General features: G+C 43.9%; 4 protein-coding genes and 1 non-coding gene across 5 annotated transcripts; 2 read left to right on the top strand and 3 right to left on the bottom strand.

Moving 5' to 3' along the window:
• Nucleotides 1-2394: 2394 nt before the first annotated feature.
• On the bottom strand, nucleotides 2395-3590 carry RNF113A (ring finger protein 113A). The gene has a single exon (XM_007537221.3). It carries the CDS (start codon nucleotides 3541-3543, stop codon nucleotides 2449-2451), a length of 1095 nt encoding a protein of 364 aa, XP_007537283.1. The 5' UTR covers nucleotides 3544-3590; the 3' UTR covers nucleotides 2395-2448.
• Nucleotides 3591-3656: 66 nt separating this feature from the next.
• On the top strand, nucleotides 3657-9268 carry NDUFA1 (NADH:ubiquinone oxidoreductase subunit A1). Its single transcript, XM_016194350.2, has 3 exons — nucleotides 3657-3940; nucleotides 5119-5208; nucleotides 9131-9268. Exons 1-3 carry the CDS (start codon nucleotides 3839-3841, stop codon nucleotides 9149-9151), a joined length of 213 nt encoding a protein of 70 aa, XP_016049836.1. The 5' UTR covers nucleotides 3657-3838; the 3' UTR covers nucleotides 9152-9268.
• A 20357-nt stretch (nucleotides 9269-29625) lies between these two features.
• Nucleotides 29626-46116, top strand: AKAP14 (A-kinase anchoring protein 14). Its single transcript, XM_016194348.2, has 6 exons — nucleotides 29626-29691; nucleotides 35068-35252; nucleotides 36185-36273; nucleotides 37607-37786; nucleotides 45296-45348; nucleotides 45910-46116. The coding sequence occupies exons 2-6, from the start codon at nucleotides 35078-35080 to the stop codon at nucleotides 46061-46063; spliced, it is 651 nt and encodes a 216-aa protein (XP_016049834.2). The 5' UTR covers nucleotides 29626-29691; nucleotides 35068-35077; the 3' UTR covers nucleotides 46064-46116.
• LOC132535991 (U6 spliceosomal RNA) lies at nucleotides 33583-33689 on the bottom strand. Its single transcript, XR_009547692.1, has one exon. It is a non-coding gene; the product is annotated as a U6 spliceosomal RNA (small nuclear RNA).
• On the bottom strand, nucleotides 46072-63699 carry NKAP (NFKB activating protein). Its single transcript, XM_007537217.3, has 9 exons — nucleotides 63191-63699; nucleotides 60150-60230; nucleotides 56984-57054; nucleotides 55592-55729; nucleotides 55000-55063; nucleotides 51681-51790; nucleotides 51517-51592; nucleotides 49888-50037; nucleotides 46072-48837 (listed from the first exon to the last, which is right to left on the bottom strand). The coding sequence occupies exons 1-9, from the start codon at nucleotides 63574-63576 to the stop codon at nucleotides 48663-48665; spliced, it is 1251 nt and encodes a 416-aa protein (XP_007537279.1). The 5' UTR covers nucleotides 63577-63699; the 3' UTR covers nucleotides 46072-48662.
• Between the last annotated feature and the right edge of the window lie 6636 nt (nucleotides 63700-70335).

Genomic DNA, 70335 nt, shown 5'->3' with positions numbered 1-70335 from the left:
CCTCAGTGGGACAATGTGTTTATTGAAAAAGAAAGCAGGTAAATATAGGCTATAACTAGGGCGGGGAAGGTTTGAGGTATCCATTAGCCCAAACACAGAGCAACGAAATGCACAGTTACATTTTGACCAACAGACAGTTTCATCATAAGCTTTACAATGTACATTTTCCCGGAGGTCAATTGCAGGCACTTTAGAGCAGCAGGAGAGAGGAAAAAGGAGACAGCTTGAGCAATCAAGTTGTTTGCTGGGGTTTTTAAGTTAACACAGTAATCCATGGCTTTTAATTAAAGAAGAAAGGGGGGAGGTGGCTTGTGTAGAAAGGCACCCATGTCCGGGGGTCCAGCGGTCATAAGTTCCAGAGACCGGAGGAATCAGCCCTTGTCTCGACCTGAAGGGAGAGTTGGGGGCCCACCTGCTCAGATCTCATGTAGACAATGTCCTGCACTTTCCGGGACAGTGGGCCCATTTTCTAACATTAATTTTCATATATTCTATACTATCAATTTATTTTTTATTTTTTAAATATTTATTTATCCTTTTATTGCCCTTTTTAGTGTTGCTGTAGTTATTACTGTTGTTGTTATTGATGTCATTGTTGTTAGATAGGATAGAGAGAAATGGAGAGAGGCGGGGAAGACAGAGAGGGGGAGAGAAAGATAGACACCTGCAGACCTGCTTCACTACCCGTGAAGTGACTCCCCTGCAGGTGGGGAGCCGCGGACCAGGATCCTCAATTTCATTTATTTATTTTTTGCCTCCAGGGTTATTGCTGGGGATTGGTGCCTGCACCATGAATGGCTCCTGGAGGCCATTTTTTCCCCTTTTGTTGCCCATGTTGTGGTTATTACTGTTGATGTTATTTGCTGTTGGATAGGACAGAGAGAAATGGAGAGAGGAGGGGAGGACAGAGAGGGGGAAGGAAAAAAGACACCTGCAGACCTGCTTCACTGCTTGTGAGGCCACCACCCTGCAGGTGGGGAGCCAGGATCAGGAGCCCATACAGGGATCCTTAAGCTGGTCCTTGTGCTTAACCCACTGTGCTACCACCCGACCCCCTACTGTTATCTTTCTTAATGCTCAATAGCCCAGGATGCTAGTGGTTGTCAGGCTGGATAGCACGGCCAAGACCTTTTATTTATTTTTAAATGTTATTTATTATTGGGTAGAGACAGAGATGAATTGAGAGGGGGAGAGGGAGACGGAGAGGGAGAGAAATAAACACCTGTAGCCCTGCTCCACCGCTTGTGAAACTTTCCCTCTGCAGGTGGGTGGGGACCAGGGGCTTGAACCTGCAAGGTTGCACACCGCAATATGTGTGCTTAACCAGATGCACCACCGCCTGGCCCCCATGAAGACCTTTTATTTACTTATTTTACCAGAGCACTGCTCAGCTTTGGTTTATGGTGGTCCTAGGATTAAATCTGGGGCCTCGGAGCCTCAGGCATGAAAGTCTTTTGCAGAGCCATTATGCTGCAACCAGGGTAGGCCTTTTCAACTACGGGTGATTGTGGTGTTCCCAAGACAGCAAATCACACACTGTGCTTCTCAGCCCTTAAAGTGAATCCTCCCACTTGCTCCATCCCACACACTCTGGCTTGGCTGTATTTCCAATTAGTACAGTCTCCCAGAAGAGACAACACAGGTGCGTTTTCAAGTGCAAAGGAATTGTGACTTAATAGGTACACTTAGGTCTTGCTTTCAGCACAGCTTTAGAGCCTTCACATAAATTCTGCATTTAAAAATTTTTTCTAGACTACCCCTCCCTGGTATATACGGTAAAAGGCTTTGAGAAATACATGTTGGCTACAAGCAATGTGCTTTGTTTGTATGTACCAGAAGCACTGCTCAGCTCTGGTTGATGGTGGTGCTGGTGATTGAATCTGAGATCTAAGTTTCAGTCATGAAAGTCTGTTTTGTAACCGCTGTGTTTTCTCCGTGGCCCTACTACCAGTATTTTTTTTTTCTTTTTAAATATTTTATTTATTTATTTATTTATGAGAAACATAGGAGGAGAGAGAAAGAACCAGGCATCATTCTGGTACATGTGCTGCCGGGGATTGAACTCAGGACCTCATGCTTGAGAGTCCAATGCTTTATCCACTGCGCCACTACTACTACCAGTATTTTTTTTACCAGGCCAAAAATACAGATTAGGGTGGGAGAGATAGCGTAACGGTTATGCAAATAGGCACATGGCTCATCCGATTGAACCGTCCCAGGTTCACTCCCCTGCACCAAAATGTGATAGAGCTGAGCAGTGCTCTATTTAAAGAAAAAATAAAACCCAGATTATACTTACCTCAATGCTTTTGCAAGTCACCCATCCAGGACCCTACGTCACGACCCATCTTTTTTTCTATCAATGTCTCTAGAAAGGAAGGACGCAAGTCAAGATTTCCAAAACACATACACATTTATTTGAGTACAGAGGAAGTGGGGTGGGGCATGCTAGGGGAGGGGTTGGGGCCCCTGCTGGGGGTCTTGGGGGAGCTCGTCATCCTCGTCGTTGGCCCCGCACTGGGCGGCTTCTGCCCGCGGTCCAGCGCGGGCCTTGAGCAGCTTGGCCATGAGCTCCTTGGCGGGGTTGAAGACGCCGTGGGTCTGCTGGTCGCAGACGTAGCAGCGCGGACTGGTGCGGAAGTGGTGCAGCGCACAGGCTTCGCAAAAGTAGTGACGGCACTTGGTGACCACCGGGTCCCGGAAGGGCTGGCGGCAGATGAAGCAGCGGAAAGGCAGGTCGTCTTCATCGCTGCCGGCCACCCGGTAATCGTCTTCGGGGTCGGCGCCGTAGCGCCCCTCGTCCAGCTCGCGCTCGATCTGCCAGCCGTGCTTGTAGTCGGAGCGGTCGTGCAGGAATTTGCAGCTGTCGCCGAAGCCACAGAAGCCGGTCTCCTTGTAGTCCTTGCAGATGTCGGGCTGGTAGTCCCAGCGCACGGTGGCACGCAGGTGCTCGGGCGCGCGGATCGGGCCCTTGCGCACCAGCCCCGACGCCGCGTTGCCCAGGGACGTGTCCTTGGGCTTGAGGAACTGCGGGTAGTTGTGGAGGCCGCGGTAGATCTTGTCGTCTTCGCGGCCGCGCAGCTGCTCCTGGATCTTCTGGCTGCGCTCGAAGATGGCCTGCGCGTCGCGCTCTTTGTCGGTGTCCAGCGCGTACACGGCCGTGGCGCCCATGTCTTCGGGACCCACGGGCTTGGCCGAGCGGGTGGACTTGTACACAACGCCCAGCCCCTCGGGCTCCTCCTCGTCCTGCTCGTCGCCGCTGCTCGGCTCCCCCCCGCCGCCGCCGCCGCCGTTCCGGGGCTTGGCGCTGCCGCGCGTCTTCTGGATCATGGGGTTGTGCGCCGCGCGCTTCCTCTCCGGCCGCACCACCGTGCTGCCCTCGTCGCCGCTGCTGCTGCTGCTGCCGCCGCCGCCGCCCTCCCGACCCTCGGCATCGCTCCGCGGACGCTTCCTGCGGCCCGCAGCCCCCCGGCGCCCCGGCTTCCTAAACAGGAAGGTGCACACCTGCTGCTCGGCCTTGCCGGGCGACCGCTGCTCTGCCATGGCGCCGCCTCCACCTGCAGCGGCTTGCGGGGCGGCCTGCTCGCGACGCGGCCTTGAAAGGCGGCTGCAGGGACACGGATACAGGAGCAAGAAGATGCAGGCAGAGCTGCGAGAGCGCGCGAGCGCGGGAACGCGACCAAGCGCCTTTTCTCTTGAGCCTCGCGGGTCTCCGTAGTTTCCTCTGAAAGCTCACGTGATTCTTTCTGGTTCTTAGGCTGCCGCGGAGCTTACCGGGACGGAAGCCCGGTCACCTTTAGGAAGTCTGCTAGGGGCTGTTCCTGATCACTGCGTCGCGATGTGGTTCGAGATTCTTCCCGGAGTTGCCGTTATGGGGGTGTGCTTGCTCATCCCCGGGTTGGCCACGGCCTACATCCAAAAGTTCACTAACGGGGGCAAGGTAAGGCGGCTTCGCCAGCCCGGTGCCCCGAACAGGGTGATGGGATTGGGAGACCCTGCGATCTTGAGCCTTCCTGGGAAGTGGGGTACACCGGCACCCATGTTTCATATGATCTGATAGCGGAGGCTTGCGGAATGAAACCCAGCGGAAAACATTCCACTCCCCCAAGAAACAGCTGGTGGCCGGGTGGAGAAGAGTGGACTTGGGAGTTGGGAAGATGGGTGTTTCTAGAAGAAGTGGTGCAAACTACTAAGCAGAAGAGAAGCGCCGATTCCTCTTGCTCTCGTTTCGTCCCACCAACACATTTCTTTCTTGCTGCGTTTTAATTTATCGCATCCATATTTCTAAATATTCCCTGCCCTTAGGGGTTTCCCTCACACTCCCTTAGGATTTATCGCAGCATCCTGTTTTTCACCTTTCAGGCTTAGTGTACGAGAGTATACATCGATTTGCTTTCTGGTTTTGTGTTTGCCTCTAATACATTGTTTCTTCTTATTCAGGATCCTAAAGGGAAACAATAGATACGTTTAAAAATATTTTTTAAAAAGGCAAGAAGGAAAAGGGAAGATGATGCTGGTTTAATTTAGGAAGTTTAAGAAGGCATGGTTGGCATGCCAGAATGTAGTGTAGCTTGGCATGAAAGTCTTTTTTGCAGAACCATTATGCTGTTTCCTCAGCCCCAATTTCGTTTTTTATGCCAGTGATGATGATAATTAAAAAAATTTTTTTTAATTATCTTTATTGGATAGAGACCGCCAGAAACGGAGAAGGAAGGGAGTGATAGAGTTAGAAAACAGAGAGACTGTTGCAACACTGCTTCACCACTTGCAAAGCTTTCCCTTTGCACGTGGGGGCGGGGGCTCGAACCTGGGTCCTTGCACGTTTTAACTTGTGCGCTCAACCCGGCCCTTATGATGCCCTATGATGATACTTTATTCTGGAGTGTCACTTAGGACAGTTTTATTGTCCCCATTCATCTTTTAAATTTTTATTTTTTATTTGCTTGTTTTTACCAGAACACTGCTTAGCTCTGGCTTATGGTGGTGCAGGGGAGTGAATCAGGGACTTCGGAGACTCAGGCATGAGAGTCTGTTTGCATAACCATTATGCTGTTTAACCGCTGCCCGTCCCCACTCATCTTTGTAAGCTGCAGTGATAATTATTTCTTTGAATTTCAGGAAAAAAGGCTTGCTTGTTATAAATATCAGTGGAATCTGATGGAACGAGATAGGCGCATCTCTGGAGTGAATTGCCACTATGTGCAGAAGGTAAGATGGCTCTCTGTCAGGGTTGAGCTGGGTCCTGTGATTTTGACTTGATTCTTGTTTTCTTGTCTCTAGTGAAGTTGAGCATCCTTTTACATATATAATGACCACTTGTGTGTATTCTGTGTATTATTTGCCTGTGCTTGTTCTTTTGTTTGCCTTTTCCTCTTAGATGTGTGTGTGTATATATATATATATATATTCTATTATTATATGTGCTAAGTATTTTTCCTAGTCTCTCTTTTTACTTTATTATTTCTTCCACCAGATGGTAGATAGGGTTTTTTTTTTTTTCCCTTGGAGAACACTGCTCGACTCTGGCATATGGTGGTGTTGGGATTGAACTTGGGACCTTGTGGCCTCAAATATGAGTCTTTTTGAAGAACCATTATGCTATCTCTCCCTTAATCTCTTTTAATATTTAGGTTATCATTAATCTGGATCTTGGGTTTTATTGTCTTGCTTACAGAGGACTTTCCTAACAAAGGCTTTAAAGATAGTTGATTCTCCAATACTGTCACAGGCTGTTTTTCTTGTTATTTTAATTTTATTTTTTTATTTGATACTTTGGTCCATGTATAGATTATTTGAAGGGGGTAGATAGCATAATGGTCACGCAGAGAGACTCACATGCCTGAGGCTCTCAAGTCTCAGGTTCAATCCCTCACACCAGCATAAGTGAGCGCCGAGCAATGCTCTGGTAAAAGAAAAAAAAATTATTTGGAGGTATAATGTGAGCTAAGGATTTATTCTTCTCAACAGGTAGACAGTTGTTCTAATTATCCCTTTATAAAACAATGAATATTTTTAAACATGTCAGCCACTTATTTATTTATATAACTACAACAATAAAACAACAAGGACAGCAAAAGGGAATAAATAAATTAATAAATATTAAAAAAAATAAAGCTCTTTAAAATTACTATAATTCTGGGCCAGCAAAATAGGTCACTTAGTGCATACAGTGCTTTGCCATGCATACGACCCAGGTTCAAGCCTGGCCCCCACTCCATTGGAGGATGCTTTGGTGCTGTGCTGTCTTTCATTTTCTTTTCCTTCTTTCTTCTTCTTTTTTTTTTTTTATAAATATATATATTTTTCCTCCAGGGTTATTGCTGGGCTCGGTGCCTGCATCATGAGTCCACCACTCCTGGAGGCCATTTTTCCCCCTTTTGTTGTCCTTGTTGTAGCCTTGTTGTGGTTATTATTATTGCCATTGTTGATGTTGTTCGTTGTTGGATAGGACAGAGAGAAATGGAGAGAGGAGGGGAAGACAGAGGGGGAGAGAAAGACAGACACCTGCAGACCTGCTTCACCACCTGTGAAGCGACTCCCTTGCAGGTGGGGAGCTGGGGGCTCAAACTGGAATCCTTACGCCGGTCCTTGGGCTTTGCGCCACATGCGCTTAACCCACTGCGCCACCGCCCGACCCCCTATAAATATTTTTTAACTTTTACTTATTTACCCTTTTGTTGTCCTTGTTTTTTCTTTTTATTGTTTTTATAGTTATTGATGTCGTCGTTGTTGGATAGGACAGTGAGAAATGGAGAGATGAGGGGAAGACAGAGGGGGATAGAAAGACAGACACCTGCAGACCTGCTTCACCACCTGTGAAGTGACTCCCCTGCAGGTGGGGAGCTGGGGGCTGGAACCGGTCCTTGCGCTTTGTGCCACATGTGCTTAACCTGCTGCGCTACCGCCAACTCCCTCTCTCTTTCTTCCTTCCTTCCTTCCTCCCTCCCTCCCTCCCTTCTTTCCTTTTCTCTTCTCTCTTCTTTTCTTTTCTTTTTCTGCCTCTATATATTAAAAAGCTAGCCCAGAGCTATGAAACCCTGGTGTAGAAGGAAGGGAGAACCACTATAATTTTATCTCTGATTTATCATATGAAACTACTCTGTAGGTTAAAATGGTTTGCTAGTAGTATTTGCATATCGTTCAACCTAAAGGTTTTTCCATCATTTTTTTAAAAAAACATTTTATTTATTTGATAGAGAATTCAAGAGGGAAATGGGAGATAACTATATAGAGACAGGGAAACCTGCAGTACCGCTTCACTGCTCATGAAGTTTCCCCTGCAGGTGGCTTGAACCCTGGCCCTTGCACATGGTAACGTACGTGCTCAACCAGGTGCACCACTGCCTGGCCCTATAATTTTTTAATTTACAGCTTCTGAAGTTGTTTGCGAACAGAGTAAGAAACGGGCTCTTTATGATTTTATTTCTTTGTTTAAGATAGAGCTAGAAACAGTGTGGGAGTTGGGCTGTAGCGCAGCAGGTTAAGCGCACTTGAAGGATCCCAGTTCGAGCCCCCGGCTCCCCACCTGCAGGGGAGTCGCTTCACAGGTAGTGAAGTAGGTCTGCAGGTGTCTTATCATTCTCTCCTCCTCTCTGCCTTCCCCTCCTCTCGATTTCTCTCTGTCCTATGCAACAACGACGACATCAATAACAACAACAATAAAACTACAAGGGCAACAAAAGGGAATAAATAAATAAATAAAAAATTCCTGAGAAACAGAGTGTAAGAGACCATAGCACCAAAGCTTCTTTCAGTGTGAGGGGAGCTGGGCTCAAACCTGAGTTGTATACTTGGTAAAGCAGTACACCATCCAAGCGAGCTATTTCACCAGTCCTTGTTTCATTAAAGGATAAACAAGTGTATTAGACTTTTGCCAAACGAAGCATGGGATTCCCCAGAGATTCAACTGTCTGTATGTTATTAGAGTTGGGGAGATGTTTAGAAATAGTCGCCAAGGGAGATGAAGCAACTCATAGGTTATATATTTACTTTTTCTTTTCTTTTTTCTTTCTTTTCTTTTCTTCACTTTTCTTTTTTCTTTTCTTTCAAGAGTGAGAGATACAAAGTGATCACAGGGCCGGGGTTAGACAGCATAATGGTTATGCAAAGAGACTCTTGTGCCTGAGACTCCAAAGTCCCAGGTTCAATCCCCTGCACCACAATGAGCCAGAGCTGTGCAGTCCTCTGGTGTTTCTCTCTGTTTCTCTGTGTCTTTCTCTCTCTGCATCTCTCTCAAAAATAAAATAAATAAAATACTTAAAAAAAAAAAGTGGTCACAGCACAGAAGCTTCCTTGCATGTGATGGGAATTGGGCCTGAACCTGGGTTATTCACATGGCAAGGCAATAGTTTACACACCCCTTCCTTCTTTCCTCTTTTTTTTATCCTCCCCCCCCCCCCAGAGCACTGCTCAGCTCTGACTTTTGATGGTGCTGAGAATTGAACCTGGGATTTTAGGAACCTCAAACAGGCCTTTTGCAGAACCATTATGCTATCTCCTCCATGCCAGCTTACATATGCTCAGTGAGGTGTTTTGAATAGCCACAATGACTTTAAAGGGAGGGGGAGAAAAATGCCTTACTACCATGTGTCCCCATGACTATTCATCAGGAACAAGGCAAGAGTGGCTCTTTTAAATAGTGTCCTGTTCACAGAGTAAGAGTCCTGGAGTTGCGAGTCCCTGAGCATGAATTCTGACTTTTTGCTATTTCTTTACTGACTTAAGCTAGGGACTTTGAGTCTCTATGCCTCCATTTCTTCATTTGTAGAAAAGTAGAATGCTATCTTCCTCATGTTACCTTTTCAAAGGGCGTTACGTAGAAGGATCCAGATGGTAGGCCCTTGACTTTGGTTTCAACAAGGAGGGGTGGGTCCTTTTTATTGTTAACAATCCACCGTGACTTAAAAAATTAAAACTAGACATCACTGCAGCATTTTTTTTATTTGTTTTTACTTCAGTGACTGCTAAAATCAGCCCAGCTTACTGTTGCAGTTAGAGAAATATGGGATGAGTGTACATCCTTTACTAACAGTGCCATTCAGTGTCACTGGGAATAAAAACAATTCATTATCTTTGACAGGAACAGAATTCTCACATTCCCCCCCCCCTTTTTTTTTGTACTGTTTTTCAGGGTCTGGAGAATATCGACTAAGGAAGTATTTTCCTGACAAAGTAACTGTCCCTTTGTTCATCTGTCTCTGCAAAGAAGTGTATGCTGTATATCATGCAGCTTGCAGTGCTTAATAAAAATAAATGGACAAGTAAAAAAACAATCAAAGGTCTCCTTTACTTCTGTTTCATTTGTTTCTATTTTATTTGATAGGACAGAGATAAATTGAGAGGGGAGGAGGGAGAGAAAAGGAAAGGGGAAAGAAAGGGGCCTGTAGTTTTCTTTCACTGCTCCTATCATGAAGTGTCCCCCTGTAGCTGGGGGGTGAGGGCTGGAACCTGGGTCCTTGTGCATGGTAATGTGTGTGCTCAACTGGGAGAGCCACCACTGTGTGTGTATTTTTTAACCAGAGCACTGCTCAGCTCTGGTTTATGGTGGTACTTGGGATTGAACCTAGGAATCTCAGGCATGAAAGTCTTTGTGCATGACCATTATGCTATCATTTATTTATTTATTTATAAAAAGGAAACATTGACAAAACCATAGGGTAAGAGGGGTATACCTTCACACAATTCCCACCACCAGAACTCCGTATCCAATCCCCTCCCCTGATAGCTTTCCTATTCTTTTAAAGTACTTTTTTTTTCCGTATAATGAGATCTTTTTGAATAATCTTTAATTAGATTTTTTTAGTACTTTTTTTTTTATTGGGGAATTAATGTTTTACATTCAACAGTAATACAATAGTTTGTACATGCATAACATTCCCCAGATTCCCATATAACAATCCAACCCCAACTAGGTCCTCTGAATCTTTGGACCTGTATTCTCCCCACCCACCCACACCCACCCCAGAGTCTTTTACTTTTGTGAGATATGCCAATTCCATTTCAGGTTCTACTTGTGTTTTCTTTTCTGATCTTGTTTTTCAACTTCTGCCTGAGAGTGAGATCATCCCATATTCATCCTTCTGTTTCTGACTTATTTCACTCAACATGGTTTTTTCAAGGTCCATCCAAGATCGGCTTCTTCTTCTAGCGTTTGCCCCAAGATCGGCTGAAAACAGTGAAGTCACCATTTTTTACAGCTGAGTAGTATTCCATTGTGTATATATACCACAACTTACACCTTCACACAATTCCCACTACCAGATATCCGTATCCAATCCCCTCCCCTGATAGCTTTCCTATTCTTCTTTTTTTTTTTTTTTTGCAATTCTAGGTCTTTTCTGGTTCCAGATAAACATTTGTAGCATTTGTTCTATTCTCCTAAAAAATGTGCTTGGGATCTTGATGGGGATAGCATTAAATTTGTAGATGACTCTGGGTAATATATTCATTTTGATGATGTTAATTCTTCCAACCTATGAACATGGAATATCTTTCCACTTCTTTGTGTCTTTTTCAATTTCTTTGAGTAGTGACTCATAATTTTCAGTATACAAGTCTTTCACTTCTTTGGTTAGGTTTATTCCTAGATATTTTATTGTTTTTGTTGCTATAGAAAAAGGAACTGATGTGGTCCAGGAGGTAGCGTGGTGGATAAAACATCAGACTCTGAAGCATGAGGTCCTGAGTTCAATCCCTGGCAGCACATGTACCAGAGTAATGTCTGGTTCTTTCTCTCTCTCTCTCTCTCCTTCTCTCTTCATGAATAAATAAATAAAATCTTTAAAAAAAAAAAAGAAAAAGGAACTGATTTCTGGATTTCAATTTCTTCTAACTTAGTGTTTGCATAGAGGAATGCCACTGACTTTTGAATGTTAATTTTATAGCCTGACACATTACTGTATTGCTTGATGATTTCCAAAAGCTTCTTGCTGGATTCCTTAGGTTTTTCCATGTATACTATCATGTCATCTGCAAATAAGGAGAGTTTGACTTCTTCTCTTCCAATCTGTATTCCTTTAATTCCTTGCTCCTGCCTGATTGCTATGGCAAGAACTTCCAACACTATGTTGAATAGTAATGGTGATAGTGGGCAGCCCTGTCTAGTACCTGATCTGAGGGGAAATGCTTCCAGTTTTTCACCATTGAGTATGATGTTGGCTGTAGGTTCGCTATATATAGACTCCACTATCTTCAGGAATTTTCCATCTATTCCTATGTTTTGTAGTGTTTTGATCATAAAGGGATGTTGTATTTTGTCAAAGGCTTTCTCTGCATCTATTGATATGACCATGTGGTTTTTGGTCTTGCTTTTGTTGATGTGGTGGATCACATTGATTGATTTACGTATATTAAACCAACCTTGCATGCCTGGGATAAACCCCACTTGGTCATGATGAACAATCTTTTTGATATACTGCTGTATCCGGTTGGCTAGAATTTTGTTCAATATTTTCGCATCTATGTTCATCAGAGATATTGGTCTGTAGTTTTCTTTTTTGGTTGCGTCCCTGTCTGCTTTTGGTATCAGGGTGATGTTGGCTTCATAGAAGCTGGCAGGGAGTATTCCAGTGTCTTCAATCTTCTGGAAGACTTTTAAAAGTAGAGGTATTAGTTCTTCTTTGAAAGTTTTGTAGAATTCATTTGTAAAACCATCTGGTCCAGGACTTTTATTTTTGGGGAGATTTTTGATAACTGTTTCAATTTCATTAGCTGTGATGGGCCTGTTCATATTATCCACTTCCTCTTTACTTAGTTTTGGAAGTTGGTAGGTATCTAGGAAATCATTCATTTCTTCCAGGTTCTCTAACTTGGTGGCATATAGTTGTTCATAGAAGCCTCGCATGATATGTTGAATTTCTGCAGTGTCTGTTGTGATATCTCCTCTTTCATTTACTATCCGATTTATTTGGGTCTTCTCCCTTTTTTGTTTTGTGAGTCTGGCTAAAGGTTTGTCGATTTTGTTTACTCTTTCGAAGAACCAACATTTACTTTCATTGATCTTTTGTATGGTTTTCCTATTCTCAATGTTATTTATTTCTGCCCTAACTTTAGTAATTTCTGTCCTTCTGGTTGCTTTAGGGTTCCTTTGTTGTTCTTCTTCTAGGTCTTTAAGATGTGCAATCAGGCTGTTTATTTGTGCCTTTTCTTGTTTCCTAATGTGTGCTTGTATAGCTATGAACTTCCCTCTTAGGACTGCTTTAGCTGTGTCCCAAATATTTTGATAGCTTGTGTCTTCATTTTCATTGAACTCTCGAAACATTTTGATTTCTTCTTTGATTTCCTCTTTAACCCAGAAGTTGTTAAGAAGTGTACTGTTGAGCTTCCACATTTTGGCACTGTTACTAATCTTTTGTTGATTGTTAAGTGTTAGTTTAATTCCACTGTGGTCTGAGAAGATGCTTGGGATGATTTCAGTGCTCTTGAATAGGCTGATGCTGTCTTTGTGGCCTAACATATGGTCTATCCTTGAGAATGATCCATGTGGATTTGAGTAAAATGTGTATTCCAGTTTCTTGGGATGAATGACTCTGAAAATGTCCAATAGTTCTAGTTTATCTATCTCTTCATTTAGCTCCCTTATGTCTTTACTGATTTTCTTCCTGGATGATCTGTCAAGTTGAGATAGTGTGGTGTTTAAGTCCCCTACTATGATTGTGTTATTGTTAATATATTGCTGTAGCTCTTTCAGTAGAAGTTTGATGTATTTAGATGGCTTCTCATTGGGTGCATAGATATTAATAATTGTTAAGTCCTCTTGATTGACTGATCCTCTGAGCATTAAGTAGTGTCCATCCCTACCTTTTTTAATCTTATCTATTTTAAAGTCTATCATGTCAGATATGAGAATAGCTGTTCCTGCCCTTTTTTGTGGGCCATTGGCTTATATGATAGTTTTCCATCCTTTCACTTTAAGTCTGTGTTTGTCTTGTTGAGTTAGGTGAGTTTCCTGTAGACAACATATTGTTGGGTTGTGTTTTCTGATCCATCTTCCTACTCTGTGTCTTTTAATAGGTGAATTCAGGCCATTGACATTTATTGGTATCAAATATTGAAGATATTTTAACGCCATTCTTGTAGAGTTTTAGAGTGTTTTGATATATGTCCTATTTGTGGTGGTCTGGTTGTTTATAGGAGACCTTTCAGAACTTCTTTCAGGGAAGGTTTGGTGATGGTTGCTTCCTTCAACTGTTGCTTGTCTGAGAAGGTTTTGATGCTTCCATCTAGTCTGAATGACAGTCTAGCAGGATATAGTATTCTTGGCTGAAAGCCTTTCTCATTGAGCACTTGATAGATATCTTGCCATTCTCTTCTGGCCTGTAGTGTTTGTATGGAGAAGTCTGCTGCTAATCTTATGGGTTTTCCTTTGTAGGTGACTCTTTGTTTTTCTCTTGCAGCCTTGAGGATCCTTTCTTTATCCTTATTCCTTTCCAATCTAAGTATGACATGTCTTGGTGTCTTTAGGTCTGGGTTAATTCTGTTTGGGACCCTCTGGGCTTCTTGAATCTTTATGTCTTTGGTGTTGTCTAGACTACAGAAATTTTCAGCTATTATGGCCTGGAGAACGCTTTCTTCCTCCCCTTCTCTTTCTTCCTCTGGTAAGCCAATAATGCGTATATTGTTTCTTTTGAAGTCATCCCATAGGACTCTGTTGTTGTTTTCAGCATCTCTTAATCTCTTTTTGAGATCTCTTACTTCTTCTTTAGTTGTCTCTAATTCATCCTCAATCTTGCTAATTCTGTCTTCAGCCTCATTGATTCTATTCTCTCTGCCCTCTACTGCTTTCTGGAGTTCATCTATTTTGTTGCCCTGCTCTGATACTGTTTTAGCTTGTTCAGCTAGTTGCCTTCTTAGCTCAGCAATTTCAGCTTTCAGCTCTCTAATAACCATGAGATTATTAGAATTTTCTTCCATATTCTCATTTGTTGTTCCTGCAGTTCTGATTACAATTTTTTCAAATTCTTTACTCACTCCTGTTATTATTTCCTTAGCTAATGGTTGGATGTTGAACTCGTTGTTTTGTGCTTCACCCTCTGGAGGACTTTTAGCTGGACTCTTGTCCTGGTTCGAGTCTCCATTATTTTTTCTTGTTGTTTTAACCATTTTATATAAGTTAACAGTCTTTTCAATCCCTGAGTTGGAGTTCAGTGGTATAAAAGCCTTTTTTTTCTTCCCTGTAGGCTATGGTAGCCTGAGGGCTTTTAAACTATCAATAGGCTTCTTGGCTTAATCACTGACTCCTGACCAAGAGATAAAGCAGGGTGTGGCAGAGATAATCCAGTGGTTATGCAAAGAGACTTTCACAGCCCTTCAGCTATGCCACCGAGGTATAGGTCTTCTCCTGAGTTTCCCGGTTAGATCTCTGTGCCCTGGTGTCCCTCCCTGTTGCTGCTCCAGATTCTGAGGGTAGTAGCAATGGAGACTCAGAGTTGCACTTGGTGAGTCTCTGGGGAGTCCTTTCCTCCCTTCAACTGTCCCCTTGTTGGTGGAGCAGACTGGAGGTGGTGTCTCCACTAACAAACTTTCGAACTGTTAGCAGTCACTTAATCTCTCCTTAGGCCCCTCTCTCCTCTCTATCACCAGCCACGCGTGTTTGCACTCACGGGTGATTTACTGGGTTCCTGTGGTCATTATAGTCCTGTCTTGTTTTCGGTCCGGGTGGTCTCCTTTGGTATTCCTAGTTGATCCGGGAGAGGAGAGAAAGCGATCTGCTGCTCGTAGCTCCCAGCTTTCCTATTCTTCTAAAGTACTTTTTTAAAAAAAGTATTTATTTATTCCTTTTTGTTGCCTTTGTCGTTTTATTGTTGTAGTTATTGTTGTCATCGTTGTTGGATAGGACAGAGAGAAATGGAGAGAGGAGGGGAAGACAGAGAGGGGGAGAGAAAGACAGACACCTGCAGACCTGCTTCACCACCTGTGAAGGGACTTCCCTGTAGGAGGGGAGCCGGGGCTTGAACCGAGATTCTTGGGCCAGTCCTAGCACTGTGCACCATCTGCACTTAACCCGCTGCACTACCACCGCCCGACTCCCAACTTTCTTATTCTTTAACACTCTGGAAGTATGGACCCAAGGTCATTGTGGGGTGCAGAAGGTGGAAGGTCTGGCTTCTGTAATTGCTTCTCCACTGAACATGGGTGTTGACAGGTCGATCCATACTCCCAGTCTGCCTCTCTTTCCCTAGTGGGGCAGGGCTCTGGGGAAGCGGCACTCCAGGGCACATTGGTGGGGTTGTCTGTCCAGGGAAGTCTGGTCAGCATCCTGCTAGCATCTGGAATCTAGTGGCTGAAAAGAGAGTTAACATACAAGGCCAAACAAATTGTTGATCACCATTATGCTATCTTCTCTGCCTTCCTTTACTTTTAAAATATTTATTCGTTAGAGACAGAAATTGAGAGGGAAGGGGGTTATAGATAGATAGTAGATGAATCGGTAGAGAAACACTTGCAGCACTGCTTCACCACTCATGAAGCTTTCCTCCTATAAGTGGGGGCCAAGGGCTTTAACCCGGGTTCTTATGCATTGCAATATGTCTGCTCAACTGGGTGTGCCATTGCCTCCCCCTACCCCCCACCCCACTACTTTTAGAAATAGTATCACACAGCAGATGGAGTGCCAGACTCAAAGCATGAGATCCCGAGTTTGATCGTAGGTACTATGTGCCAGAATGATGCTCTTTCTCTCACATAAGTAGATAAATCAGTCTTAGGGGGGTGGATGGTGGCACACTTGGTCGAGCACACATATTACAGTGTGCAAGGACTAGGGTTCGAGCCGTGGTTCCTACCTGCAGGGGGAAAGCTTCATAAATGCAGTAGTACTGCAGGTGTCCTGTCTCCCTATTTCCACCTTCCCTCTCAACTTCTCTGTACCCAAGATAAATAAACATCATTCTTGATATTGTATATATAGTACTATACAACATCAAGAAATCGACCTAATATATCTTTATCTCATTAAAAAAAAAAAAACCTTGAAGGCAGCCAAGGCTTATAAAACTACTGACACTGTTCCAAGTAGCTATCACTGTCCTATTTCTAGGGCGATGCAAATAGGAATTGGTACTATTACAACTAGTATTGATGAATTGAGAACATAGTTCCTGGGGGCTAGGCGGTGGTGCACCCGGTTAAACGCACATAGTATGAAGTACAGGGATCCTGGTTCAAGCCCCTGGCTCCCCACTTGCAGTGTGTGGGTGGGTCATTTCACAAGTGGTGAAGCAGGTCTGCAAGTGTTTAACTTTCTCTGTGTCCCCCCTCCTTCCCAGTTTCTAATAACAATAATTCCTAGGCCAGTGCGTGGAGCCTTTAGCTCTTGCTCCTCTTCCTTGTGGCTCTGAGAGCAACCGTCTGCGGATCTTTTTTCCCCTAGCTGTCCCAGATGCAGGAAGAAGCAAAGGGAGATCTTGGGACCTTCTGGTTGCTCTCCCCAGATCCCGGAACTGTACTTACCGGGACTTCCCTTATGCAAATGAGGCTTCAATGGGGGTGGAGACCCTTTAGAGCCCAGGAAGCCAAGGGTACGTGCTTTCCTGCCAGGCCCTGTGCCCAGGCTCTACGTTCTGGGAGGTGATTGCTAGCACGCAACCACCGTCAGAATGGAGGTTTGGGAAGGCAGGGCGCCGCGATCTGGAAACTCCTTGCTGTAGGAGCAAGAGGCGGGACTTGGGACGTCCCCGCCCACTCGCCCGCCTCAGGTCAGCCGTTCCTCCGGGGGCTGGGCTGGCAGAACTCATCTGGCAGCTTCCTCCTGCCCTGCCTGCTCAGCTCGTCCTTCCTTCCATTTCCGGCTTCCTGAGCCTTTTTGCTGCTGCTCTTTGCACTGCCTGGCAGAAACTGTGCGCAGGCTCTCAACCTGGAGTGCCCCCTCCTCCAGGACTCTGCTTATTTACGAGAAAGAGAAGAGGGAACCCGAGGATCACTCTCGCACTTGCAGTACTGGGGATAGAATTTGAGACCTCATGCTTGAGAGTCCAACACTTCATCCACTGGGACACCTCCTTGATCATTAGAGTTTATTAACGTGAGACAGGGAGAGCGAACCAGAACATCATTGTGGCACATGGGATGCCAGAGATAGAACTCAGGACCTCATGCTTCCAAATCCAGCACCTTACTAAAATCCCATTTCATCTCACCCCCCCCTTTTTTGTTGTCCTTGTTGTTGCCCTTGTCATCTTTTTTTTTTTTTTGCCATTTTTCCACATTATTGGTTAGGATAGAGAGAAATTGAGAGGGGAGGGGGAGATAGAGAGCGAGAGAGAAAGACAGACACCCGCAGACCTGCTTTGCTACTTGTGAAGCTCCCCTCCTGCAGGTGGGGCCTATTTCATCTTTCTAAACGTACTTATTTATTTCTATATTTATTTGAAGGGAAGATAACTAGATTGAGAGGAAGAGAATTAGAGCATCACTCTGGTCACATGGGATGTCAAGAACTGAACTCAGAACCTCACACTTGGGAGTCCACAGCTTTATTCACTGAGTCATCTCTAGGGCCCCTCATTTTTGCTGGGATCAAACTCAGGACCTCATGCTTAAGAGTTCCCAGCAATCTTGTTTTTTTATACCATCAATGAAAGGGAAGTGAATCTGGAAAACACTAGACGAAACCAGGCACTGTTTCTCTTATCTGAGAGAGAGGGAAAAGAAAAAAAGAAAAGGCTCTGGGGTGAGTGGGTGGGGAGAATCTTCTGGGGAGATCCAAGGATGACAGAAGACCTAGTGGGGGTTGTATTGTTATATGGAAAACTGGGAAATGTTATGCACGTACAAACTATTGTATTTACTGTTGAATGTAAAACATTAATTCCCCAATAAAGAAGAACAAAACAAAACAAAAAAATGTTGTTGTATAGGCGAGAGAGAAATGGAGAGAGGAGGAGGAGAGAAAGATAGACACCTACTGATGTGCTTCACCACCTGTGAAGTGACTCCCCTGCAGGTGGGGAGCCGGGGGCTGGAACCAGGTTCCTTATGCTGGTCCTTGTGCTTTGCGCCACCTGCGCTTAACCCGCTGCGCTACCGCCCGACTCCCTGTGATTGTTATTTTTATTTTTTTTATACAAGTTTCATATCCTACAGATAATTTATTTATTTATTTATTTTTTATTTAAGAAAGGATTAATTAACAAAACCATAGGGTAGGAGGGGTACAACTCCACACAATTCCCACCGCCCAATCTCCATATCCCACCCCCTCCCCCGATAGCTTTCCCATTCTCTGTCCCTCTGGGAGCATGGACCCAGTGTATTGTGGGTTGCAGAAGGTAGAAGGTCTGGCTTCTGTAATTGCTTCCCCGCTGAATATGGGCGTTGACTGGTCGGTCCATACTCCCAGTCTGCCTCTCTCTTTCCCTAGTAGGGTGGATCTCTGGGGAAGCTGAGCTCCAGGACATATTGGTGGTGTCTTCAATCCAGGGAAGTCTGGCCGGCATCCTGATGACACCTGGAACCTGGTGACTGAAAAGAGAGTTAACATACAAAGCCAAACAAATTGTTGAACAATCATGGACCCAAAGCTTGGAAAAGTGGAGAGGAAGTATTAGGGAGGTACTTACTGCAAACTCTAGTGTACTTCTGCTTTCTTACTTTGGTGCCATACTCCAAACTCAGTCAATTTCTGCTTTGCGTTTCTACTTCTTTTTTTTTTTTTTTTACATGCATAACATTCCCCAGATTCCCATTTAACAATACAACCCCCACTATTTCATTCATCATTTTTCATGGACCTGTATTCTCCCCACCCACCCACCCACCCCAGAGTCTTTTACTTTGGTGTAATACTCCAATTCCATTTCAGGTTCGACTTGTGTTTTCTTTTCTAATCTTGTTTTTCAACTTCGGCCTGAGAGTGAGATCATCCCGTATTCATCCTTCTGTTTCTGACTTATTTCACTCAACATGATTTTTTCAAGGTCCATCCAAGATCGGCTGAAAACGGTGAAGTCACCATTTTTTACAGCTGAGTAGTATTCCATTGTGTATATAGACCACAACTTGCTCAGCCACTCATCTGTTGTTGGACACCTGGGTTGCTTCCAGGTTTTGGCTATTACAAATTGTGCTGCCAAGAACATATGTGTACACAGATCTTTTTGGATGGATGTGTTGGGTTCCTTAGGATATATCCCCAGGAGGGGAGTGATTGTTATTTATTTATTTTTTTTGTGATTGTTATTTTTATGTACTTCCCCTGTAAGGTTCTTATGGTTAAAGTAGCCAATAAGTCCCCAAATTATCAATGTGATCATAAGCAAAAGCATGAGTAGCTTCGGTTTTGTCCAAGACTTCCTGATTTGCAGGCAGCCTTAGTCTACCGGGACTTTGTCAGGCAGTAGACTTGACTCAGCCTCTGCCACTTGGGAGAACTACAGTTTCTAAAGGAGAGGGTGGCGACACTGAACTCTGGTGGTGGGAAGCATATGGAATTATACCCCTGGTATCTTATATTTTAAAATAAATATTAACTCAATAATAATAAAAAAAGATTTCAACATTTTGTCCACTGGGTTACCTCCCAGGATATTCATCATCTTTTTTTTTAAGTTTTATGTTATTTGTTATTTATTTATTTATTTTACCAGAGCACTGCTCATCTCTGGCTTATGGTGGGGCTGGGAATTGAACCTGGGACCTTTGGTACCTTAGGCATGAAAGGCTTTTTTCGTAAGCATTATGCTGTCTCCCCAGCCCACTATTCATCTTCTTAACCTTAGGGAGTCACTCCTACTAAGATCCCATTGATGTGTATAGACAGGTGAAACAACCTGCTTTAAGTCACAAAGCCAGGGTGTGGGAGAATTGGGATTTGAACCCCTTTGTCCATGACCAGAAGCTAAATTATTTTCTGTCCTGCCACCCTTCTCCCTTCCCAACACTACCTTCTGCCTCAGGACACCATCTCAGGCACAGCTTCATGGAGGAGATTGCTGGGTGGATGTGGTGCCTTCCCAACATGGCGCTTTTAAGCAAGACAAAGAAGACCCATGCTATGTGGTTTATTCTACGGAATAAAGAGGGTAGCAATTGGCCTACCTGGTTGAGTGCACACATTCCCATGTGCAAGGACCCAAGTTTGAGTATCTGGTCCCCACCTGCAGGAGGGAAGCTTTCAAAGCACTGGAGCAGTGCCGCAGATGTCTCTCTTTTCTCTAGTTCCTTCTTTGCTCTCCCTTTCAATTTTTCTCTGTCTCTATCAATGGTAGTGGTGGTGGTGGTGGTAGTGGTAGCAGTAGTAGTAACTACTGTTGTTTTCAATGGGTTATGTTGTTTTCTCCAGGCTGGCTTCACGGGCGGGTAACAGACGACCAGGGACTCATGGTTGAGCTGTAGGCAGTATCTCTTTATTCATGCAGGACGCAGCACAATCTAAGAAGCGCTAGGCTAAACTCAAGGTACAGTACTCTAAAACTCACAATGCTGTCTTTATATATACTTCCCAAGTAGGGTGGAAACAGGATGTGACATAGAGAGGGTGGAGAGAAAAGTGACTGGTGAAAATCAGAGTGTGACAAGGAGGGGGTGGAGCAGGCGAGAATCCTATCACTGAACCACAAATGCCCTGGAGGGAGGGTGGAACTTGTTAACAGTGGTTATGTAAATAGAATGAAGTGGTTATATAAATAGAATAGTGTTAAGCAGGGGGGATTTAAACCAAATGAAACAGAAGGGGTCTCATGCATACCAACAAACTACTGGGCATAGTGGAGTTGTCCTGCAAGCCTTGAGCCCCAGCAATAACCCTGGTGTAAAAAAGGGGGGGACGTTATACGCATTTGTTGGCATTGAAACCACTTGTCTTGGAGTCTGGCAGTGGCACACCTGGTTGATTGCACATGTTACAATGCTCACGGACCTGGGTTCAAGTCCCCAGTTTTCAGCTGTGGAGGGAAAACTTCAAAAGCAGTGAAGCAGTGCTGCAGGTCTCTCTCTCTCTCTCTCTTTCTCTCTCTCTCAGTTCCTCTCTGTCTCTAATTTATAATCCATAAATAAAATATTTAGAAAAATAGGACACCTCTTATTTTATAGTAAGAAGCCAATTGGCCAATGCGCAAAGCAGTGTTTAAAGGCAGGGATTCTGAGACTCAGGGATTTCAGAGATGAATAAAATCAACAAAATGAGCGCAGGGGAGACAGCATAATCAACAAACTGAAACTCTGTTCTAACATAGGGACAATGAATTTTGTCTTCACTATGTTATATTTATTTATTTATTATTATTATTCTGATCCTCTCTGAGGCTTTACCACTCCAGGATAACTTTTTCAACTAGAGAAGAGAGACAAAGACAAAATGTGAGAGATAGAGATAGACCACAGCACTAAAGCTTCCTGCAGTGCAGTGGGTCCAGGCTTGAACCTCGGTTGTGCACAAGACAAAGCAGTGCGCTATCCAAGTGAGTTATTTCACCCACTCCCCACCTATGGGGTTGGGGGGAGAGGAGGGAAGCTTCACGTGTGGTGAAGCAGTGCTGCAGAGGTCTATTTCTCTTTCCCTCTATCATCCCCTCTCCTCTCAACTTCTCTCAGTCCTGTCTAGTAGAAAATAAAAGGAAAAAAATAGCCAGGAGTGGTGGATTTGCTGTCATACAGGTACCAAACTCCGTTGATAGCCCTGGTAGCAATTAAATAGAAAAATATGAGAAAAAAAAAAGAAAAATATGAGAGTGGTCCTGGAGGTGGCGCTGTGTTCGGTCCCCAGGTCCCCAGCAACACATGTACCAGAGTGGTGTCTGGTTCTTTCTCTCCTTTCTTTCTCATGAATAAATAAATAAATTCTAAAAAAAGAAACAGAAAATATGAGAAAGAGATAGAGAGAGAGATAGAGATAGATAGATAGATAGATAGATAGGGCAGAGACACAGAGAGGGGAAATGGCACTGAAGCTTCCCCCTGTGCAGTTGGGGCCAGGCTTGAACCTGTGTTGTGTCTTCCCAGGTAAGCTATTTTGCTCGTCCAGTATTCTTTATGCTTTTATTAAAAAATTTTAACCTGCTCATTTTTTTTACTTAATTCATTTTCATTTTTTATTAGCTTTATTTATTTATTTATTGGATAGAGACAGCCGGAAATCAAGAGGGAAGGAGTGATAGAGAGGGAGATAAACAGAGTCACTTGTAACACTGCTTCACCACTGGCAAAGCTTTCCCCCTGTAGGTGGGGATCAGGGACTTGAACCTGGGTCCTTGTGCATTGGAACATGTGTGCTCAGCCAGGTGCACCGCCACCTGGCCCCTTGTTATTATATTTTACTGTTTTTTTTTTCATTTTGTAATTTGTGAGTAACAGCGGGTTACAAGATTGTAAGATTACAGGGTATAGTTCCACACCACAGCCACCACCACAGTTTTATGTCCTCACCCCCCCCATCTCCCAGAGAGAATATTGTCATTATTTTTGCACCAGGATTATCACTAGGGCTCAGTGTCTACCTAGCCCCACCATTCCTGGTGATTATTTTCCCTCCCTCCCTTCCTTCCTTCCTCCTTTCCTTCCTTTCCACAGTACAAGATATAGAGAGATAGGAAGGGAGAGAAAAGCAGGGGAGACCCCTGCAGCACTGCTCCAACACGTGTCAAGCTTCCTATTGTAGGCGGGCATCAGAAACGTGAACTTGGGTCCTTGCACTTGATACGGTGTGCATTCTACCAGGTGTGCCACCAACTGCCCCCCCCCCCCCAGTTTCCACTATTTAAAAGAACATTAAAGCAACCCAGGACGTAGTGCAGTGGATAAAGCATTGGATTATCAAGCTTGACGTCCCATGTTCATTATCTGATGTTGCATGTGGCAGAGTGATGCTCTGCTTCCCCTCTCTCTCCTCCCTCCCCTCTCTCTAATTAATAAATATGCTTTTTGTAAAAAGAACACTATATCACTATCACTACTACCAGAAGCAACATCTCCCACCATTATATTGAGAGCTTCTGACATATCCAGCACTGTTCTGTCTTCACATGCATTATTTGGTTTCAGTCTCTTAAAAAAAAAAAACACCACTATTATAATTCCCAGTTTATCTTTTTTGTTTACTTATTATTAGATAGAGACAGAAAATGAGAGGTGAGGGAAGACAGGGAGGGAGACAGACACCTTCAGAGTCCTGCTTCACTACTTGTGAAGCTTTCTCCCTACAGGTGGGGACCAAGGGCTTGAACCTGGGTCCTTGCACATTGTGATGTGTGCATTTAACCAGATGTGCCATCACCTGGCCCCAAGTCCCCAATTTATCAACACAGAATCTAAGAGGAGTGTATAGATGTTCCTGAATCTGTGCTGATAACTATTATGGTAAACTCTCATCCTTGAGGCATCTTGGAGCAGCTTGGGAGGTGGTGCAGTGACTAGAGCATTGGACTTGAAGGCATGAAGTTCCAAGTTCATTGCATGTGTCAGAATGACTCTCCCTTTCCCTCTCTCTTCCCCTCTCACTCTCTCTTCCCCTCTCCCTCTCCTTCTTTCTCATGATAACTAAAATAAACTAGCTACAAAACAGAGACACCCCCCCCAATCTTAATCTGAACTATTCCAGCCTTTATGTTCATGATTAGTCAACAATTTGTTTGGCTTTATATGTTAACTCTTCTTTCAGCCACCAGGTTCCAGGTGCTACCGTGATGCCCACCGGACTTACCTGGGCAGATGACCCCACCAATGTGTCCTGGAGCTCTGCTTCCCCAGTGCCCCGCCCCATTAGGGAAAGAGAGAGACAGGCTGGGAGTATGGATCGACCTGCCAACGCCCACATTCAGCGGGGAAGCAATTAAAGATGCCAGACCTTCCACCTTCTGCACCCCATAATGACCCTGGGTCCATACTCCCAGACGGTTAAAGAATAGGAAAGCTGGTTCAAGCCCTCAGCCCCCCACCTGTAGGGAAGTCACTTCACAGGTGGTGAAGCAGGTCTGCAGGTGTCTATCTTTCTCTCCCCTTCTCTGTCTTCCCCTCCTCTCTTCATTTTTCTCTGTCCTATCCAACAACAATGTCATCATCAACAACAATAATAACTACAACAATGGGAAACTGGGGAATGTTATGCATGTACAAACTATTGTATTTACTGTTGAATTTAAAACATTAATTCCCCAATAAAGAAATAAAAAAGAAAAGAAAATAATAACTACAACAATAAAACAACAAGGGCAACAAAAGGGAATAAATAAATATTTTAAAAAAGAATATGAAAGCTATCAAGGGAGGGGATGGGATACGGAGTTCTGGTGGTGGGAATTGTATGGAGTTGTACCCCTCTTTCCCTATGTTTTTTGTCAGTGTTTCTTTTTTATAAAAAAATTGTGGGGAGTTGGGCGGTAGTACAGCGGTTAAGCACAGGTGGCGCAAAGCACAATGACCAGCGAGAGGATCCCGGTTCAAGCCCCCGGCTCCCCACCTGCAGGGGAGTCATTTCACAAGCGGTGAAGCAGGTCTGCAGGTGTCTTTCTCTTCCCTCTATATCTCCCCCTCCTCTCTCTATTTCTCTCTGTCCTATCCTACAATGAAGACATCAATAACAACAACAATAATAACTACAACAATAAAACAACAAGGACAAAAACAAAGGGAAAATGAATAAATAAATATAAAAAAATAACAAAAAATTGCGGGCAGAAAGACCCAAGTTGAATTTTTCTTTCTTTCTTTCTTTCTTTCTTTCCTTTCCTTTTTTTTTTTTTTTTTATCAGAGCACTGCTCAGCTCTGGCTTATGGTGGTGTGGGGGATTGAATATGGGACCTGGGTGGCTCAGGCGTAAGTGTCGGTTTGCATAACCATTATGCATCTTAGTTTCTCCTAGCACAGAATCAGTGGGAGCTGGAGACCAATGTGGATGATAGCTGGGCGGTGATGACTGTGCGGGAAGATCTTGAGAACATGTCTCGTATCGGGAAAGGCTTGGCCGTTGACTGTGCTAATCCAGCACAGGTCGGGTGACGAGTCTTTATTCCATCTAGCACTGTGAAAAGAGCCTGGCTGTTTGGGATCGTATAATAGGGAGAGGTCATTCGCTGAAGCCCAGTCGGCTAAGATAGAGCCGTCAGCACGAGTGGAGGAATATTCCCAGTCTTGGTGATGACTATTAAAGTCTCCAACGTAAACGGCTGGGTGGAACTTTCGGAAAGCAAACTGGCGTCTGTTCAGTGATCTTACCAACAAATCTATTCCTGCAATTCCAATTAACTCTATCCCCTCTGAAGATTCCTACAGGCGCTTCCGCCAAGCCATCTTCAAAGCAGCTTCCCAAGCCATTCCTCGTGGGAGACGTGCTAACTATACACCTTGTCTTGATGCTGAATGCGAGCAACTACTAAAGCAGTATGATGAGTCGGGCGACCCAGATGTGGCTGACCATCTCATTGCCTCCCTGGATGCAGCACGCCAAGCCCGCTGGCAACAACTCACGGAAAGTCTGAACTTCACCCACTCAAGTAGGAAGGCCTGGAAGCTTCTTCACAGACTGGGTGCCGGTAGCCAACCCCCTCCCGTCTCCCATCCTCCCGTATCTCCAAACTCAGTGGCCAGTCACCTAACTCAAGTTGGACGTGCTAAGATCGAACCAGTCTGGAAAAGAGAAATTTCCCATGAGTGGTCATCCCACTTCCGGTTATCTTGTCCATCTCCAAAAATCTCTCCCTTTACACTGTCTGAACTGGAAGACGCTTTGAAGAGGGTTAAACCGGGAACGGCTGCTGGCTATGATAACATCACCCCAGAACTCATTCTTAACCTGGGCCCTGCGGCAAAGAAGTGGCTCGCTTCATTCCTGTCCCACATCTTGGAATCTGAGTCTGTGCCCAAAGTTTGGCGTCGTGGGGAGATTATAGCGGTTTTGAAACCAAAGAAAGACCCAACACTGGCCGCCAGCTATAGACCAATTTCTCTCCTTTCCATGTGTTACAAACTCCTTGAGAGGCTGCTTCTGTCACGTATTTCTCCTCTTACAGAGAAATTCCTATCACCCGCCCAGGCTGGTTTCCGCCCAGGAAGATCTACCTGCGAACAAGCCCTGGCCCTCTCAACTTACATTGAAAATGGATTCCAGAAGAAGTTAAAGATGGGTGTTGTCTTTGTTGATCTCACAGAAGCCTATGACACGGTCTGGCACCGTGGTCTCCTGGTCAAGATCTCAAGATGCCTGCCTCCATGGGTGGCCAACACTATATCGTTTCTTCTCCAAAACAGAAGATTCCGGGTACATCTGGTTGACAAGTCTAGCAGATGGAGACTTGTCTCAAGTGGCCTCCCCCAGGGCTCTGTTCTGGCTCCTACGCTATTTAATATTTACATCAATGACCTCCCAGAAACTTCTTCGAGGAAGTTCATCTACGCCGATGACATCTGCTGTGCAACTCAGGCATCCAAGTTCGACATCCTCGAGGAAACACTCACGAAAGACATGTCTCTGATATCTGATTACTGTAAAAAATGGCGACTAATCCCTAGCACTGCAAAAACGGTATCATCTGTTTTCCATCTACACCATGCTTCGGCCTCGCGTGAGCTTAATGTGCAGCTTGGCGATACGAGAATCCGGCATGATGCCCAGCCAGTCTATCTTGGCGTTACTCTCGATCGCACTCTGTCATTTCACGAACATCTCATAAAAACTGCAGCAAAGGTGGGCGCGAGGAATAACATTGCAAGACTGGCCAGCTCCTCATGGGGCGTGAGCGCTTCCACACTATGATCATCATCTCTGGCATTATGCTATTCCACTGCAGAATACTGTGCCCCAGTATGGTTCCGTAGCCCCCATGTCCACTTGGTCGATTCCAAATTATATTCCTCCATGAGGATAATTTCTGGAACCATCCGTTCCACCCCGGTTCCATGGCTGCCAGTTCTTAGCAACATCGCCCCGCCAGATATTCGTCGGGATGCGGCATCATCTAAGTTCATTTCTCACGTCTACGCTTGACCAGACCTGCCAATATACGCGGATATCTTCGCCCACCCTGTCCAACGCTTGACGTCTCATCACCCAATCTGGTCCCCTACGCCTACACTGAACTTCTCTGTTCCAGTCTCTTGGAAACAGAGCTGGCAGTCAGCTGAGGTAAAGAACAAACACCTCATCACAGACTCCTGCAAGCGACAACCCGGCTTTGACCTAGCACGTTATGATTGGGCCCTCCTCAATCGCTATCGAACAGGCCATGGCCGGTGCGCCGCTATGTTCCATTGCTGGGGAGCCAGAGACGACCCGAACTGCCCCTGCGGCTACAGACAGACTATGACCCACATAGTCAACGACTGCCACCTCTCCAGATTCAAAGGAGGTCTCGAAACTTTACATCAGGCTCAACCTGATGCTGTTGACGGGCTACGGAAGAAGGGCAAACGCTAGAAGAAGAAGAACCATTATGCAATCTCCCCCACCCACAAGTTGAATTTCTGGTACTACATATGCCAAGTGATTCTCTAGTTCTTTCTATAAATAAATAAATAAATCTTAAAGGAAAAAAAAAGAGATATTTGAAAACAATCATACAGAGAAGTTCTAACCTAGAATTTGAGAATAAAAGAAAACCTGAGGGGGTTTGGGTAGTGGTACACTTGCTTGAGCACACATGTTACCATGAGCAAGGACCCAGGTTCAAGCCCCCAGTCCTCATCTGCAGGTGGGAAGCATTGCAAATGGTGAAGCAGTGCTACAAGTTTCTCTCTGTCTCTCTCCCTCTCTATCTCCCTTTTTCTCACGATTTCTCTGTCTCCATCAAATAAATGAAATATTAAATAAAATATTAAAACTATCCAGGGGCCAGGTAATTATGCAACTGACTTTCATGCTTGAGGTCCCAGGTTCAGTCCCTGGTATCCTCATAAACTAGAGCTGAGCAGTGCTCTAGTTAAAAAATGAAAAGGGGGGGCTGGGCAGTAGCTTTGTGGGTTAGGCGCACATGGTTCGAAGCTCAAGGATTGTGTAAAGATCCAGGTTCGAGGCCCTGGCTCCCCACCTGCGGGGGACGGGGGGAGGGGAGGTGTTGCTTCACATGTGGTGTAGGAAGTCTGCAGGTGCCTATCTTTCTCTCTCCCTCTCTGTTTTCCCCTCTTCTCTCCATTTCTCACTGTCCTGGCCAACAACAACAACGGCAGTAACAACAATAACAACAAGGGCAACAAAATGGGAAAATGGCCTCCAGGAGCAGTGGATTCGTGGTGCAGGCACCGAGCCCCAGCAATAACCCTGGAGTTAAAAAAAAAATGAAAAGAGCTGTCAGGGAGGTGGTCTAGTGAATAAAGCCTTGGACTCTCAAGCATGAGGTTCCAAGTTCTATCCTTAGCATCTCATATACCAGAGTGAAGCTCTGCTTCTCTTCCCTCTCTCATCTCTCTCATTAAAAAAGAAATCTTTTTTAAAAATGAAAAGATGAGGGAGCCGGGTGGTAGCGCAGCGGGTTAAGCGCAGGTGGTGCTAAGCGCAAGGACTGGCATGAGGATCCCAGTTGAAGCCCCCGATTCCCCACCTGCAGGGGAGTCGCTTCACAGGCGTTGAAGCAGATCTGCAGGTGTCTGTCTTTCTCTCCTCCTCTCTGTCTTCCCCTCCTCTCTCCATTTCTCTCTGTCCTATCCAACAACGACGACATCAACTACAACAAAAAGACAACAAGGGCAACAAAAGGGAAGATAAATAAATAAAATTACAAAAAAAATTGAAAAGATGGACCCATTAAATAGCTCACTTGGATAGTGCACTGCCTTGCCATGTGTATAACCCAAGTTCAAGCCTGGCCTCCACCACATTGAAGGAAACTTTGGTGCTGTGCTCTCTATCTCTCTTCTCTCTGCCTTTCTCTAAAAACAATAAACAAATATTTTTTAAAGTCAACAATTATACTTTGATCCGTTAACCCCCAATACAATATATTAAAATAATTTTTATTTATTGGCTAGAGACAGAGAAATTGAGAGGGAAGGGAGAGATAGAGATGAGAGAGACAGACACTTGCAGCACTTTTCACTACTCACAAAACTTCACCTTGAACTCAGATCCTTACACATCGCAATCTCTGTTCTCAACGAAATCTGTCCCTGACCGGCCCCTTATAATTTTTTTTTTAATGAATAGTAAGCAAAGTCCAATGATCAAGTGAGGCAATTCTGGGTTTGAGTTTGGGGCATCTGGTATTTTATCTTATTTTACTTTATTTTATTTTTCTATTAATATGAACACTGTCCAGCTCTGGCTTATGGCGGTGCTGGGGATTGAACTTGGGACCTTTGGTCCCTCAGGCATGAAAATCTTTTTGCAGAGCCATTATGCTGTCTCCCCTGGTCTGGAGCATCTGGTTTCCTACTATCTATGCCACGGTTTGTTTTGCTGTAATGAGAATCTTAACACCTAGCTCTTGGGGCTGTGTTGGGCAATGAATGACGTAACACACGCTGAGCAGCGGGCACAGTGGCTGGCATGAGATAAATGCCACGGGGCACACCCACTGCAAACCTGGCTACACAACGCAAGCTCCTCTCCCCTCTGAGAAGAAGCTGAGTGTGGACCCTAGGGCTGGCGGGCTTGGGATTCCTTCACTAACAGAGCAGCCAGAAATTGACTTGAGCTTCGCTCTCATTGGCTGAAGTCAGCGTTGCCCCAGCAACATTTGTAAACATCCAGAAGGGGATTCTGGGAGCAAAAGCAGCAGAGTTCCGAGGTTTCTCGGTATTTTTCCTCCTTCAAACACGGATCTTGTAATCGGGTACGGAGTACAGGGGCTGGATATGTCAAGGGTGGGACAGCTACCTGCAAAGAATCTACGGTGTTTCTCTCCTTTTATTACCCACAGCCCGAACTGGACCACACCCCTAGCCATTCTGCCCACCTGGCCTTGCAATACTAAGGGAGGGGAGAAAAAGAACTAGGAAGAGCCAGTTGGGGAGGAGGGGCTCTTAGCAAGGGCTTGTGGGGGGTCAGGAGATAGCTCACCCGGTAGAGTGCACACCATCTTGTTGGAGGATCCAGGCTCGAGTTTCCAGTCACCAATGGGAGCACCAGGCAAAGGGGAGAAGCTTCATGTGTGGTGGAACAATGCCGGGGTGTCTCTCCTCTCTCTGTCTCTCCCTTCTCTATCTTTCCTTCTCTGTTTCTCACCCTCTACCTGAAAAAGCAAGAGTCCACTGTGAGCAGTAGGATTGTTCAGGGACAAAACCACAGAAAAACTCTGACGGAGGAGAAAAAAAAAGGTGGGGGTCGGGCGGTGGCTTAACAGTGGGTTAAGCGCACGTGGCGCAAGGCGCAGGGACCGGCGTAAGGACCTGGGTTTGAGCCCCGGGCTCCCCACCTGCAGGGGAGTCGCTTCACAGGCGGTGAAGCAGGTCTGCAGGTGTCTATCTTTCTCTCTCCCTCTCTGTCTTCCCCTCCTCTCTCCATTTCTCTCTGTCCTATCCAACAAAGAACAACATCAAGAATGGCAACAATAATAATCACAACGAGGCTATAACAACAAGGGCAACAAAAGGGGGAAAAATGGTCTCCAAGAGCGGTGGTTGGATTCACGGTGCAGGCACCGAGCCCAGCAATAACCCTGGAGGGAAAAAAAAAAAAAAAAAAAGGTTTGTGAGGGAAAGGTCTGAACTGCTGAGACTCAAGAGATAGCTTCTTCAATTAGAGCATCGATTTGCATGCCATAGGTCCCAGGGGTTCTGCGTTCAATCCCCGGTATCACTATGTGCCAGAGTTTGCTTGCATTTATTTATTTATTTATTAAAAGGTTTTTAAAAATTTATTAATGAGAAAGATAGGAGGAGAGAAAGAAAGAACCAGACATCACTCTGGTACATGTGCTGCAGGGGATTGAACTCAGGACCTCATGCTTGAGAGTCTGATGCTTTATCCACTGCGCCACCTCCTGGAACACTTTTTTTTTTTTGAAGAACATTTATTTATTTTTAATGAGAGGGAGAAAGACCAGAGCACTACTCAGCTCTAGCTTACGGTTATGCTGGGGATTGAACATGGGACCTTGATACTTCAGGCGTGAAAGTCTTTTGCAGACTTTCATGCCTTTCCTTGGCCTAATGTGCGCCAGAGCTGAACAATGTTGTTCATCTCTCTCTTATAAATAAATTTCTTTCTTGTTAGAACCCTGGTCTCCCACCTTCTGCACCCCCTAAATAATTTTGATTTATACTCCCAGATGAGGAGAAATATATATATTTATTTTTATTTATTTTTAATTATTTCTTTATTGGGGAATTAATGTTTTACATTCAACAGTAAATACAATAGTTTGTACATGCATAAGATTCCCCAGTTTCCCATTTAACAATACAACCCCCACTAGGTCCTCTGTCATCCTTCATGGACCTGTATTCTCCCCACCCACCCACCCCAGAGTCTTTTACTTGGGTGCAATATGCCAATTCCATTTCAGGTTCGACTTGTGTTTTATTTTCTGATCTTGTTTTTCAACTTCGGCCTGAGAGTGAGATCATCCCATATTCATCCTTCTCTTTCTGACTTATTTCACTCAACATGATTTTTTCAAGGTCCATCCAAGATCGGCTGAAAACGGTGAAGTCACCATTTTTTACAGCTGAGTGGTATTCCATTGTGTATATATACCACAACTTGCTCAGCCACTCATCTATCGTTGGACACCTGGGTTGCTTCCAGGTTTTGGCTATTACAAATTGTGCTGCCAAGAACATATATGTACACAGATCTTTTTGGATGGATGTGTTGAGTTCCTTAGTATATATGCCCAGGAGAGGAATTGAAGGGTCATAGGGTAGGTCCATTTCTAGACTTCTGAGAGTTCTCCAGACTGTTCTCCACAGAGGCTGGAACAAATGACATTCCCACCAGCAGTGCAGGAGGGTTCCTTTGAGCCCACACCCTCTTCAGCATTTGCTGCTGTTACTTTTTCTGATGTATGACATTCTCACAGGAGTGAAGTGGTATCTCATTGTTGTCTTTATTTGCATTTCTCTGACAATCAGAGACTTGGAGCATTTTTTCATATGTTTCTCGGCCTTTTGGATCTCTTCTGTAGTGAATATTCTGTCCAAGTCCTCCCCCCATTTTTGTATGGGGCTATTTGTTGTCTTGTTGTTGAGTCTGGCAAGCTCTTTATATATGTTGGTTATTAAACTTTTTTTTAAATGTTTATTTTATTTATTTATTCCCTTTTGTTGCCCTTGTTGTTTTATTGTTGTAGTTATTATTGTTGTTGTCATTGTTGGATAGGACAGAGAGAAATGGAGAGAGGAGGGGAAGACAGAGAGGAGGAGAGAAAGATAGACACCTGCAGACCTGCTTCACCACCTGTGAAGCGACTCCCCTGCAGGTGGGGAGCCGGGGTTTGAACCGGGATCCTTATACTGGTCCTTGTGCTTTGCACCACCTGCGCTTAACCCGCTGCGCTACAGCCCGACTCCCGGTTATTAAACTCTTATCTGATGTATGACATGTAAAGATCTTCTCCCATTCTGTGAGGGGTCTCTTGTTTTGGGTAGTGGTTTCTTTTGATGTGCAGAAGATTTTTAATTTGATGTAGTCCCATAGGTTTATGCTTGCCTTACTTTTCTTTGTAATTGGATTCGTTTCACTGAAGATGTCTTTAAAATTTATGCGGAAAAGAGTTATGCCTATATTTTCCTCTAACTATCTGATAGTTTCTGGTCTAACATCCAAGTCCTTGATCCACTTGGAATTTACTTTTGTGCCTGGTGAAATATAGTGGTTCAGTTTCATTCTTCTGCATGTTCCAACCCATTTTTCCCAACACCATTTGTTGAAGAGACTCTGCTTTCTCCACTTAATAGTCTGGGCACCTTTGTCAAAGATTAGATGTCCATAGGTGTGGGGGCTTACTTCCGGGCTATCAATTCAATTTCACTAATTATTTCTTTTGAAGTCATCCTATAGGTCTCTGTTGTTTTCATAATCTCTTAATCTCTTTTTGAGATCTCTTACTTCTTTTTTGTCTCTAGTTCGTCCTCGATCTTGCTAATTCTGTCTTCAGCCTCATTCATCCTATTCTCTCTCCCCTTTACTGTTTTCTGGATTTCATCTATTTTTTTTAACCTGTTCTGATACTGTTTTATCTTGTTCAGCTAGTAGTGCTCTTAGCTCAGCTATTTCAGCTTTCAACTCTCTAACAACCTTGTGATAATTAGTGTTTTCTTCCAGAGCCTCATTTGTTGTTTCTGCATTTCTGATGACAATTCTTTCAAACTCTTTACTCATTCCTGTGATTATTTCCTTAACTGGTGTTTGGATGTTGACCTCATTATTTTGTGCTTCTACCTTTGGGGGGCTTTTAGCTGCACTCTTGTCCTGGTTCATTTCTCTAATATTTCTTCTTGTTGGTTTAACCATTTTATATAGTATGTTATGAGGTCCTTCCTTCAGTACTTTTCAAATTACTGATTATTCTTGCCTGGATTGACTTGTGTCTAAGTAAGGTAATTAAAGGGTTCACAGTTGTAGAAATTGACAGTTGTTTCAATAGTATTTTAACCCCTGAGTTGGAGCTTGGTGACTTAAAAGCCTCTTTTGTTCTTTATCTTCCCTGTAGGCTATGGGAGCCTGAGGGCTTTTAAGCTATAAGTAGGCTTCTTTGCTTAATCACTGACTCTTTTTTTTTTTTAATATGGAACGCTTCACGAATTTGTGTGTCATCCTTGCGCAGGGGCCATGCTAATCTTCTCTGTATCGTTCCAATTTTAGTATATGTGCTGCCAAAGCGAGCACAGTCACTGACTCTTGATCAAGAGATACAGCAGGGTGGGGCAGAGATAATCCAGTGGTTATCCAAAGAGACTTTCACAGCCCCACTGCTAGGTTACCGAGGTATAGATCTTCTACTGAGTTTCCTGGTTAGTTCTCTGTCCCCTGGTATCAGCACAGGGCCTCCCTGCTGCTGCTCCAGATTCTGAGGGCAGTAGCAATGGAGACTCACAGTTGCATTTGTTGTGTCTCAGGGGAGTCCTCTCTTTTTGTTGGTGAAACAGACTGGAAATAGTGTCTCAACTGGTAAACTGCCAGACTGTTGCCAGCCACTTAATCTCTCCCTAGCCTCCTCTCTGTCCAAGAACCACACACGTTTGCACTCACCCATGATTTGGTGGGTTCCTGAAGTCGTTCCAGTCCTGTCCTGTTGTAGTTCCAGGTGGTCTCCTTTGTTATTCTTAGTTGACCTGGGAGAGAAGAGCAGAGAAACACAGTTGCTGCTGCTCCATAGCCCCACCTCCAGAAGTCCCTAAATAAGTTCTTAAAAAATCAGGAAAGATAGGGCTGGGCACTGCATACCCAGTAGAGTGCACACATTACTGTGTGCAAAGGTTCAGGTTCAAGTCCCCAAGTACCACCTCTTTATCTCCTCATCCACTCTCAATTTCTCTCTACCCTATGAAAAAGAAAAAAAGTGATAAAAGTGATGGCAGAGGAGGACCTAGTGGGGGTTGTATTGTATTATTATGTGGAAATGTTGTGCATGTACAAACTATTGTATTTTACTGTCAACTGTAAACCATTAATCCCTCAATAAAGAAATTAAAAATAAAATAAATCTAAATAACAACAACAAAAAGGTTGCTAGGAATGGTGGATTCATCATGTAGGCATCAGGCTAATGGTAACTCTGGTGGCAAATAAAGACAATGCAAAAGAAAATACCCCCCAAAAATACACACACACACAACCCCCCCCCAAACAGAAAAGTTGTAAGTAACCTGGGAGGCAGTGAAGAGGATGAAATGATGGGATTTCAAGCACAAGGATCTGGGTTCATTGCCTGGCATTGTATGTGGCACAGAGTGATGCACAGGTGTTTCTCTCTCTCACTCTCTCATATCTTTCTCATAAATGAGACTTACTTGTTAATCAATAAGAGACAGATAATAAAAAATGGTGACTTCACCGTTTTCAGCTGATCTTGGTTGGACCTTGAAAAATTCATGTTAAGTGAAATAAGAGAGGTAGATATATTGAGAGAGAGAGAGAGAACATCACTCTGGCATAGTGATGTCTAGGATTGAATTTGGGCCCTCAAGCTTGAGAGTTCCAATACCTTGTTCAGTGTGTCACCTCCCAAATCACCATAAGTAAATTTCCTTTGTTCTTTTTTCAGGCAAAAGAAAATGAGTATGGTTAAAAAAGTCAGAATTGTAGACCCAAAGGATGTGGCTTCGGGTTCTACCCCCACAGCCCAGGAGTCTACGGTAAAGTCTGAAGCCAGCGACAACAACTATATAAATAACCTAGCTTCAGATATAGTTACTGATGTCTTGGATGAAGCTGTTTTCTATTTGGAAGGTAATAATCATCTTGGGGATAGGGGGCAGTGTAATAGCTCACTTGGATAATGTGCTGATTTACCCTGTGCAAGACTAGGTTTGAGTCCAGTACCCCCACCTTATTGAGGGAGCTTTGGTGTTGTAGTCTCTCTCTTAAAAAAAAAATCGGGGGCCAGGCGGTGGCACAGGTTACTGTGAGTAATGACTTGGGTTTGAGCTCCTGCTTCCCACTTGGTGAAGCGAGTAGTTTAGGTTTCTCTCCATCTCTCTCCTTCTCTTTCCACCTTCCCTCTCAATTTCTCTCTGTCCTGTCAAATCTAGAAAAAAGAAATCCTCTTTGGGTACCGAAATAATTGCCTCTTTGCAACCTCACCAATATGTCCTAGAACTTCACCTCTCCAGAGCTCTACCCCACTAGGGAAAAACAGAGACAGGCTGGGGGTATGGCTCAACCTACCAATGTCCATGTCCAACAGAGAAGCAATTACAGAAGCCAGAGCTCTCACCTTCTGCACTCCAGTAAGAATTTTGATCCATAGTCTCAGTGTGGGAGAAGTGAAGGGGGAAGATGGTCCGAGGGCTCTGAGCTCCAATTCCATCAGGAGTAGAAGAGAGAAGAGGAAAAAGAGAGGGGCATTTGGATGTAGTAATAAGTGTATATATGACTTGGAAAGGAAGAGCAGATGTAACCTTAAAAAAAGGGCAAATATAGACAGATAGTTGCAAACATAGTTAACCCATATCTGCAACCTTAGGAGAACTGCTATAGCTTCCAATGGAGGGATTGGGGATTCAGAACTCTGGTGGTTCGAACAGTGTGGAGTTGTACTCCTATTGTTTCACAGTTTTGTAAATCAGTATTAAATCCACAATGTAAAAAAGAATAATTGTCTCTTTGCATAAAGCCGTACCACCTGGCTGCTAGTAACACATAACCTTTGTCCTCAACAGCAATGAAACCCATCAAGAACATCAAGTGGATCACTCATGGTGATTTCACAGCAGAAAGAGGCCGGCAGCAAATCAGTCAGTTTGTTTCGGTGAGTTAATCAACTCTCTGGAAAAAAAAAAAAAAGATAAGCAGTCTGCCACCCAGAAACCCTGAGGGTGGGGGTGGGGGGCTTGGGAGACAGCACTGTGGTTCTGCAAAAAGCCTTTCATGTTTGAGACACCAGTGACCCCAGGTTCAATGCCCAGCATCGCCATAAGCTAGAGCTGAGCAGTGCTCTGGGAAAAAACAACAACAACAACAATCTAGTGAATGGGATCAAAGGCAAGTAGGATAAGTCAAACCCTGTGTCCTTCTGGATTCCAAGGTCAAGAAGGGCTCATCTTTGAAGGTACCTGTCATTGTCTCTCCCAGCTTTTGTGACTTTTCATTTCCCTAGGTAAAGCTGCTCTTACCAGCTAAACTGATACTCTGTCAGCTACTTTGGAATGATGATTTTATATATATATATATATATATATATATATATATATATATATATATATATATATATATATATATATATATATCCAGGGCTTATGGCGGTGCCAAGGATTGAACCTGGGGCTTTTGGTATCTCAGGCATGAAAACCTTTTTGTAGAACCATTATGCTGTCTCTGCAGCCCAGAATGCTCATGTTAATAGAGGTTGCTGCTGGATTCCAAGTCTTTACTTTTCTATGTTTTTAAACATATTTTTTATTTATTAATATGAGAGACAGAAAGTGGAGGAGGAGGGAGGGGGAAGTGGAGGCGAGAAAACCCGAGCCTCATGCTGGGACATGGGATACTAGGGATTGAACTCGGGACTTGATTCTTCCAAGTCCGGTGATCTACTCACTGTGGGCTCCAAAAGCCTTTTTGATTTAATTTTGAATGTATTGTCCCCACCTGAGCTGTATATGCCTGTTAATTTCTTCTCTCCCTCTCCCTCTTCCCCCTCTCATTCATTTTAAAGGCATTATGCTTGGGGCCAGGTGGTGACACATCTCTCTCTCTCTCTCTCTCTCTTCCTTCCTTCCTTCCTTCCTTCCTTTCTTTCTTCTTCTTTTTAAAAAATTTTTAAAAATATTTATTTATTCCCTTTTGTTGCCCTTGTTTTATTGTTGTATTATTATTGTTGTTCTTGATGTCGTTGTTGTTGGATAGGACAGAGAGAAATGGAGAGAAGAGGGGAGACAGAGAGGGGGAGAGTAAGACAGACACCTGCAGACCTGCTTCACCACTTCTGAATATATATAAAGTGTTAGGAATGATTCAAGCAGCAGGGCCATGTCCCTTTATTACAGTGCACTGACTTTATGCAGAGAACCTAAATGGATGTGTGTGTGTGTGTGTGTGTGTGTGTGTGTGTGTGTGTGCGCGCTCTCCTCTCCTTCCAACAGTCCTGGGAGTTTGAAGACCGCTGGGTGCACTGGACCGATTATATGAGGCGGGAAGACTTGGGCCACAGCTTCCTCTACCTCTACCGTGTGCACTGGAGCGCCCCCACAGCTCAGAGACCCGTCTCCCGACTCAGCACTTACATTGACTTCACTGTCAAGATCAACAAAAACAAACCTCCGGTAAACTCTACTGGGGAAAACGGACACTCCTCTTTCCTGGGAGGACAAAGGAGGATGGGACAGTTCTATTTCTGTTTTCACCTACTTGGCACCACCTGCTGCTCTCGCCTTACCCAGTCCCGCTCACCCCTGTTGAGTGTTGTACTTGGCTTTGGAGCAACTTTTTCCTAACCCTTGTCCTGTTGTTCTCGCCATTCCTTCTCTGTCTCTGCTGGTTTCTCCTCTTATCCCCAATTCCTTCAGGTTGGAATGGCCCTCAAACTACAGTCTGGGAGAGCTTTTATATACTCAGGTCTCTGATCTTTTATTTTAATAAATAAATATTTATTTTTTAACTTTTACTTTAATGAGAGAGACAGAAACTGCTCAGCTCTGACTTATTTATGGTGGTATGGGGGATTGAACATAGGACTTTGGAGCCTCAGGCATGAGGGTCTCTTTGCATAACTACTATGCTACCTCCCCTTGCCCTCCTTCCCTCCCCTCCCCTCCCCTCCCCTTCCCTCCCTTCCCCTCCCCTCTCCCTCCCCTCCCTTCCCTTCCCTTCCTTTTTGTCTTCTTTTCTTTCCCCTCCCTTCTTTTCTTTCTTTGTCTGTTTTTTTTTCTCCCCAGAGCACTGCTCAGCTCTGGCTTGATGGTGATGCTGGGAATTGAACTTTGGACCTTTGTTGCCTCAGGCCTGAAAATCTTTTTGCATAACGATTATGCTGTCTCCCCAGCCCTTTTCATTTATTTATTTATTTGCCTCTGGGGTTATTGCTAGGACTTGGTGCCAGCACTGCTCCTGGAGGATATTTTCCCCCATTTTTCCCCCATCTTTGTTGTCCTTGTTGTGATCATTGTTATTACTGTTATTGATGCCGTTGTTATTGGATAGGACAGAGAGAAATGGAGAGAGGAAGGGAAGACAGATAGGGAGAAAGATAGACACCTGCAGACCTGCTTCACTGCCTGTGAAGCGACCCCCCCCTCCGTGCAGGTGGGGAGTTGGGGACTCGAACAGGGATCCTTACTCCAGTCCTTGTGCTTTGAGCCACGTGCACTTAACCCACTGCGCTACCGCCTGACTTCCTTATTTTTATTTAGTAGGATAGAGAGAAATCAAAAAGGAAAGGGGAGATAGGGAGAGAGGGAGGGAGAGAGAGAGAGAGACCTGGAGACCTGCTTCACCACTCATGAAGCTTCCTCCCATATGTGGGGGCTGGGGGCTTGAACCCTAGTACTTTCACATGGTAATTTGTGCACCCAGTAGGGTGCACTACTGCTCAGCCCCAGTTCTTTATTTTTTAACATTAATTAATTAATTAATTAACATGGTGAAGGGGAGAGAAGAAGGGAGAACATCACTCTGGCACATGCAGTGCTGGGGATTGAACTGAGCACTTCCTGTTATCCACAGCACCTCCTCCCCCATTTCAAGCATACAGTTCCTAAGAAGTCTAGCTAGAATTCAAAAGATGAGAGTCTGGGTCCCGGGCCAGGATCCTAGATGCCAAGGGTTTTGATCATCAGCTGAGATTAAGAAAGCTAGTGATGGGAGTCAGGCGGTAGCGCAGTGGGTTAAGCGCATGTGGCGCGAAGTGCAAGGGGTCGTAAGGATCCCCCCTTCGAGCCCCGGGCTCCCCACCTGCAGGGGAGTCGCTTCACAGGCGGTGAAGCAGGTCAGCAGGTGTCTTTCTCTCCCCCTCTGTCTTCCCCTCCTCTCTCCATTTCTCTGTCCTATGCAACAAGAACTGCATCGAGAACAACAGTAATAACTACAACAATGAAAAAATGAGGGCATCAAAAAAAGGAAAAATAAATAAATATAAAAAAATTTAAAATGAAAGAAGGAAAGCTAGTGATAGGGAGGAGATGACATAATAGTCATGAAAAACATTTTCAATTTTCATTATATATATATAATTCTGTTGGCCTTGCCTGCAAAAAAAAATAGCCTCTGAACTAACTATCTCCTACTCTGTCTCTTTCTCCACCCACCCCCACCACTAGGACTCATTGCAAGCATGCACCAGTCACTTATTTTTCCTTTTTTCTATTTTTTTAAATAGAAGGTGAGAGACAGAGGAACAGAGAGAGGGAGAAGAAGAGGGGGAGAGAGAGAGACACCTTCTGCACCACTCATGAAGTTTCCCTGCTGTAGATGGGGTTTGGAGTGTCGGGGCTTGAACCCAGGTCTTTGCGCATGGTAACGTGTGCACTCTGTAGTTGTGCTACCACCCATACCCCACATCTACCATCTCTGGTCAAGGACACCATCACTTGTCATCAAGATTATTTCAAAGGCATCTTCAGAATTTGTTTTCTTTTTTTCCTATATATTTATTTATTTCCTTTTGTTGCCCTTGTTTTATTGTTGTACTTGTTGTTGTGTCTGCATGTACAGAGTGAAAAACACTGACTACTAAGTTATCTTCCTGATAGTTTTCCTTTTAGAATACATACAGTCTTTAAATTCTTACATGCATATTAATCTAAATTCATCCTTAATGCAAAGGTAGCACAGACAATATTTTCATGTGCAGAAAAAAACGGGTCTAAATTGTTTGTGCCGAATGACAGGGTGTGGTTCAGTGATAAAATGCAGGACATGCAGACACAACAAAGTATTATGCATGTAAATAATGGGTTGGGTAGAATGCACTTCCTAGCTCTCTTCTACCCTAAGATCCCTAATCTCATCTGCTCTATTCCTGCTCTTTGGTTCCTGTTCATTAACCATGTTGTCTCAACTTTTGTCCTGCCACCTAGCAGACACCAAGTTACAGTTGCTACCATGATTCCATCCTGACTTCTCTGGGCAGACGACCTCATTAGTGTGTCCTTGAACCTTGCCTCTCCAGAGCTCTGCCCCACTAGAGAAAGATAGAAACTGGCTGGGGGTATGGATGAACCTGTCAACGCCCATGTTCAACAGAGAAGCAATTACAGAAGCCAGACCTTCCACCTTCTGCTCCCCCAAAACAACCTTGACCCATACTCCCAGCAAGGGAGAATTGATAGGAAGATAAGAGGGCTATGAACCCCAGCTCCATCAGTACCCAAAGAGAGAGGAGGAAAAGAAGAGGGACATATGGAGGTAGTAATGTTGTCATGAGTGGCTTGGAGGGGAAGAGAGAACTGGATCAGGAAGAAAAAAGGGGCAATTATGTATAATGCAGACAGATAGTTGTAGAGATGATGGTTGGCCCATGTCTATAATCTTGGGGGAACTGTGGTGGCTTGACATGTAATTTTGCAAAAAAAAAAAAAAAAAAGTGGGTTGGGGAACTTGCAAGGTAGCTCTCCTGGGAAGGTAAATACTTTGCCATGCATGGTACCCAGGTTCAAGCCAGGCCAGTCTTCAGTGCTGTGATGTCTTTCCCTCTATCTCTTGCTCTATTATGGTCTCTGTTTATTTGAAAAAGTCTATCTGGAAGCTGGAGAGATAACTCAAATGTTAGAGCACTAGACTTTTTTTTAAAATTTCTTTATTGGGAAATTAATGTTTTACATTCAACAGTAAATACAAAATTTTGTACATGCATACCATTTCTAAGTTTTCCATATAACAATACAACCCCCACTAGGATATCTGTCATCCTTTTAGGATCTGTATTCTCCCCCCACCCACTCACCCCAGAGTCTTTTACTTTGGAGCAATACGCCAATTCCAGTTCAGGTTATACTTGTGTTTTCTCTTCTGATCTTGTTTTTCAACTTCTGCCTGAGAGTGAGATCATCCTATATTCATCCTTCTGCTTCTGACTTATTTCACTTAACATGAATTTTTCAAGTTCCATCCAAGATCAGCTGAAAACGGTGAAGTCACCATTTTTTACAGCTGAGTAGTATTCCATTGTGTATATAGACCACAACTTGCTCAGCCACTCATCTGTTGTTGGACACCTGGGTTGCTTCCAGGTTTTGGCTATTACAAATTGTACTGCCAAGAACATATGTATACACAGACCTTTTTGGATGGGTGTGTTGGGTTCCTTAGGATATATCTCCAGGAGAGGAATTGCAGGATCATAGGGTAGGCCCATTTCTAGCCTTCTGAGAGTTCTCCAGACTGTTCTCCACAGAGGTTGGACCCATTGACATTCCCACCAGCAGTGCAGGAGGGTTCCTTTGAGCCCACACCCTCTCCAGCATTTGCTGCTGTTACCTTTTCTGATGTATGACATTCTCACAGGAGTGAAGTGGTATCTCATTGTTGTCTTTATTTGCATTTCTCTGACAATCAGAGACTTGGAGCATTTTTACTTCAAAAAAATACTGGAAGGAACTATTGCATGTAGCCACGAGGGAGATCAGGGGTACATAGCCAGTTGTTGCAAAAAAAAAAAAAAAGTGAGATGTGAGGGAAAAGCAAACAAAAAAGCCAGCATCATGAGTCGGGGGTGGGTTCCTTTCAGGAACAGGCTTGGTACTAGAAGAAAACCTGGAGCATGGCAGACATAAAAATGCCATGTCAGGGTTGGGGGAGATAGCATAATGGCTATGCAAATAGACTCTCGTGCCTGAGGCTCTTGGATCCCAGGTTCTTAAAACTTTTTTTTTTTGGGGGGTGGCAGGTGGTAGTTATCTAGTTGAGCATACATGTTACAGTGTGCAAGGACCCACGTTCAAGCTCCTGATCCCTACCTTCAGGGGGAAAGCTTTGTGAGTGGTGAAGCAGGACTGCAGGTGTCTCTCTGTCTCTCTCTCCCTGCTCTATCACCCCCTTCCCTCTCAATTCCTGGCTGTCTCTATCCAATAAAGATAATAAAAAATTAAAAAACACTTTTTTATTATCTTTATTTGTTTATTAGATAGAGGTAGCCGGAAATTGAGAGGAAGGGGAGGTAGAGAGGGAGAGACACCTGCAGCACTGCTTCACCACTCATGAAGCTTTCACCCTGCACTTGTGACCAGGGGTTTGAACCCAGGTCCTTGTGCAATGTAATATGTGCGCTCAAAAAGGTGTGCCACCACCCGGCTCCCCCCACCCCATCCCAGATTCAGTCCCCTCCACCAAAAGCCATTTCTGAGCATTACTCTGGCCAAAAAGAGAAGTTATTTCTTGGCTGGGTGGTGGCACTCACGCTCTAGGACCTGGGTTAAAGTCCCCAGTCTCTATCTGCAGGAAAAAACTTCATGAGTAGTGGAGCAGTGTTGCAGGCCCCTCCCCCAAATTTCTCCACCCTAAAAATGAAAGGAAAAAAAATGTTGCTGGGGGCATGGATTCATCATGCAGACACCGAGCCACAGTGACACCCCTAGTGGAAAATCAATAAACAAGTGCTCTTGCTTAAAATTTCAAGCATAATTTTGGCAAGGAGACTGCATGAGGACTATGGACCAGTATTGCAACCTACCTGTTTATGTTGCTTCATTCTCCTTTCTTTTCTTCCTTTGTTTTCCTTCCTTTTTTTGTTAAAGATTTTTAAATTTTTTAAAATTATTTATTTAAGAAAGGAGACATTGACAAAACCGTAGGATAAGAGGGGCACAGCTCCACACAATTCCCACAACCCGATCTCCATATCTCTTCCCCTCCCCTGATAGCTTTCCCATTCTCTGTCTCTCTGGGAGTTTGGATCCAGGGTCGTTGTGGGTTGCAGAAGGTGGGAGGTCTGGCTTCTGTAATTGCTTCCTCACTGAACATGGGTGTTGACTGGTCGACCCATACTTCCAGTCTGCCTCTCTCTTTCCCTAGTAGGGTGGGGCTCTGGGCAAGTGGAGCTCCAGGACATATTGGTCTGGTCGGCATCATGCTGGCATCCGGAACCTGGTGGCTGAAAAGAGAGTTAATATACAAAGCCAAACAAATTGTTCAACAATCATGGACCTAAAGGCTGGAATAGTTCAGATGAAGTGTTGGGGGGTACTCCCTGCAGACTCTTTTGTACTTCTGCTTTCAGGTATATATTTTTCCCTGTTTTTTTTTTTTTAAAGATTTTATTTATTTATTCATAACGAATGATGGGGAGAGAGAAAAAGAGAGGGGGGAGAGAGAGAGAGAGAGGCCAACCAGAGGGAGAGAAAAACCAGCTATCACTCGGGTACATGTGCTGCCGGGGATTGAACTCCAGACCTCACGCTTAAGAGTCCAACACTTTATCCACTGTGATACCTCCTGGACCACTCTCCTTTCTTTCCTTCATTTTCATTTCCCTTCCCTTCCTTTCTTTCCCTTTCCTTATCTGTTTTTTTTTCCCTCCAGGGTTATCACTGGGGCTCAGTGCCTGAACTACGAGCCCATTGCTCCTTTTTTTGCTCTTGTTGTTTATCGTTGTTGTTGCTATTATTACAGAGAGAAATGGAGAGAGAAGGGGAAGACAGAGAGGTTGCTTGTGAAGCAACCCCCCTTGCAGGTGGGGAGCTGGGGGATCGAACTGGGATCCTTAGGCCAGTCCTTGGGCTTAGCGCCATGTGTGCTTAACCTGCTGCATTATCATCTGCCCCCCCCCCCTTAGTCATCAGGGTTTTCACTGAGGTTTTGCATCTGCAGGATGCCACGGCTTTCCGTAGTATCTCCCCCAGCCCCATAGATACAGGGTAAGAAACAGGGAGGGAGGGAGGGAGAGAACGAGGAGAGACACTACAGCACTGCTGCACCACTTGTGAAGCCTTTCCCATTCAGGTGCTCCCACGTGGTAGACAGGGGCTTGAACTCTGAGTCCTTGCACATGGTGATGTGTGTGCTCTCCCGGGTGAGTTATCTCCTGGCCCTTTGTCATTTTCATTCTGCCATTCCTGTTTTATTTTTAACATATTTATGTATTTAGGATAGAGACAGAGAGAAATTGAGAGGGAAGGGGGAGATAGGGAGAGAGACATCTGCTTCACTGCTTGTGAAGCTTTCCTCCTGAAGGTCGGAACCTGGGACTTGAACTTGTGACCTTGCACAATGTAATGTGTGTATTCAACCAGGTGTGCCACCACCAATCCCTCTTCTGTCATTCCTAAGAGTATGTTGAGTGAACTGGACCCACAAAGAAGATACAGGACTGGGGGCCAGGTGGTGGTACACATGGTTAAGTTCACATAGCATTATGCGCAAGGATGTGGGTTTGAGCCCCCAGCTCCCCACCTGCAATGGGGATGCTTCATGAGTGGTGAAGGTCTGCAGGTGTCTTTCTCCTTTCTCAATTTCTCTGTCTTATCCAATAAAATAGAAAAAAAAAAAAGTAAAAAATGGCCACCAAGAATGGTGGATTTGTAGTACCAGCCTGGAGCTCCAGTGACTGGAGGCAAAAACGAACAAACAACAAAAAAAGACACGTGACTTACACTCCTAACAGTGAGAAACACAAGTCCCTTCAGAAGGGTTTTCCAGTCTTGACAAATTTTTAAGGCCATCACACGTCCTGGGGTAGCAGAGGTTTGAACTGACAAAAGATCTACCAACTATAGATTTCCAAATCATACAGACAATGAATTCTAGAAACACGAAGCCTCTCTGTACAAGCCAGTACAGGGGAGGGAGTGATTCTGTTATTCTCATTGGTCTATGCTGACAGATGGCCTTTTCTTTCTTAGGAAGCACCCATTGATGTCTCTTACATCATGGAAAACCAAGTCTTACTTCAAAGGTAATGGCCCTTTGGGGACTTATTTTTAAAGTGTGGTGGTGGGGCTGGTGTGCCATTACTCTGCCCCTGTAAAGAAGCTCTCTTACAGAAGCTTTGCATAGCTGTTCGTTCATCATTTTCTTGATTGGGCCTAAATAATGAGAGGTGGGGAAGATAACATAATGGTTATGCAGAGACTCTCATCCTGAGGTTCCAAAGCCCCAGGTTCAATCCCCAGTACTACTATAAACCAGAGCTTATCGGTGTTGTAGAAAAAAAAAAAGTAAATTAGAGAGCTTTTACTTTCTACTCTGAAAGGTTTTTTTTTTTTTTTTTTTTTTTTTTTTTGCTCACTAGGAATGTAACAGAGTAGGCTATGGAGACAGTATAGTGATTCTGTAAAATGATTTTCATGTCTGAGGCACCAAACTTCCAAGGTTCAATCCCCAGCATTTCCATAAGCAGGAGCTGGTACACAAGCAGTACTCTGGTAAAACAAACTCTCGAGTAAAAAGAGATTAAACCCCCAACTCTTTTTGTGAATAAAAGTTTTTTGGTGTGTTTCTTGTTCTTTCTCTGCAGGCCAGGAAAGATTCGATTTCGAGAAATATGGCTGAAAGAAGCTATTGAAAGCAAATATATTATGTTGGAAAAACCTGTCTTAAAAACAGTTTTGTCCATTTCACCCACTATCTCAATACTGATGCTTGATAAGGATGGCTATGAAAATGTATGATACAACAATCAGATCACAGGCTTTTTATTGAAGAATAAACTTGTGACACACAATCCAGCTGTCTTTTGTGTTGCATTCATTCAGTTTCCATTGGGTAACTTCCCTTACATTAGTAAGACCGTTTCCTGTTTTCTCCAAGTTTTGCCCCTCCACAATCTTCATCACTCAAGAGTCTTACAGGTACAGAAGCTGAGATTAGAGAGTTGGTAAAATTCACCTCTAACACCACACTGAGGTGACCAGGAGTTGGATTAAGCATTAGACTCTCATACATGAGGTTCTGAGTACAGTTTCTGGCCATCACAAGTGTCAGAGTGATGCTCTGGTTCTCACCCTCCCCCACTATGAATAAATACATCTTTAACAAAACAAAACAAAACACGAGATTGGTATGTGGCTACTTCCCCCCCTCCAATTAATTCTCCACCCAGGACATTCGTCATGAGAAAAACTGGAAAAGAGCAAAGTGGCAATGGTTCCAGGATTCCTAACAGAACCAGTCTGAAAGGTTTCCTGATCTTGCAGACTTTTCTGTTGCCTGTGAATTGAAGTCATACTGGTAAAAGAGTACATTCTGATAACCAGAAACTGGAAGCTAGGAACTAGGGATGGGTTTCTTGACTGCACTTGCTTACCTGTCTGCAAGTGTTTTCAATACTTTGAGTCATTAGAGGTGTGCCAGGTCACGTGCTTATGGAGACAGGCACTGGAAGGGAACACTGAATACTGAAGGCAACTGATGTGCTAAGAATGTGGGTACATTTTCTTCTTTAACTACTGACTTTGTGCAATAAGAAGAAAAAAAATGTTATCAGTGTACTAGATAAGCAGAGTGGGGAACTAGATTGATCTACCTGGAAATACAAAACATAGCTTTCATTTCGGACAGCCCCCCACCGCTTGACTTATGGCTCAGATGAGACCAAATACAGGTTGAAACAGTAATTCTCATAAGCTGAAGAGAGAGAGAAAAAAGAGGGGGGGGGAGCCTTTTTGTCCTTTTCTTATTCTCTCCTCTTTCCCAAAGAATATGCTATGGAAGCTGTTCTTTGGCAGAACAAACCCTGAGGAAAGAAGTGGTAAAGTTCACAAATGAACACATTATCTTTCACATTTCATTTCTTGAGGATCTATAGAGGGGGCAGACGAATTCAACAAAAACCCACAGTATTCACGTCACAAACATCGCTATGTTTACACTACCTTGCTTACTGAGACACAAGAACAAACTCATTTGGTCACTCGAAATCTGGAACAAAAAATATGTTTTTAGAGAATGACTTTTCACATAGGGGTGATAAATTTAGATTCTCTCACAGAAAATTTTGCCAACAGGTTAAGACTCCAAATGGTGGGATCTAGTTCCCTTTTAACTTTTAGAAACAGTAGATTTAGTAGGCCAGGCAGAAATGGTGATAAACAGAACTCACTGTGAGGTCTACAATAGCCATAAGACAGTGGTAAAATGAGAACATTCTATACAAAGACAAAACTGCATGACAGATATAAAATATAAATTGAGAGCTTTAACAATGTTGAAATAAAATCTTATTACATAAAAAACAGGCAAAACCTTTTAATGAGCTCCATCTATAGCACTGATATAATTTATTATATGCTTTCATATCAAACTATAGATCACATGGGATTCCCTCATTCATTTCCAGTATTAAAAAAAAAATCTAAGGGGCCAGACGATGGTGTACCTGGCTAAGCACTCACATTAGTGTGCAAGGACCCAGGTTCCCGCCTGCAGGGGGAAAGCTTCACGAGTGGTGAAGCAGGGCTGCAGGTGACTCTGTCTCTCTTCCCCATCTCTCTCGATTCCTCTCTGTCTCTATCCAATAATAAATAAAATTTAAAGAAGATTTAGATGATCTAGCCTCCACGAAAATAATATTCTTACATTGGCACAACAGTAGACCTCCCAAAGTTTTATACCTGAAACAACCATTTTTAATTAACCTATTAAGAACTTAAAAAAAATGAAACCTTTCAACTCAACAAGTTTGCAGGTTAGCTTGCTTTTTGGTTTTGGGGAGGAGATGGGGACTAAACCAAAATAAATAATTTCCAGGACACACTATATACTGTATTATACAAGCTAATTTTCAAGTTCCTGGTTTGCACTTTTTGTTTTTATAGCAATGCTTTTTTTGTTCACAAAAGTGCCCTCCTATGTCTCTCTCAAGATCATTTATAATGCTCATAGAGAAATGATCTTTTTTTTTTCTTTCTGAAGTTCAGTTGGTTGCGGGAGAGGAGGCATCACATCGCGTTAACAGTAGCGCTCCCTATGGTGTGAGAGTGAAGCTACGCATCTCACTGGCACCTTCTCTCCACGCTGCCCTCTGCAGAACAGTAGTTCACTCATAATCTGGATTTTAAAATCAGACAGAGATTATGGTCCGTCCAAAACAACCCAAATCACCTGCTAAGATTATAATCAATCAGCAGCTTTTTATTAAAAGACTGGAGAACAGAAGGCACAGCAGCACTGTGAAGCTTGTTCAGATCATCATAATCTTTTTATATGTCTATATGGAACCCCGATTTTCATTTGTTTAAAAAAAACGTCTACTGCATGACTAGAAACTTCTTATTTGTCATCTTTCCCTTTGGTTTTTCTGTAAACCATCTCTCGGAAACTGGCCAATATCTTGTTTTCTCTCTTCCGTCTCTCTTCTTGGTTAAAGGAGGCCAGGGCTCTCTTCTCATCAGCACTGTAGATCTGGTTTTCTTTCCGCAGTCGTACAGCCTCCATCCGGCGATGCCTGCAGAGAATTTGATTTGGGGCTTAATTTCGCCACGGTGGTTCTCATAGCAGCTACTTCCCCATTAACCCTCCTTAACACAGAGCACTCTGTTGAACAATCGGATGGACGGGGAACTATTTGCAGTACGTTCTAGTTTTAAATGATTACTTGTTTTCTCTATTGCATCCTTAGATTAATTTCTAGTATTCAAATAATGATCTCAGATGTTTGGTCTAACAAAGTGAATAACGCATGCTGTTAGTTCAGATACAAAGTTTTTTTTTTTTAATATTTATTTATTTTCTCTTTTGTTGCCCTTGCTGTTTAACATTGTTAGGATTACTGATGTTGCTATTGCTGGATAGGACAGAGAGAAATGGAGAGAGGAGGGGAAGACAGAGAGGGGGAGAGAGAAAGACAGACACCTGTAGACCTGCTTCACCGCTTATGAAGAGACTCCCCTGTAGGTGGGGAGTCAGGGGCTCGAACCAGGATCCTTACACCGGTCCTTGCTCCTTGCACTTTGCGCCACGTGCGCTTAGCCCGCTGCGCCACCACCTGACTCCCAGATACAAAGGGTTTAAGTCTAGTTCTGTTTCCAGTGAAACAACCAGAAAAAAATGGGCAAGTTATTAAATTTCCTACGAGACCAATACTAACTAGATCAGTGTGTATATGCTACTTTTTAAAAAAAATTATTTTCCCTTTTGTTGCACTTGCTGTTTTATTGTTGTAGTTATTATTGTCGTTATTGATGTCGTTGTTGTTGGATAGGACAGAGAGAAATAGAGAGAGGAGGGGAAGACAGAGAGGGGGAGAGAAAGATAGACACCTACAGACCTGCTTCACTGCTTGTGAAGCGACTCCCCTGCAGGTGGGGAGCCAGGGGCTCGAACTGGGATCCTTATGCTGGTCCTTGCGCTTTGCACCGTATGCGCTTAAGCCACTGCGCTACCGCCTGGCCCCCTATACGCTACTTTTAATGGTAATCAATCACCAAAATATAACCCTTGTAGTAAGAAAAAACAGATCTAATCGTGGAAACCGAGGTTCATGCCAAGAACGTACCTGCTGCCACTCATTACATAACCTGAGCATTCAAATGATGCAATTTCTTCACTGGTCAAGCCGATTTCACCTCGTCGGGGGATACGTTTTCCAGCTTTGACATATTCAGCCATAGCGGCACCTTCACCAGGTAATAGAGCATGGCCATAACTATAAAGAAATGCAGAAAGCAAAAAAGGCTTACTATAAAAATGTCAGCATCAAAGGAGAACACACATTTTTCTTCTCTCTTTCACCGGAAACAGGAGTAATAACTGCTAAGAGACAGCATGCTAGGAAGCCCAATGTGAATTAGTTACTAATTTCAACACTGTTAGTGAATGGTGGCCTAGAGAGCCAACTCAGCAATGCAGAGACACTTTGGAAGGATAAAAGAACTGATTGATTGAGCCTACAGGTCCTTGGTTTACAACAGAAACCAGTTTATTCCTTTGGGTATTGATCTTAATTTTATTTTATTATTATTTCACCTTTTATTTTATTTGATAGGATAAAGAGAAATTGAGAGGGGAGGAGGAGACAGAGAGGGAAAGAGAAACAAACTTCTGTCGAACTGCTTTACTGCCTGTGAACCTTCCCCCTGCAGGTGGGTACCAGGGGCTTGAACCTGGGACTTTGTGCATCGTAATGTGTCCTGAACTAGGTGTGACACTGCCTGGCCCCCGGTTATTGACTTTAATTTTTCCCATTTGGAAAACAAACAAAACACGCGAACAGTAAAGAAGAAATAAATAATAGATATCAAATTAGCATACTATTTAGATTCTGAATGTTATAATGGTATAAAAAGAGACATTTTTTTTAAACATATAAGAATTTACTTAGTGGTCTGGGAGGTGGCTCAATGGATAAAGCACTGGATTCTCAAGCATGAGGTCCCGAGCTCAATCCCCAGCAACACATATACCAGAGTGCTATCTGGTTCTTTCTCTCTTATCTTTCTCATGAATAAATAAATTCTTAAAAATTTTTTTCTTTTGAAATTTATATACAAATACATATTCATAAATGTATGTATCAATAAAATAAAAAATACCTGTGAACTTAGAGAATTGAGTTTCACCAAGGAGGCTGGGAGGGGGAAGGGAATACAATGGATTCTGGAGGAGGGATATTGGTGTGCTGCTGAAGCCATGCATTTTGAGAAAGTGAGAAATTATACTTCTAAAATATGTAAAGCCTTGTGCACTAAGGTCACCATAAATACAATTAAAAAAATCAACCAATCAAATAAACAAAAAAACAAGGCTGGGCAATGGTGGACTCGGTTGAGTGTACACACACATCACTATGTGCGAGCGGGGACCTGGTTCGGAGTCTCTGGTCCCCACCTGGAAGACGGAAGCTTCGTGAGCTGCTGTAAAGCAAGTCTACAGGTATCTCTCTCTCTCTCTCTATTTCTCCCACCTCTCTTAATTTCTCCGTCCTACCAAATTAAATAGATAGAAAAGGAAAAAATGGCCACCAGGAGCAGTGAGATTAGTCATGCAGGCACTGAGCCCCAGTGATAACCCTGACAATAAAAAAATAACTTAAATACAGGAGTCAAGAGAGAATAAGTTTGCTAAGGTAAATTAGGGCGATACTTCAGGAAGGTGCTTTATAGTCTGTGAATACATGGCTACTTACTTCAAAGGTTTATCATCTTGAGAAGTCAGTGTTTTTGGAGCCTCTGGGCCAATCAAATCTGAAGGCTCCTCAGGTTCTATATGAAAGACATTGAGAAACATATTCATATGTTGACTCGTTAGTTCACACTTTACGCTGAGCCAGAATCTATCAGAAGAACTTACTTGTTCGATCCTTCCAGGGGTTTTCCAGAAACTCTTCCTGGGAATCTCTTGAACTAGAGTCGCTCGAGTCTTTTCTGTTCTTCTTAGACCTCTTTTTCTTGTATTTCTTCCTGTAATGATAACAATGGGAAACAGGTCGACTTAATAGTCCCATGCTGAAGGACAAACTACTCTTTCAAAGCAATGAAGATACTGAACGAAATGATCTGAATTCTCAACTTACAGTTAGAGACTTAATTTTAAAATCTTCCCATGTAACCCGATGATGTTTCACTATAAAAATCTCTGCACTCTCAGAAGGCTAGAAATGGACCTACCCTATGACCCTGCAATCCCTCTCCTGGGGATATATCCTAAGGAACTCAACACATCCATCCAAAAAGATCTGTGTACACATATGTTCTTGGCAGCACAATTTGTAATAGCCAAAACCTAGAAGCAACCCAGGTGTCCAACAACAGATGAGTGGCTGAGCAAGTTGTGGTCTATATACACAATGGAATACTACTCAGCTGTAAAAAATGGTGACTTCACCGTTTTCAGCTGATCTTGGATGGACCTTGAAAAAATCATGTTGAGTGAAATAAGTCAGAAACAGAAGGATGAATATGGGATGATCTCACTCTCAAGCAGAAGTTGAAAAACAAGATCAGAAAAGAAAACACAAGTAGATCCTGAAATGGAATTGGCATATTGCACCCAAGTAAAAGACTCTGGGGTGGGTGGGTGGGGAGAATACATGTCCATGAAGGATGATAAATGACATAGTGGGGGTTGTATTGTTAAATGGGAAACTGGGGAATGTTATTCATGTACAAACTATTGTATTTACTGTTGAATGTAAAACATTAATTCCCCAATAAAGAAATAAATTAAAAAAATGATCTCTGCAGGGGAGGGGAGGTGATTCAGCAGGTAAAGCACATGCCTTTTATGTGTGGGGCTCTGAGTTTGATTCTCAGCATCACACGAGAGCACCAAAGACAAAAATGGGTGGAACTTTATAGGTGATGGAGTTATACGTTGCTATCTCTCTTAAAGTACATATATATATACCAGGCTGGTGATGTGACTCATGGGTATCTTGCATACAAGATGCCTTGGGTCTAATCTTTGCCACTAAATGAAAAATGAAGAAAAGATCTGTGGTTTAGGAGGTGGCACCGTGGATAGGATAAGGCAATGGACTCACAAGCATGGGGCCTGGAGTTTGATGCTCTGGGTCTCTTTTTCTCCCAAATACATATACATACACCTGTGGCCAGAAAGTGGTGTAGCAGGTGGAGTGCTGACCCTGCATGCATGAGGTCCTGAGTTCAATCCCTGAGCCCAGGTATACCAGTGATATTTTGGTTCTCTCACTCTCTTGTTCTTGTTAATTGATACATATGTAATTTTTTTAAAAAAAGTAAAAAGATAACAGAAAATACCATGAGCTGGGGATACAGCATAATGGTTTTGCAAAAAAGACTTTTGACTTTTATGCTTGGGGTAGTGAGTGGTACACCAGGTTAAGTTCAGACATTACCATGTGCAAGGACCAGGGTTTGAGCCTCCTGAGCCCCTGCAGGGGAAAGCTTCACAAGTGAAGTGAGTATTCGAAGTGTCTCTCTCTAGCTCCCCTCCCCCTCTCAGTTTCTCTCTATCCTATTAAATAAAAAAAAGGTAACACCAGAAGTGGTGGATTCGTTACATAGGCACTGAGCCTCAGTGATAACCTTGGTAAAAACAAACAAACAAACAAAAAAAAAAAACCCCACCAAAATCAACCAAACAAACAAAGAAAAAAAAAACCCCAAAACAAAACACCTTTATGCCTGAGGCTCTGAGGTCCCAGGTTCAATTCCCAGCACCACCATAAATCAGGGCTGAGCAGTGCTCTGGTTTCTCTCTTTCTCCTTGTATTTCTCTCACTAAAACAGATAAATATTAACATCCTTTACTTATGTGAGAACTATGGTGGTTACTGCTTGGGCATGATTGGAGCACATATCTTTGGTGGTAGGAGTGGTGTAAAATTATACCCCTATTATAATCTTGGAATAAAAATAGCTCTTACCAAGCTGAGCATTAATAAGTTTAGTGTCATGGATTAGAATATATCATAGGCTCATAATAATATTTTAAAAAATCTAACTCCTATGCACAAGGGTGCGAGTTTGAGCCCCTGCTCCCCACCTGCAGGGGGGATGCTTCACAAATTGTGAAGCATGTCTGCAGGTGTCTATCTTTCTCTCTCCCTTTCTATTTCATCCCCCCCTCTCAATTTTTCTATGTCCTATCAAATAAAAAAGAAAAAAAATGGCCACTGGGAGTGGTAGATTCATAGTGCCAGCACTGAGCCTCAGTGATAAGCCAATAAAATTTTTAAAAAGAAGAAAAGAAAAACTCATTATTTTTCAACGTCTGCCTATGAGTGAGATCATCCCATAGTCATCCTTCTGTTTCTGACTTACATCACTTAACATGGTATCTTTAAGCTCCATCCAAGATGGGCTGAAAATGGTGAAATCAAGAATGTTAAAAAACAAGATCAGAACAGAAAACACTAAGCAGAACCTGTACCAAAGTAAAAGGCTCTGGGGAGGGGGAAGAGTACAGGTCCTGGAAAAGGATGACAGAGGGCCTAGTGGAGGTTGTATTGTCGTATAGAAAACTGGGACATGTTATCTACGTACAAACTATTGTGTTTACCGTTGACTGTAAAACATTAATCTTCCAGTAAAGAAAAAAAATCATTATTTTGAAAACTCACATAAAAAAAGGGAGCAGCGGGGCCAGGCTGGTGGACCTGGTTAAGCGCACACATTACAGTGTGCAAGGAGCCAGGCTCTTTATAATCTTAAAAAAAAATTACAATGGAGGGAATGGGGACACAGAAGTCTGGTGGTGGGAAATGTGTGTGGAATTATACCCCTGTTATTTTATAATACTGTAAATCAATATTAAATCACTGAAAACAAACAAACAAAATATTATAACCAAGGGTGGGGAGGGAGCACAATGGTTCTGCAAAAAGACTTTCATGCCTGAGACTCCCAGGTCACAGGTCCAATCCCTCTTTTTGTAACATCATAGGCCAGAGCTGAGCAGTGCTCTGGTAAACAAACAAATAAAACAATATGATAAATACAAAGTCAACATCTGGAAGTTTGGAATGCCATGAGTTGCTCAATCTGGACAATGACTAATGGAGAATGTTACTGGAGAATCATTAACACTATTCACTTTTAGTAACCATTTTAACACTATTGTGCTACTTTATGGAAATATACATATTTGAACTTTTCCATAATAAAAACTAAAGAGAAAAACTTACGATCGATGCTTCTTCTTTTTTTCCTTTTTCTTGTTTTTCTTTGTCCTCCTTTTTGTACCTTCATCTGTAAATTAAAGCACACCATAATGAAAATTCTGATAGTATGAGTAGAGATCCTATGTCCTCTTTGCTTTCACAGAGAAATCATTTCATTCAAATATTTACTGCTCTTTTAAAAAAATTATTGTCATGGGAGTTGGGCGGTGGCGCAGTGGGTTAAGCACACATGGTGAAAAGCGCAAGGACCAGCATAAGGGTCCGGGTTCGAGGCCCCGGCTCCCCACCTGCAAGGGAGTCGCTTCACAGGCGGTGAAGCAGGTCTGCAGGTGTCTGTTTTTCTCTCCTCCTCTCTGTCTTCCCCTCCTCTCTCCATTTCTCTCTGTCCTATCTAACAACGACGACATCAATAACAACAACAACAACAATAAAAAACAACAAGGGCAACAAAACGAAAAATAATATGAAAAAATTAAAAAAATATATTGTCATTATAATTTTTGATAGGACAGACAGAAATTGAGATATAGAAGAGATTTAAAGGAGGTGGACTGGTTTGGAGGCGGGAGTGGTAGAGTGCTGCTGGCATTCTTACCGCTGGAGTCTGAGTCAGAATCAGAGTCACTATCACTATCATCAGAATATTTCTTATGCCTTCTCTTTGATTTTTTCTTTCGTCTCTTCTTGGATCGTTCCTTTGAGCGGCTCAGTTTCTTCCTCTTCTTCTTTTCATCTATAGAAAACGAAAATAAAAAACCCAAACTTCTTTTTTTAAATAAAAAAGTTTATTATCTTTATTTATTTATTGGATAGAGATAGCCAGAAATCAAGAGGGAAGGGGGGATAGAGAGGAAGAGAGACAGAGAGACACCTGCAACACTGATTCACCGCTCGTGAAGTTTTCCTCTGCAGGTGGGGGACCGGGGACTTGAACCTGGGTCCTTATGCATTGTAAAATGTGCGCTCAACTAGGTGTGCCACCACCCGACCCCAAACCCAAACTTCTTGAGAAGCATCTCTGAGGGTTGGAAATACAGACGGGGGGGGGGGGGTTTCAGACGGTGGCACAGCTGCTTAAGTGCACACATTATCATGCTCGCGGAACCGGGTTTGAGCTCCCTGCTCTCCACCTGCTAGGGGAAGCTTCACAAGCAGAGAAGCAGATCCGCGGGTGTCTTTTTCTTTCCTTTTCTATCTCCCTTCCTCTCAATTTCTCTCTGTCCTATCCAATAAAATAGAACAAAAAAAGGGGGGGTGTGACTGCCAGAAACAGTGGATTCATAGTGCTGGCACTGAGCTCCAGCAATAACTCTAGTGGGGAAAAAAAAAGAAAGACATACAGACAAGGAACAAATGATGCACAGTTGGACTAAAAGCAAATCCTAATATTCAACTATCTACTGCTTTAAAATGTTTCCCCAGTAAGAATCTGTATTTTTTAATTAAAAATTTTATTATCTTTGTTTATTTATTGGATAGAGACAGCCAGAAATCAAGAGGGAAGAGGAAGGGATAGAGAGGAAGAGAGACAGAGAGACAACTACAGCTCTGCTTCACTGCTCGTGAAGCTTTCCCCCTGCAGGTGGGGACTGGGACTCGAACCTGGGTGCTTGCGCATTGTAACATGTGCGCTCAACCAGGTGCGCCACTACCCGGCCCCAAGAATCTGTACTTATTTATTTATTTTTTAAATATTTATTTATTCCCTTTTATTCCCCTTGTTGTTTTATTGTTGTAGTTATTATTGTTGTTATTGATGTCGTTGTTAGATAGGACAGAGAGAAATGTAGAGAGCAAAGGATGACAGAGAGGGGGAGAGAAAGATAGACACCTGCAGACCTGCTTCACCGCCTGTGAAGCGACTCCCCTGCAGGTGGAGAGCCGGGGCTCGAACTGGGATCCTTGGCCAGTCCTTGCGCTTTGCGTCACATGCACTTAACCCACTGTGCTACCACCCGACTCCTAAGAATCCGTATTTTTAAAATACCTTCAGATGTCGAAGCTGAAGTAGTGCCTTTCTTTGGTTCTTCATCTTCAACTGGAGTATGTTCATCGGAGCTAAATTGAAAGAAAGTGGTTGTACAAATCAGAAAAGCGATGAAATGTCATCGCTGAGGATAAAAGTAAAGGCTACACATTTTCATTGACAGTGATCGGACTGAGGAGGGGCTGACCCGGTAGACACCAGGACAGGCATGCCTGAGGCCTCTGGCCTCTTAGCACCATATATGCCAGAGCAGTGTTCTCTGTTTTCTCATCAAATCAACCTTTAAAAGTGAACCATTCCAAGTAAACAGTGACCTATTTCTGTAAAAGTGTAAGAGCTACCGCTTTGTAAGGATATAATGTTCATTATACATTTTGATTAATGTTCTAGAGACCACAACATCTTTTTTTGGCCTCCAGGGTTATCGCTGGGGCTTGGTATCTGCACTAGGAATCCACTACTCCTGGTGGCCATATTTTTTTCTCCCATTGTTGTTGCTGTTATTGTTGTTGTTGTTGGATAGGACAGAGAGAAATTGAGAGAGGAGGGGAAGACAGAGAGGGGGAGAGAAAGACAGACATCTGCAGACCTGCTTGTGAGTCAACCCCTCTGCAGGTGGGGAGCCAGGGCTCGAACCCAGATCCTTGCACAGGTCCTTGTCCTTTGTACTATGTGTGCTTAATCCAGTGTGCCACTGCCTGGCTCCCTATGTCTTCTTTTTGTAGAAAAAATATTTTAATGAGGGAGAAATACAGAAAAAAAGGCATACACACACACACACACACACACACACACACACACACACACACACACGAACACTGCTTAGCTTTGGCTTATGGTGGTGTTGGGGATTAAACCAGGGACCTCAGAGTCAGGCATGAAAGTCTTTCATATAACCATTATGCTGTCTCCCCATCACCTACAAAGTCTTATGTCATTGTAATTTTTCAAAACATTTTCTTTTATTCATTACTGAAATAAGAAAGAAGGAAGTAGAGGGGTGAAGGGAGATAGAAAGGGAGGGAAAGTGGAGGTAGATAGCATAATAGTTATGCAAAGAGACCTGAGGCTCCAAAGTCCCAGGTTCAGTCACCCACACCACCATAAACCAGAGCTGAACAGTGCTCTAGGGGGAAAAAAAAGGGAGGGAGAAAGAGAAATACCTGCAGCACTGCTTAACCACTTTTGAAGCTTATCCCCTGCAAGTGGGGACTGGGGGCTTGAACCTGTGTTCTTGTACAATGTAAACTGTGTACTAACTGGCTATGCCATCGCCTTGCCCCAAGCACTGTGATTTTATAGTAAGAAATATGATAGTTGCGGGTGGGGGAGATAGCATGGTGGTTCTGCAAAGAGACTCTCATGCCTGAGGACCTGAATCCCAGGTTCAATCCCCAGCGTGGCGCCACCATAAGTCAGAGCTGAGCAGTGCTCTGGCAAAAAATAATATATAAATAAAAAAAAAATCCTACATAGTTTAGAAAGAGAATTACTAGAGCATATAATCTTTTCCACTGAAAATCACAACTGGAAATATTTTAATTGCCCAGAACATTGTTTCTAGTGTCCCTTCCGACTCTAATTTTAGAGTTCAAACTCTGAGAATTTCCCAAAGGAAATGTTGCCTCCCCCTAAGAAAAGGTTTCTGGGGGGAGTGAGTAGATAGCATAATGGTTATGCAAAGAGACTCTCATGCCTGAGGCTCCAAAGTCTCAGGTTCAAGTCTCTGCCCCACCATAAGCCAGAGCTGAGCAGTGTTCTGGTTTAGAAAAAAGAAAAGAAAAAAAAAAAAAGAAAGAAAAAGAAAAAGTTTCTGATCATAATGCCATATCACTTTGTCACAAAAGACAAGTCCTCTCAAGGACATGACCAACTTCAAGTAGACATAGAGACATAAAGGGTGTATTGCACCAAAGTAACAGATTCGGGGGTGGGGAGGACGGTTCAGGTCTTTGATGACAGAGTAGGACCTAGTGGGGTTTGAATTGGTATGTGGAAAACTGAGAAATGTCACACATGTACAAACTATTGTATTTTATTTTACTGTTGACTGTAAAGCATTAATTACCCAATAAAGAAATTTAAAAAAAAAGGAAAGAGAGAGGGAAGGAGAGACGTATGAGTAACACTAAAGAAGGAAAAGAGAAGCATTAAACTTCAGTTAGTGTTAAGATACAAGAAAAGGAAGGGGCGGGGTGGTAGCACAATGGGTTAAGCACACATAGTGCAGAGCACATGGACCAGCGCAAGGATCCTGGTTTGATCCCCCGCTCCCCACCTGCAGGGGGTTGCTTTGCAAGCGATGAGGCATGTCTGTAGGTGTCTGTCTTCTTCTCCCCGTCTCTGTCTTCTCCTCCTCTCTCAATTTCTCTCTGTCCTATCCAGCAACAATGACAAGAACAGTAGTAACAATGGAAAAAAGCCCAAGGACGGGCATAAGGATCCTGGTTTGATTCCCCGGCTTCCCACCCACAGGGAGTTGCTTCATAAGCAGTGGAGCAGGTCTGCAGGTGTCTTTCTCTCCCCCTCTGTCATCCCCCCATGGTTCCTCTCTGTCCTATCCAGCAACAACAGCAATAACAGCAAGAAAAATAACAAAAACAAGGGTGACAAGGGTAACAAAATGGAAAAAAAAATAAATTGAAATAATTAAAAATAAATTATTAAAATATTATTTACTTCTGCTTATTAATGAAAGAGATAGGTGAGAAAGAGAACCAGGCATCACTTGGCAAATGCACTGCTGGGGATTGAACTCAGAACCTCATGCTCGAGAGTCCAACACTTTACTCACTGTGCCACTTTCCAGATCACTTTATTTTAATGATAGAGAGCAAGAAAGATACAGAGAAAGACGCAAAGAAAAATGCCAGAGCACTGCTCAGCTCTGGCTTATGGTGGTGCTGGGGATTGAACCTGGGACCTTGGCGCCTCAGGCAGGAAAGTCTTTTGCAGAACCATGATGCTGTCTCCACATGCCTCATGTTTAAATTCTTATGTACATTTAAATGCCTTTAAAATTCAAGGGATAGAGTAATACTGATGACAAGGAAGAAGAAAAACATGAGCTGTACTCACCTTTGCACGTAATGGAAATTCATTAGAATTTGACACCTGTATTTAAACAAAGAATACATCTGAAAATATACCGATTCTAATCACTTACTCTGGTTCTGGATTCTTTGGGGATAGTCCCCACACTTCAGGGGCCCCCAATTCTCCAATCCTTTCTCGTTCACTTAACCTCCTGGAAGATATAGGCATGTCAAATATAACTGCACAGCTAAATTCGTTTTTTTTGGTAAATAGATAACACAATCAACATTAAGAACAACTTGTTTTTAAATTTTTTAGTTATTTCATATATATGTACATGTACACACACACACACACACACACACACACACATATATATATATATAGAGAGAGAGATAGTGTAAAAGAGGTCAGAGCACTGAAGCTTCCTTCAATGAAGCGGGGAATTGGGCTTGAACCTGGGTCATGTACATGGCAAAGCAGTGCACAATCCCAGTGAGCGATTTTGCTGGCCCCTCATCTGCACTCGAGATGAGTGTTTTTTTTTTTTTGAGATGAGTGTTTTGACTGCTAATGTAAAAGTGCTAATTTCACTGAGCAGTTAAGTACATGCACAGTTAAGGATTCTCTAGTGGAGCAGTCGGTGGCTTTGGGTATGGTGCGCATACACCTAGCACGGGGAGGGAAGAAACTGCACACCTGGGGGTCGGGCGGTAGCCCAGCGGGTTAAGCGCAGGTGGCGCAAAGCGCAAGGACCTGCATAAGGATCCCAGTTTGAGCCCCCGGCTCCCCACCTGCAGGGCAGTCGCTTCACAGGTGGTGAAGCAGGTCTGCAGGTGTCTGTCTTTCTCTCTCCCCCTCTGCCTTCCCCTCCTCTATCCATTTTTCTCTGTCCTATCCAACAACGAACAATATCAACAATGGTAATAATAATAACCACAACGAGGCAACAACAAGGGCAACAAAAGGGGGAAAATGGCCTCCAGGAGTGGTGGATTCATGGTGCAGGCACCGAGCCCAGCAATAACCCTGGAGGAAAAAAAACCAAAAAACTGCACATCTGGCTGAGTGCACGTTACCATGCTCAAAGGCCCCGGTTCAAGCCCTTGCTCCCCACCTGCCGGAGGGAAGCTTCATAAGCAGTGGAGCCCTGTTGCAGATGTCTTTCTTTCTCCCCCTCCCTTCTAAATTTCTCTCTGTCCCTGTTAATAATAACAGTAAAGTCCATACACATAACCATGACTGTCCTGTACCCTGCACGCCATCATTTACTCCCCAACAAAGTGACCACCAGCAGCAGGTGGCTTTTTGACCGACACAGCGTAGTGTGATTTTTCTGGAAAGTGTAGTTGGTAGAGGTATGCTGCTGGCCTAAACCTGGTTTGTTTTGTACTGCTTCTGCTCCCAAACACAGAACTCTCATAGCGAACACTAACTTAGCAGACTGACTTGAGTGAGGAACTGTCCACTTACAGCACTGTTGTCACAATGGGCCATTCATACATCACTACCCTTTATGACCTCCCAGTGCTGGAGGGGAAAGAATTCTGAGACTATCTCCCAGTAGCTGGAGCCTTACCCCGTCCCTCAACACCTACAACTGTAACATGTGTCTTGTATACCTGCAGAGCACTGGAACAGTGTCTTTTAACACACAGTTTCATACTCAATAAATGTTACCTAGCAACAAGCACACAGCTGGGTGGAAACCACACTTCCGGTTGAGGAGCATAATGCAGAATATACCGAGGGTGATATATAAGTCTGTCCACCCAAATCTTCTGTTATAAACCAGTTACCTTGGGGCGGGGGTGGAGACAAAAGATGTTCGGAGCAACCCCTGCAACTGTTTTCCTTTCTCCTTAAATTGCCCCATTTCCCATGCTAATACTCGCTCCTTAGGCGATCTGATCTCATCTTGGCTTCATTTTTTCTTTTTCACCTATTTTACTATTTAATATTGAATTACTTTGTTATTTTGTACAGAGATAGAGAAATTGAGGGAGGAAGGAGACAGAGACACCTGAAGTCCTGCTTCATGGCTCGTGAAGTTTCTCCCCTGCAGGTGTGCACTGGGGGCTTGAACCCAGGTCCTTTCACACTGTGATGTGTGTGCTTTATCAGGTGCACCACCACTGGGCCCCTCTTTTTTCTTTTTCAGAGACTGAGAGGAAGAGTGAGAAAAAAGTGAGAGAGACCACAGCATCAACACTTCCTTCAATGCGATGGGGGCCAGGCACGAATCTGGGTCATGTACATGGCAAAGCAGTTCACTAAGTGAACTCCTTCCCAGGCCCTTGGCTTCATTGTTCATGGTCAAGATTGAGTCCACTGAATAGAACTTTTCTCAACATTACTCTTTAACAGTTTAGCAGACCACCATTTCCTATCCTATATTCATTCAATCGTTTTGTCTCAGAGTCAGGCATTTCTCCCAACCAATATTATAACCCTTAATTTCAATCCTTCCCAGCTTTACACAGACCATTCCCAGTTAATACCCGGCTGGTTAGCATCCCGAAAGAGAGAGAGAGAGAGAGAGAGAGAGAGGCACTAGCGTGAAGACAGCAATATAAGCAAGGCCAAGGTCACATCTCTGTGACTGTGTGTGTGTGTGTGTGTGTGGTCGTGATCCTGAAAGTAAGTGGGGCGGGAGGGAGAGGGAGAGGGAGAGGGAGAGGGAGAGGGAGAGGGAGAGGGAGAGGGAGAAGGAGAGGGTGTGTGTGTGTGTGTGTGTGTGTGTGTGTTTTCCTGGTCATAGCAGTGGGCCCGCCCCTCCAAGGTGTGAATCTTGTCTGATCAACAAAAGGCTCCTTTTCTCCATGAGTGAACTCGAGCAGGGAAGAAAAAAACAGGCTCTCGAATGACAAGGCTACAACCAAAGTCAATGCTCTCATTCCGCTAAGTCTGGGGAGCTTTCAGCAGGTGGCAAAAGAGGAGCAGGCGGCCAGAGGCCGGGACTGCAGCCCCGGGATGAGTGACAACCCAAGAGAAGAATAAGGGAGAAGACGACACTGTCCTGCGTGGCTTGGAGGAGGGGGGATGAAGATGGGCGCAAGGCAGGAAGAGACGAGAGAGACAGAGACAGACAGACAGACATTATAAATAGAGTGACCGAGAAATCGGAGTCCAAGGGGCTAATGCAAGGGAAGAGGCGTCCGTCTTACTCACTTCTGTCGGAGGCTCTCCTCCCTCTCCTTATCCAAGAGACTAGGCCAGGGCTTGTCGGTGCCATAGGGGCGAGAATACCCACCGTAATAGGTGGACGACGAGGCTGAAGCGAACAGGGCGCTCCGGGGCGCTGTGGGGCGCTCCCGGGAGCGCGAGCGCGAGCGGGACCGGAAGGACTGGTTCCGGGAGCCTTGGCTCAGGCTGCCCAGCTGATGGCTCAGGCCATTCCGGTCCCGCGAGCGCGAGCGCGAACGCGAACGCGAACGCCGACCCCGCGGGGAGCGGGCGGCTCTGCTGGGCTTAGGGCTCCGGGATGAGCTGCGCCGCTTTCCCCCGGAGCCCAAGGCGTCCCACTCCGGGCTGCGCGAGCGAGACACCGGAGCCATTCGAGCCGCAGGGTCCGCAAGCCCGAGAAGGGGGCGCTCTCGAGAGGCAGATGAGATAGCCGTTCCCTTGGCTCCCGCCGCGCTATTACCCAAACCCTCGGTATCTTCCGGGTACGTTGACAAATCGCTTCCCCGGATCCAACGGAGCCTCCAGCCATTGGGAAGGGAAGTGTGCATTGGTTTCAAGAGACCGGACGGGCAGCGGCGTCTACGCGCCTTTCGGTTCCGAGGGAGCTGCTCAAGTCTAAACTGCATTGGAAACCATGCCTTTTTTTTTTTCTTGACTCTTCTTCTTTTTTTTAAATTTCTTTATTGGGGGATTAATGTTTTACAGTCGACAGTAAATACAATAATCTGTACATGCATAATATTTCTCAGTTTTCCACATAACAATACAACCCCCACTAGGTCCTCTGTCATCCTCTGTCATCCGTGGTGGGGGGACATGTACTCCCCCCCACACACACCAGAGTCTTTTACTTTGATGCAGTCTTTTCTTTTCCTTTCCTTTCCTTTCCTTTCTTTTCTTTTCTTTTTCTTCTATCTCTCTTTCTTTCGAGATACTGGAATGCTGCTCAGGTCCCGAATACTGACTGCTCAGTTCTGGCTTTTGATGGTACTGGGGATTGAACCTGGGACCTCAGAGCCTCAGGTATCAGAGCCTTTTGCTTAAGCATTATGCTGTCTTTCCACCCAGTCCCTTTTAAAGATGTACCAATATTTATTTATTTATTTATTTATTTATTTGAAAGAGCTATAGTAAGATACAGACAGGGACCACCAGAACATTAAGTCAGTTCTGGCTTATTAGGCAGTGCTGGGGATTGAATCTGAGACTGCCTAGCCTCAGGCATGAAAGTGGGTGTCAGCATCCAATAGCACAGCTATATACAAGATACTGGGTACTGTACAGCAAACCCTAACAAAAGGACTTTTCAAAGTTAACCCAATTACCAAATAATGTGATGATAACATTAACTATCGATTGTCTTTTTGAACCCTAAGACAGCAGGAATCTCACATCTCCACTATAGAGTCCCTACTTCCCCCAGTCCTGGAACCCTTGGATAGGGCCCACTTTCCCGTATGCCTCTCCCAATCCATACCAAATAATATTGCATCCGCCGATCACAACCTAACCAACGCAATGATTGCCACCTCAACATGCTTCACCTCAGACTGTGTCCAGAGACTTCACGTGTGGAATGACAACCCTTCATCTTCGTTACTCGGGTGAGACCTTTCCTTTTATAGTACACTCTAATTTCATCTCAGGTGGTTCACTTTCTAACAAAGTCCCATAACCTAGATATACACCAGTTTCTGTGAGAGAGAGCTTATGTTCACACGTATCCATAAACTACTGCAAAATATATACCTGAAAGCAGAAGTACACCAGAGTTTGCAGTGAGTACCTCCCTAACGCTTCCTCTCCACTATTCTAAGCTTTGGGCCCATGATTGCTCAACAATTTGTTTGGCCTCGTATGTTAACTCTCTTTTCAATCACCAGGTTCCAGATGCCACCAGGATGCTGGCCAGGCTTCCCTGGATTGAAGATCCCACCAATGGGTCCTGGAGCTCAGCTTCCCCAGAGACACACCCTACTAGGGAAAGAGAGAGGCAGACTGGGAGTATGGACCGACCAGCCAACGCCCATATTCAGCGGGGAAGCAATTACAGAAGCCAGACCTTCTACCTTCTGCAACCCTTAATGACCCTGGGTCCATGCTCCCAGAGGGATAGAGAATGGGAAAGCTATCAGGGGAGGGGGTGGGTTATGGAGATTGGGTGGTGGGAATTGTGTGGAGTTATACCCCTCCTACCTTATGGTTTTGTTAATTAGTCCTTTCTTAAATAAAATAAAAAAATAAAAATAAATAAATAAAATTAAAAAAAGAAAGTGGGTGTCGTGGCCCCCCCCACGCAATCCTCCCATGTGGTGGTCCAGGACTTGAACCCAGTCTTTGCTCATGTTATCATGTGTGCTCTACCAAGTGAGCTACCTACCTGCAGTCCCCCAATGAAGGCGATCTTGTATGAGAATGGCACAAAGGAACATGAAAACGTGTCTGCTTAGAGATGTCCAAGGCAAGAATTCATTTTCCTTGGGACACCCAACAAACTTGGTTTAAAGCAAGGGGGCATGTAAGGAAAGTTATGCAAGGTAAGTTTTATCCCCAGATAAAAGTAATGCCACACTGCACTCTGAGGATGAGGGGTGTGTAATGATGGTATCATAACAACTCGCTCCAGAGAGTGCTCAAGGTTTTGGAAATGTTCTGGGGTATAGGAATTTAAATGAGACCAAGTTGGGTTGACCAGTCAAGCAGTCCACCGAAGGACTGGATTTCACTTCCTGGATGCAACATTTTCATTTTTCTTTTTAAACTCATTATCATGTTTTTTCAAAATGTTTTAAAATATTTTATTTATTAATGAGAGGGATAAGGGGGGGGGAGAGACAGAAGGAACCAGACATCATTCTGATACATGTGCTGTTAGGGATCAAACTCAGGACCTCATGCTTTAAAGTCCAATGCTTTATCCACTACACCACCACCCGGACCACCTGGATGCAACATTTTATGGAGGAGTCACACGGTACTAGGTGACTGCATAGTGGATCAGTACATCTATGTGCTGAAAGCCCATTATGAGCACAGCACCCCTGGGATCAAGACTCAGGGCAACATCTTTGTTCTTTTCAAATTATTTAAATTATTGTTTTTTTATTGCCACCAGGGTTACTGCTGGGGCTCAGTGCAGGTACAATGACTCCACCACTCCCAGTGACTATTTTCTTCTTCCTACTTTTTAAATTTATGTATTCCCTTTTGTTGTCCTGTTTTTTATTGTTGTAATTATTATTGTTGTTGTTATTGATGTCGTTGTTGGATAGGACAGAGTGAAATGGAGAGAGGAGGGGAAGACAGAGAGGGGGAGAGAAAGACAGACACCTGCAGACCTGCTTCACTGCCTATGAAGCGACTCCCCTGCAGGTGGGGAGCCGGGGGCTCGAACCGGGATCCTTGCACTGGTCCTTGTGCTTTGCGCCACGTGTGCTTAATCCACTGTGCTACCACCCGACTCCCTTCTTCTTTCTCTTTTTATTATTTTATTTTTATTATTTGATAAACCATAGAGAAATTGAGAGAAGAGGGGAGGTTAGAGCAGGAGAAAGATAGACACCTGCAGAACTGCTTCACCACTCTTGAAGCTTCATCCTCTGTAGGTAGGGAGTGGGGTCACGAACCTGGATCTTATGCATGGTGAAGTGTGAGCTCAACTGGGTGCACTGCTGCCCGGCCTCCCCTATCTGTTCTTTTTAAAAATATATTTATTTATTTATTTTATTTATTCTCTTTTGTTGCCCTTGTTGTTTTATTGTTGTAGTTATTATTATTGTTGTTGTTGTTGTTAGATAGGACAGAGAGAAATGGAGAGAGGAGGGGAAGACAGAGAGGGGGAGAGAAAGATAGATACCTGCAGAACTGCTTCACCACCTGTGAAGCGACTCCCCTGCAGGTGGGGAGGCGGGGACTCGAACCGGGAACCTTACGCCATGTGTGCTTAACTTGCTGCGCTACCACCCAACTCCCTCCCCTGTCTGTTCTTTTGCAAGACATCACGGAACAAGCTTCATGCCCCTCCTTCTGTTTTCTTAAATTACCATTACCACCAGCACCATTACCACTACCACCAGATTACAGTTCATTTCTGGCTTATGGTGGTGCTGTAGATTGAACCTGGGAACTCAAGAGCCTCAGGCATAAAAATCATTTGCAGAACCATTATGCTATTTCCCCAGCCTGTGCCCCCTCTTTCTATACATTTTAATAGCTCTTCTCTTTATTTGAAAACTTGTTTTGCACTTCTACCTGGAGAAACTGTACTCTTGTATTTCTCAATAAAGAATCATGTCCAGCAGTCCAGGAGATGACACAATGAATAAAGCACTAGACTATTAAGCATGAGGCTCTGCATCACATGGCCAGACTGGACTGATCCCCTGGTTCCCTCTCCCTCCATCATAAATAAATATATCTTTAAGAAAATAATCATTTTCTATTCCTTCCTTTTCCCTTGCCCTTTGTTTCTAAGCACTTTCCAAAAACAGTTGTAGGGGGCCAAAGCATACCTGGTTGAGTGCACACATTACCATACCCAAGGGTCTGGGATCAACCCCCTGGTCCCTACCTGCAGGGGGAAACTCCAAAAGTGGTGGAGCAGTGCTGCAGGTGTCTCTTTCTCTCTCCCTCTCTATTCCCCCTCTCAATATCTCTTTGTTCTGTCAAACCAAAAATAAAGAAACAAAATTTAAAAAGAGCAAGCACAGTTGGATGGAATTTTAATTCTCAGGTTGTCTCCAAGTTTCTGATTGTATTCTGTTCATTTGAATAAAAACCAAGCTCACATAAATCTGTATTTAATCAAAAAAGTCTCCCCATGAATAGTTCATACTTTCTGTTTAATATGATCATCACATTCCCCTCCTGGGGATATATCCTAAGGAACCCAACACATCCATCCAAAAAGATCTGTGTACACATATGTTCTTGGCAGCACAATTTGTAATAGCCAAAACCTGGAAGCAACCCAGGTGTCCAACAACAGATGAGTGGCTGAGCAAGTTGTGGTATATATATACAATGGAATACTACTCAGCTGTAAAAAATAGTGACTTCACCGTTTTCAGCCGATCTTGGATGGACCTTGAAAAAATCATGTTGAGTGAAATAAGTCAGAAACAGAAGGATGAATATGGGATGATCTCACTCTCAGGCCGAAGTTGAAAAACAAGATTAGAAAAGAAAACACAAGTAGAAACTGAAATGGAATTGGAGTATTACACCAAAGTAAAAGGCTCTGGGGTGGGTGGGTGGGTGGGGGAGAATACAGGTCCATGAAAAATGGTGAATGAAATAGTGGGGGTTGTATTGTTAAATGGGAATCTGGGGAACGTTATGCATGTACAAACTATCGTATTTACTGTTGAATGTAAAGCATTAATTCCCCAATAAAGAAATAAATTATTAAAAAATATATATGATCATCACACTTATTTGGCATTGCAAAGTCTTCACTGCTCTGGGTCAAATTTTTAGACACACACACACACACACACACACACACACACACACACACAGATGGAGAGAGATGCATCACAGCACTGAAACTTCCCCCATTTTGGTAGAGGCTGGGCTCAAATGTGGACTCTGCACATGACAAAGAAGGCACCATCACAGGTAAGCTGTCTCACTGGTCCAGAAACCCAACTCTTGTTCAAAATACTCAACTATTTTGAACATTCACTGACAGGTGTTCGTTGCGGGGAGGAAAATGTGAGAAAGCTGAACACCATGCTGAACTGACAATGGTCCTTACAAAACTGTTTAAAAATGTTTCAGTCAGAACCGACACTTGCGAATAGGTCGACACGTGGAGAGCCAGATGCCAAAGCTGTATATATGTATGTATGTATTGCCACCAGGGTTATTGCTGGGGCTCGAGAGCACATCCCTAACAATTACTACCTCCGGGAGCCCATAAGGTGGCTGCACCTGGTAGAGCGCACACGTCAGAATTTCTTGCACCCACACTGCTGGCCCCGCCTGGCACACAAAAACAAGGACGCCAAGAACTTATCTTTTTATTGGCAACATGAGTGAAGAGGAGACATGGGTGCCAGTGGCATCAGAATAACCCATGTCAATTGTGATTGCTGAAGACGGCTGGCGTCCTAATGATTTTCCAACATGATGAAGAGCAGTTGTTCCAGCCCATCTTCCTGTGCATTCTCGATCATCAAGGCCCTCTGATTTCGTCTGCACTTGGCCCTCTTGTTCTTAAACCAAATCTACAGTCAGGTCAGAGGGGGAAAAAAGACATTGGTTTAGTATTTTGGCAGTGAATGGTCTAAGAGAAAAGGCAGCGGGCAACTTTATGTGGGGCTGAGATTAAAACAAAAAACAAAATCTAGAGGTCGGGTGGTAGCATAGCGGGTTAAGCGCAGATGGCATGAAGTGCAAGGACCAGCGTAAAGATCCCGGTTCGAGCCCCTGGATCCCCACCCGAAGCGGGGTCACTTCACAAGTGGTGAAGCAGGTCTGCAGGTGTCTATCTTTCTCTCTACCTCTCTTTCTTCCCTTCCTCTCTCCATTTCTCTCTGTCTTATTCAACAACAACGACAGCAATAACAACAATAATAACCACAACAAGGATAAAAAAAAAAAAACAAGGGCAATAAAAGGGAAAAATAGCCTCCAGGTGTAGTGGATTCTTGGTGCAGGCACTGAGCCCCAGAAATAATCCTGGAGGCAAAAAAACAAAACCACCAGGAGGGGTGCAGGTGGTGGCGAACCTAGCTGAGCGCACTCATTCTCATGCACAAGGACTCGGGTTCAAGCCCCGCAATCCCCACCTGCAAGGGGGATGCTTCATAAGCAGTGAAGCAGGCCTGCAAGTGTATCTTTCTCTCTCTCTCGCTCCCTCTCTGTTTCCTTCCCTTTCAATTTCTCTGTCCTAGTAAATAAGAAATAGAAATGAAAAAAAAAATTAAAAGGTCTCTGGGAGTGGCAAATTCCTTGGGTAGGTACTGAACCCCAGCGATAAGCTTAGTGGCAAAAAAATAAAAAATAAACTGAAACAGGGGAAGCTAGTTACTTTTTTTTTTTTTTTTTTACCAGAGCACTATTCAGCTCAGGCTTATGGTGGTGGAAGGCTGAAGTCTCAAGAGTCTCAGGCATGAGTCTTTTTT

This window comes from Erinaceus europaeus, chromosome X (assembly GCF_950295315.1).
Source record: "Erinaceus europaeus chromosome X, mEriEur2.1, whole genome shotgun sequence".
NCBI lineage: Eukaryota > Metazoa > Chordata > Mammalia > Eulipotyphla > Erinaceidae > Erinaceus > Erinaceus europaeus.
The sequence above is the reverse complement of the archived record's forward strand: the minus strand, read 5'-3'. Positions and strand labels throughout refer to the sequence as shown.

Excerpts from the sequence above, each read along its gene's own strand:
- RNF113A (XM_007537221.3), bottom strand. The coding sequence starts at position 3,543 with ATGGCAGAGCAGCGGTCGCCCGGCAAGGCCGAGCAGCAGGTGTGCACC.
- NDUFA1 (XM_016194350.2), top strand. The coding sequence starts at position 3,839 with ATGTGGTTCGAGATTCTTCCCGGAGTTGCCGTTATGGGGGTGTGCTTG. Across the intron at positions 3,941-5,118 it reads AGTTCACTAACGGGGGCAAG|GAAAAAAGGCTTGCTTGTTA; the intron begins GTAAGGCGGCTT and ends TTTGAATTTCAG. Across the intron at positions 5,209-9,130 it reads ATTGCCACTATGTGCAGAAG|GGTCTGGAGAATATCGACTA; the intron begins GTAAGATGGCTC and ends ACTGTTTTTCAG.
- AKAP14 (XM_016194348.2), top strand. The coding sequence starts at position 35,078 with ATGAGTATGGTTAAAAAAGTCAGAATTGTAGACCCAAAGGATGTGGCT. Across the intron at positions 35,253-36,184 it reads AGCTGTTTTCTATTTGGAAG|CAATGAAACCCATCAAGAAC; the intron begins GTAATAATCATC and ends TGTCCTCAACAG. Across the intron at positions 45,349-45,909 it reads AACCAAGTCTTACTTCAAAG|GCCAGGAAAGATTCGATTTC; the intron begins GTAATGGCCCTT and ends CTTTCTCTGCAG.
- NKAP (XM_007537217.3), bottom strand. The coding sequence starts at position 63,576 with ATGGCTCCGGTGTCTCGCTCGCGCAGCCCGGAGTGGGACGCCTTGGGC. Across the intron at positions 60,231-63,190 it reads GAGGAGAGCCTCCGACAGAA|GAGGTTAAGTGAACGAGAAA; the intron begins GTGAGTAAGACG and ends TATATCTTCCAG. Across the intron at positions 55,730-56,983 it reads TTCAGCTTCGACATCTGAAG|ATGAAAAGAAGAAGAGGAAG; the intron begins GTATTTTAAAAA and ends CGTTTTCTATAG.